Here is a 57501-nt window from a genome sequence, read left to right as displayed (position 1 = left end):
CACATTGAAAAATATATTTGGCTGTAGTTTCACCTAGATTCAAGGATATTTAAAAGGTTTCTCATAGCCTACTTCAGCTTATCCTTCTGTCAAGAGCCATTTCATAGATCTCAGATCTCAGAATTTTTATTTTCAGTGAAGCTCATGATTTTTAATCACTTAAGAGATGAAACACGATGTGGAGGGCTTTTTTGCACTTATTTAACCCAACTATTTCAAAAAGATGAGAAGAATCAATTGTGAAAAATACACAGAAGTTTCAAGATAGGTTCCTTATGCATGCTCAGAAAAATTACCAATTTTAAATTTGTATGAAATCATTAAAAAGGAACTTTGGAAAAAAATTAAACTGGGGGAATTTGTTATGGCAGTTAAAGGAAATATTATGACACGAAGGCCAAGAGTTCTGAAGCTTGCTCTTTATGAATTTATTTTTCACATTTCCTGCTTCAATATATAGCAGATTGTTCTTTTTCCAAAATAAAGCTATTTAGAGGCCCTGCAGGAAAATAGTGACTAACAGAATTAGCATTGCTCTTCTTCGAATGTTGTTGAAGATTTTTCTAATAGCAAATTATGAGGACTATCCTTCTAAGTTTGTCTGGAAATTTCAACTTTACATATACTGGTAGAATATATCCTTTGTTTATTACGTTTTGTCTTTAATCTAGATATCAAGTTTCAAAACATATATTACTTTTTGGGGTCGTTTTACCAAAAACCAAATTTCTGTAATAATGATGCCAATTTATAGCAAGAAAAGTTATTTTTATTGTATGTGTGTGTGTAGGGGGGGCTACGTCAGACTTTCTCTCATTTCTCCCCATTTTTACTGCTTAGGTCTCTGGCATAAAGAATAAAAACCAATTATCATTATTATTTTTAGAAAATATTCCAATGTCACCTCATTTAATTGCATGGAGCAGGGTCCAGTTCACTTGTGTGAACTGAGTTTTGTTTTTAACCGGATCCTTTCCTTTACATTTTACTGATTTTTCATGGGAGCTAACTTTTCAGGGCTATGAACTGCATTAATTTCCTATCACTGCTATAACAAATCATCACAAACTTAGTGGCTTGAAAGAACTTGAATGTATTACCCTAAGGTTTTGGTGGTCAGAAGTCTAAAATAGTTCTCAATGAGCTAAAATCAAGGTGTCAGCACAGCTATGTTCCTTTGTGGAGGCTCTAATGGAGAATCCATTTTCTTGCCTTTTCCAGCTTCTAGAAGCTGCCTACTTTCCTTCGCTTGTGGCCCCTTCCATTCTCAAAGCCAGCAGTAGAGGGTTGAGTCGTTTTCACATGGAGTCACTCAGACTCTGACTCTCCTGCCTGCCTCTTTTACTTATAAAGACGCTTGTGATTACATTAGACTTACCCAGATAATCCAGAATAATCTCCCTATCTCAAAATCCTTGACTTGATCACAACTATGAAGTCCTTTTTGTCATGTAAGGCAACCCATTCAGAGGTTTTGGGGATTAGGATGTGGAAATCCTTGGGGGGCCATTAGTCTGCTTACCACAGGTAACAACAGGGATAAATAATAAAAACGTAATGTTGCAAAAGGATGCTGACAATATGATTCAAGTTACGCTAATTTTTCAAGCACAGAAAATAATACTATAATTGTGTGGGGTACACACGGAGTTTGGATAAGTATGAAAATAAGCATAGGATGATATATCTGCCATCTGCTGGCTAGTGGAGACCACGAGGAAAGGAAGAAAGAAGGGAGAGGAAAGGGTTGGTGAGTTACCAGTTTATTTCTTTAAGCGAGAGATCTGAAGCAAAATGTTAACATCTTTTACATCTGGATGGCTGTTACATGAAAGGATGTCTGTTATCTTCTCTTATATGTTGCAATACTTCATAATTAACAACTAAAAAAAATTAAGATAGCATCCAGCAACTTCTCAAACAGTGTTGAATAACTTAAACAACTCCAATTTGATTTTATGGTCAGAAAGAAACTAGTTTTCTGTAACTTTTACAAAGCATATGGAAAGTGAATGAAGATTTGTTTTCATTTTTATGATATTTGTTATAGAGTCTGTTTCTCCACACAATATTTAGGTTGCTAGTTAGAACTAATATGTTTTAGTGTTTAGCATTCAAATTGATATGCTAATTCAAAGCGTTGATCTCTTCTGATTCAAGAAGATAACTATCTGGTTAGTTGGAGGATTTGAGTGTTAATTTGATGACGACAGGAATGGCAGCCAGAAAAGAAAAAGGACCTATCCATTGGTACTGAAGAAATTAACCCAGAACTATCAACTCTGAGACATTGCCCAATAAAGCCCTTAGATTTTTTAAAAAGATAAATCCTAAAGGCCCCCAGGCAAAAATATCTTTGAGCCATAATGCTAGGCCCAAAATAATAATTCAGCCTCCCTGGTGCAAATAAGAAACGTACCCAAGACAAAATTATTCCGGAAGACTAAAAATAAAGAATGGACAAAGGTATATCAGACTAACGGAAAAATGAAAGGAAATGAAATATAGAATGAAATGAAATATATTGTCAAGGCAGAGCTTTATTCTTACCCTTACTTATTCTTTTGTGTTGATAGAATTTTTAATTTTTCGAATTGACCAATGGACATAGAAAGTTGCTCTACATTTGTACGTGACGATACTTACTGTCTTTCCGTGTGCTGAAAGGCTGTAGCAATTACAGCTATTACTTGAAGAATGATTGTGACACCCCAGCTACAGCACTAAGAGGGTTTATTTACACATCTCATTTAGTCTTCAGAACAACTCTATGGCATTTCTGTATTATTATTCCCAGTTTACTTTTGAGAGAATGAAGGGTCTGAGAGGTTAGGTTGTCCAAGTGTCACTGACTAAGTGCCCCGAGTAACTCGAAGGAGGTTCTGAAAGCACTTAACTGTTCCTCAAAGTTGTTCTTCAGTTATGTTAAGAGATGCAATCACCAACCGCCCTGAACTGGTCCAAACCCCTCTGCAAAAGCAACGCCTGCACAGACAGGCTGAGAAGTGTCCAAAAGTGACCTTTGCTTCATTTTAATGTTAAGATCTCTGCCCCAGGAGAAGCTTAAGCCTTATTAGCACAACACACAAATGGACGTGAAAGCGTGTTTTCAGATTACACCTGTGAGAGCTTCTACCCGCTTCTACAGGAGACAACGAAACTTCCCTTTTGAATATTCGTTCCCCATATGAAATAAAAGGCCCCTGCTTTCCTTTGCTCAAGGAGCCACGGCTTTGAAAGGGACTCCCTGTGGTCTCTGTATTTGCTGCAAATAAATCGTATGCTGTGTGACAACTACTTCTGGTGAAGGTTTTGATTTCAACTCACCAAGAAGTGAACTCACTTTGGTTTGGTAACACAAGGTCACATGCTAGTGAGTGGTGTAGCCAGAGCTCAAGCTCAAGTCTGTTTGAGTCCACTGCCCTGGACACAGCCAGTACTCCACATGGCCTTATCTTTTACCAAGTCCTGATGAGGTGTTTGAAAAATATCGACAGGTTGCTAGAATGCACATTAAATTTTATACCAAATATAAAAATATACTAGTTGGAATAAATTACATTCATAGAAAAGACTTTCAAAATGTCTCTCCTCTTTACCTTTTCTATTTTTAATAAAGAAAACCTATGGGGAGAAATGGGCTGATTTACATTAACTGAGCATTGCAACAGAGGTCATTGTATAAAGCAAAAGATCATTTCAGGATCCTAAATTAATTATACCGCTATTATATATATATATATATATAGCTTATATATATAGTTAGTTTTATCAGTTTTTCTTTGGGCACAATCAAAATGAGCCATTAATTGTTATATTTCCCTAAAATATTTTGATGTTATTATAAACTTTCTCTCCTTCTGAATTGCACAATTTCTACGTCTTATGGATCCTAACACAGAATGTATTTGTATTCTAGAGCTGAGGAGTATGAATATGCTGATATACTAGAACACAGACAACAATAAGGACAACAACAACAAAAGCTTTCACAAGGTTGCATTCATATGAACTTAATTTAAATAGATAATATCTCCCTTCAAAAACGATTAATATTAACTTTATTTTTATCTGGATTTAAATTCCCTAAAAACTCTAGCAAGAGGCATAATGAGAATTCCTGGCCTCAGAAACTGTGATCTAATCAATGTTTGTTGTGTTAAGCTGCTAGGTTTTGGGGTAACTTGTTACACAGCAATAGGTTACTAGAACACCGAGATACAATCTAAACCAACTAAGCAGACTGTATGGAAATTATTGGTTGCTGTGGCAGGACTTTCTCAAAACTTACTGTGTAGTTCTAATTAAATCAACACATAATAAATTGTTGGAGACAGAATGTCTCATGGCTTATACTCCTAGAAATACAGCTTCATTAGAGATATCAAGCATTTACTCATCACTGTCTCCTAGGGAGGGAGCCACCAAATCTGGTTATAAGAGCAATTTGGCTGCATTCATTCTCTGGTGAGGAATAACGATGATCTCGTCTGCCTGTCTCTGAATTTAGGGGAATGACCCCTTCCAATCCATTCTATTGTTTTCATCTGTTATCATCTGCTTATCAGACAACCCTGGAATAATAATTCCGCTTCCTTGGTGGCTGGTGAGGAGTGTAGGGGGCCCTGTTTATCAAGTGGAAATATTTGGGTCTGTGGATACAGTCGGAGCCTGCTCAGTCAAAGGCCATCAGGACAAACCTCACGTTAGACAAAGTCAGGTTTATGGGCTCGTGGAAATGAAGGAGACTGAGTGCCACAGAGCTCCGGGGCATTTCACCAAAGAAAGAAAGAGAGAAGGTGATTACTTGATTTGTGGGAAGGGAGTTTAGGTAAAATTTAAATGAAGCCATGTTTGAACGGCCTCAAGGCAAACAGGGCTGTGTGTAAGGGGTCAGTTTTGGGTCTAAACTGCAAAGCCCACTCAGGGCCCTGGTTCTTGGAAATTATGAAGTTAAGATAGCTATGTAATGTCTTGTCTAGGAAGTTGCTAGTTTAGGGGTAATTTGGGGGTGAGACAGATCTGCCAGGCAAAAGGGGAATGTTTCATTCTTACCGATTTGATTTCAAACAGCAAAGTTTCTGACAGCTGGTGATTTTAGAACAGGGTTTGTCACTAAGAAAGCAGAAGTCACTCAGAAGGCGGTTTGTTAGGACGATTTACAGCTGTAGCATGAACTTTGCAGCTGGCTTTGTCTATTATCCAGCCAGTTTCATGGCAGGGCAGAGTTTTCCTTTCTAAAATTAGTGTCTGGAGAAAGAATTGTTTAAGTCTTTATAAAAAACAATCACCAGCTACTTTGCAGAATGTAATACACTGTACATGAATACAATAAAAATAATTGCTATGTTAAAAAACAAACAAACCCAAAACAGTCATACCGTTTTATTGTTCCCAATACTTTTAGGTGAACTACACAATCCTTTCAAAACTATCTGTAAAAAAGTGGCATTCATATAAGAAAGATCCAGAGCATGGTTTTAAAAGTAATTAAAATATTTTATGATGACTTGGGAAATGTGATACATAATTGTTACCGCCTACAAACATAGGTTCTTTACCGGCCACACAGGACGGGCCAAATAAAAACTGGACGCCAGGCTTATGGCAAGGAAAGCGTTTTTATTTTGGGTGATATCAGCCAGGAGACTAGAGTGAGCCCTCAAATTTATCTCGTTTCGTCTCGTCTCCCCGAAAGAGGGGAGGTGAGGGTTTTAAAGGTTTGTGAGGAATGTGGCTGCTTGTAGATGGGGGGGAAGTCAGTGGCCTTGCCGGTCGGTCGGAGCTTTCCCACCAGCCTGCGTTCAGCCTTGGGACGGTGTTTGCAGGGAAGAGGAGATGATAAGGGAATTTGCAGGTGGGCAACTTTGACTGTTTGTCTCCATAGCAGATAGTAGGTTCTGGAGCCAGGGAGTAAGCAGGGAAAAGACGCTTTGGTTTTAACCCCAGATATGCTGGGTTTAATGTGGGGGAACCGATGTCAGGTCTGGCATCATAGTCATGATAGAACAAATATTTTTATATTCCATGAGCTCAATGCCATGAACATTTCTTTTATGTTAGAAGGGACGTCAGTCAGTGTCCAAGTGGGAAAACAGAAACACTCCAGACATTTCAACGAAAGAGGGGTTTAGTGCAGGCACTTAGCTACAAAGGGGTTGGAAGGGCTGGAAAGGCCAAAGACCCAGGAGGAAGTAGGGGTTGGGGAGGTGGGGGTAGGGAAGATGGCAAAAGCTCCTACTGCCCAGCTGGAGGCCATGAGTCCACAACTGAATTATTGTTTTTGTAAGTATTATTGAATCAAAATCAAAATTCAAATCACCATTTGATACTGAAAATTCGTAAAGAAGCCTGGGCGGACTGTTGGGTGGTGATTCAGCGGGTGGAAGTGGCAGTCTGGGCTCGCATGGGTGCCACCCATTACCAGCAGTGATTCAGGGCAGGTTTTCCCACTTGGCAATTAGAGAGAATGAGGGGCTACCGCCCAGGGTTGCTGTGAGGACTAAGTAAGCTACAGCTTTGAAGGGCTAACACAGGGCTCTTAGTAAATTCCCTACTGATTTACAGTTCTTGCATCTGCTGGAAGCAGCTCCTGCCTGAGCCTGAGGCCACATCAGGAACTCAACTGGGCCGAGAAGGAAGGAACTCTATGTGGATCTGACTGGGTTCTTCTTGAAACCCCCAAAGCATCGAGAGGAGGGCGTGGGGGTTGGAGTCAGACAGTCCTGGGTCTGGTATCCGCTGGGTCCCCTACTTGGTCCTGGGTCCCTGGAGCTCAGTCTGAGAGCTTGCTAAGCTGTGGGTTTTCCATGTGGAAAACTGAAGCATTTTCTTCCTGCAGGGTGGATGTAAAAACTAAATGAGATTTTTAAAAAGTATGCAAAATACCTAGCTCATAGCAGGATTCAGTTATAGTGACTGCTGTAGTTAAATCATTATTTATAAATAATTAAAATATAAATAATTAGTAATTATTCAATAAAATATCACTATCAGAATGTAATAAAGAATTTGTGTGTTTGTCCTGTTGATGCAGGCTCAGCGAGCCGAGGAATCGAAAGAAAGATTTCTTGGACTCTCAAAGTCTGGTAGTAGCACTCTTATTTTATTCAGAAAATAGCATGGGGACAGGACTATGGGCAGTGAAGAGCTGAAGGGTTGAGGGTGGGGCTAAATTTATAAGCATAGGTATGTGAGTTATTTCTTTACAAGACAAATGAAAGATCATGTAAGAAAGTCATTAAAATGATATCAGTGCAGGTGGGGTCTGGTTATCTGGCAGTCATATAACTGGATATGAGTCAGGTCAAATCAGGTCAGGACATCCTATACTTCCTGGAGGATGATATAGATTGGCATGTAGGCCAGAATGCTTTGGGCTTCTCTCCCTGGGGCAGCCTGGAACCTCATCACTGTCATGTGCGGGAAAACATTTATCTGTGTATGTTTTCAAGCGGAGAGCTCGGTGTGCACGTGTGTCCACCATGGCTACTTCACTAAGCGCGGCTGCATGGCCCACGGCTTCTTTCTGGCCTGGATTCTGCATTCTGGACTCAGGGTTCTCTCTCACCTGGATTCCGGGTTCGGAGAAAGATGAAGTTCCCAGGGATAGCCACCGGGTGGCGCAGCGACCCTTTGCCGCGGCTGTAGTGAAACTCGCCAGGTTTGGAAGCTGCAAAGTTTTCTCAGCGGCTCTGGGAGGTCGGCAGTTTTATCTGGAAATGGTTGGGAGGATGAAGACCTCAGGGAGGAGCAGGGAGGTGAGGGAGTAGACCTACAGCAGGAGGAGGAGAGGAGGCAATGTGTGGGTGAAAGGGACACACGGAGCCCTGGGGAGGGGCTCTGGCCCCAAGCCCACAGAGAATCAGTCTGCTCTTGCCACAGCCATTGTCCAGCACTTAACATGAGCCACAAATGGGCCGGTGAAATCAGCCCCCTTAGGTAGCTCAGAGTCTTGCTGAGGACAGTGACACGTGGACAAATGACTAAATACAATGTGAAAATAGTAAGCCGTATAATGCCACTGTTTCCTTATGCTGTGCCAGGCATGGTGTTATAATTATCCTATTTTACACGTGAGGAAACAGATGCAAAGGATTCATTAGTTTCCCAAATTCACAAAACAGAAACAGTAGATTCAAGCTATGCCAGCCTATTTTAAAGGCTATGTTGGTGCTTTGCAAATCATTACTCCCCCAGTAAAAAGATAGAACAAGAGACTCCTGCTCCTTTCAAGCTCATGACTGCAGGTAAACCTCAGCCAGAGTTGACAACAGGATGGCAGGACACCCCCCAGTGGGCTCCAGGCCCCATGTCAGCCTCTGTCCCTCCTCCCTGCCAGCATCTCCTCACCTCTTCTCACCCTCCACTCACTGACCCAGCCTCTGGCTCCCCCCGACCACGGTCCTCTGGACACCTCAGCCGCCATTCCCACAGCCGCAGCCTGGCCTCTGCCATAGCCCTTGGCTCACACAGCTCACTCTGGTCACAGGGACCCGGCCTTCCAGCTGGTGGCTCTATCACCCCACTGCAGCTGTTCTGTGCTTTACGGGGTCCCCTGACGGTCCACTTCCTCTGTGCATCAGCCTCCCCCGCCTTCAATTCCTACCATCCTTCCTTCCCCAGCTTAGTTCCCACGATGCGGCATGTCCGCCACGCTTAAAAGACACCCTAAACTCATCCTTGTCTCATCCTCCTCCACCGCACCTGCTTCTACCTCCGGTAAGCCTAGCCTCGCTCCTGCCCGCATCTGGGCAGCAGTGCCAGAAAATCACCCGGCAGGAGAGTGTCAGGAGAGGAGGAGGAAAGGAGGAACAGAAGATTCTGAGAGGAGGTTAGGGAGTGCTCATCTGAAGGCCTCAGATTCTCCGGGAAGCACGTTTTTTTGGCTGGCAGCGAGGGGAAGAGGGTGTGGGCTCCCAGGGCTGAAGACGAGGAGAATACTGGAAACAGCTGCTTAAGAGAATGGGCGCGCTGGAGGAGAACTGGGCTGGCTTCCCTGGGCGGGATAGATGGCCCACTTGAGGATGTGGACCCCGGATTTAAGGTGGGACCGATCTTTGTGGTTGTAGCTTCTCTCTGCTAATATTTAGCTGTAGAGACAAACACTGAATTTATCCAGGGCTGGGGTTGCCATGTGGTCCCAACAGAAAACAGTGGGCATGTTGAGGATACTGGCTGAAGAGCTGGAGCAGAATCCATAGACTTGACCAGGTCGCCTGGCTTAAATATCTGTTTGTTTACAAAACTAAGCTTCCAGAAAGCAGGGATTTGTTCTCCACTGCAATCCCACCAGGTGGTCAGTCCCCTCTGTTGAAATAAACTTCTAGGCCCAAGATGGAGCCCTTCCTGCCTGGGTGCCGCATCAGCAAACCGAGACGTAATAACTTTTGTGTCCCTGTAAATGCTCTGCTTGACCAGAAAAGCAGCTATCCAGTCAGGGCTCTGGCAGCAGGAAAGAGGGCTGGAAGGAGAGCAGGTGGGGTTGAGGGAGACCTCTGCACGGTTTCTGCGGCCGGTCAGTTCTGGATAAGCTGCTCAGGACATGGGGGCTGAGGTGGAGTGGAGGTAGGGGGACCAGTTCATCTCAGTTCACCCAGGACTCTCCTGAGTTCAGCACTGAAAGTCCCATGTCCTGGGAACCCTGCGTCCAGTGACTATGGGCCGATTGGTCACCCTCCGTGGAGGATGAGAACACCTCTGAGAAGCCGGAGAGTTGATGTGTGGTCTTGGGAAGCTGCGGGACTGATCACTCTTGTGGGCACTGTGTCATTTTTTGCCACACTCCATGTGTGACCCCTTGGGCATGTTTTCTCATCAGTGAAAGGGAGCTTTTTGTAGCCCTGAACTCTAGGAATAACAACTATGCTAAAAATGGCAAATACTTCCAAGAGTGGGAACACTGAAGTGTGGCTCCATCAGCATTGTCATGTCAGCAAATTAAGTGCATTGTACTGAGAGCCTTAAAAAATCCTATCAACAAAAGTCACCTGGCTAATTCTTTTTTTTCTTTCTATTGGAAATTTAACTCCTGATTTATTGAAGCAGCGTCTATTTTCTTAGAAACCTAATAATGTCAAGTTGTCATATTATGCAAAAGGACTATATACAAATATCATAATTTTATTTAATCAAGCATGGAAATCATATCATGAATGAAATAGTCTTTGGTTAAATAAACATATCTAGTTTTGAAAATAGATTTGACACTCCACATGCATTACATAGCACAAACCAAGCTTCATTACAATTCAAATCTTATAATAACCGAGTTACTGTTATAGCAATCAAATAAGCATCAACAAATTATTCTAGGGAAGTTTTATTTTCTGAACAGTATTTGATGGTTAAATTATTAAAAATGAAATACAGACTTTCTGGAAAAATTGCAGAAATACTTTTCAACCAAAAGAACCAACTCTTTTGGTGAATCAATATATGCAAGACATAGTGAAACTAGTAACATCAGAATTACACTAAAAAAAAAAGAATTACACTTTCTATGTCAACGTCATGGACATGTACAATCGCTGTAAATAATAAAATGGGGGTCAGGATATAACTTATTCTCAGAAACAAAAGAAGAATTCTTTCCCAGACTACTTAGAGGAAGATTACTGGAAATATGGTTCTTTGCTATAAAGATCAGTGGAGCATCATTATGTGTAGACTCAGATACCTATACACACGCGTAGCTTACTCAACACGTCTGTGTCGGAAACTTGAAGATATCCTCCCCTTCTAAGTGTCCCACCCAAGATCTATACAGCAGATGTGTTGAATTCTTATTAATTTGTATTCAATATTAAATTGAATACATTTAGAAAACTTCTAAAGAAATCTTCTCTCTCTTCCGCAAATGCATATATTAATGGTTAACAAAAGAGAACTGTTGTTGTCTTTTCTGCTAGGTTTTGGCACATAGTTCAGTTCTTCATTTCATTAGGGACCAACAAGAGAGAGCGCGTAAATGCCTTATTTAAGCTAAGCCTTAAATTTTGTTTATATTAAACTTTTTATTCTGAGATAATTGTAGATGCTGAGATAATTGCAGATAATTGTAGATTCACATGCAATTGTAAGAAACAGTACAATGAGATCCTGGGTGACTTTTACCCAGTTTCCCCCAATGGTAACATCTTGCAAAACTATAGTACAGTATCACAACCTGGATCTTGACATCGATGTTGTCCAGATATGGAACATTTCCATCATCACAAGGGTCCCTCTCTCCTTCTCTATTTTCCTCCTTGGGATCCCTGACTCTGTTCTCCATTTCTAGGATTTTGCATTTCAAAATGTTATATAAATGGTATTATGCAATATGTATCCTTTTGGCATTGGCTTTTCCACTCAGCACAATTCTCTGGAGATTCATCCAAGTTGTGGCTTGTATCAGAAATTATTTTTATTGCTGAGTAGTATTCCATGGCATGGATGTATCACAGTTTGTTTCCCCAGCCACCCATTAAAGGACATCTGACTGTTTACAGTTTTTGAATATTATGAATAAAGCTGCTATGAACATTCATGTACAAGTGTTTGTGTGAACATAAGTTTTAATTTCTCTGGGATAAATGCCCAACAGTGTAATTGCTGAGTGGTATGGCAGTTGCATGTTTAGTTTTATAAGAAACTGCCAAATGGTTTTCCAGAGTGGCTGTTCCATTTTGCATTCCCACCAGCTATATATGACTGATCCAGTTGCTCTGCGTTCTTGCCAACGTTTGGTGTTGTTACTATATTTTAGCAATTTTGGTGGGTGCATAGTGGTATTTCATTGTGGTTTTAATTTGCAGTTCCCTAATGACTAATGATGTCGAGCACCTTTCCATGTGCTTATTTGCCATTTGTATATCCTCTCCAGTGAAACGTTTGTTCATGGTCTTCATTTTCTAATTGGGTTTTTAAAACAACTGTTGAGCTTTGAGAGTTCTCCATCCATTCTAGATACCAGTCCTTTGTCAGATGTGTGGTTTGCAAATATTTTTTCCCAGTATGTAGCCTGTCTTTTCATTCTCTTCACATGATCTTTTGTAGAGCAAAAGTTTAAAATTTTGATAAAGTCTAATTTATCAAACTTTCCTTTTATGGATTGTGCTTTTGGTGTCAAGTCTAAGAACTCTTTGCTTAGCCTTGGGTCCCAGAGATTTTCTATTTTTTTAAAAAAAGTTTTATAGTTTTACATTTTATGTTTAGGGTTATGATCTATTTGGAGTTAATTTTTGTATAAGGTATGAAGTTTAGGTTGAGGTGCTTTTTATTTGCCTATGGCTATCCAATTCCTGCAGCACATTTATTGAAAGGTCTATCTTCCTTCCCCTGAATTGCTTTTGTACCTTTATGAAAGATCAATTGAGCATGTTTGCATGGCTCTATTTCTAGCTTCTCTATGCTATTCCATTGATCTATGAGCCTATGCCTCCATCAATACCACACTGTCTTGATTACCGTAGCTGCATAATAAATCTTTCTATTGGATAGAGTGATTTCTCCTACTTGCTCTTCTTTTACAAGATTGCTTTAGCTGTTCCAAGGCCTCTGCCTCGGAACTTTTAGAATAAGCTTGAATATGTCTACAAAAACCTTGCTGGGATTTTGATAGAAATTGCATTAAACCTATAGATGAATCTGGGGAGAATTAACATCTTTACTATTTTGTGTCTTCCAATTCATGAACATGCTATGTCTCTTCGTTTGTGTAGGTCTTTGATTTCTTTCATTAGAATCTTTTAATTTTAAGCCTTTAGATCCTGTATGTTTTGTTAAATTTATACCTAAGTATTTCTTTGAAGTGATTGTAAATGGTATTGTGTTTTTAATTTTGGTTTCCACTTTGTTCATTATTAATATACAGAAATGTGATTAAATTTTGTGTGCTGATCCTGTATCCTGAGACCTTGCTGAACTCCCTTACTAGTTTTAGGAGCTTTTTTTTCAAAATATATTCTTTGGAATTTTCTATGCAGACAATCACGTCACCTGTAAATAGGGATACATTTCTTTCTTTCTTTCCAATCATATGTATTTTATTTCTTTTTCTTGCCTTATTGCCATGTCGATAACTTCCAGTATAGACTTTAAAATTTTAACCAATGTAAATTTCCAGAGATTTGCTGAAACTTACTGGCCTGAATGGGGCCCATCATTCTCAAAAAGATGCATTTTCAACACTCTTCTAATATCCAACCTGTTTAGTTTTCATTTCCTGTAATTTAGATAAATAACTGATGATGATAACATTCATCGGTGTTTACAAATGGCACCTACACTGCAAAGCCCCTTGAAGCAGCAGAGTGACCTTTAATGAGCTTAGTGGAACCTGATTATAAAAGCAAACCAAGCACAGGAACATTGTCCGGAAGGCAGCACCAGGAGGCAGTGATGCTCACAGAATTTAGGTTTCAGGTTGCCTTCCGGAGTATGCTGTTCTTCCAGTTTTCCCCTCTTACCTCTAAATTGGGGGTACCAATAATTTTAAACTCTGAAAATATGAAATATCCTCAAAGTTACCTTATTCTTATGTATTAGAAATTTCTATTGTTAGAAGCTCTTTTCAGAACTGACTTTTGATAAATAAGGAATTCTATGCATCTTACTATGCTTTTAGTAACAGACACTTAAAAAAATATATTGACAACTCAGACTCCCTTCATGTCTTAATTTTTTAAACAAAAATAACACCATTAATAACGCTTTTATTTATTTTAAAAATGTATGTTTCCTATATATAGTGTTGTGTTTTTATCTTATACAACACACCTAACCCACCAAAGAGAGTTTATAGCCTTTATAAAAAGACAAAAAACTGAGTACTAGATCCTCTACAGACTCAGTATAAGAGGCCTGGGCTATGTGTACACATGGGTCCTTGCAGGCCTTGGTGTGTACACAGGTACAATGTAGTTTCTTGCAAACGTGAGGAGCTCCTGCATAAAAACTGTAGAAAATTTTAAGTCTGTAGTAAGAATCCAATCGCAGAGACTTCTTTTGTTTTGGTAGGAAGCAGTGGCAAATCATCCACAGGCAGGTTAGTTATCACTTTCCTGAAGTTCCTGGTTAAACGACCACCTGTGCATTTCAGTAACTCTTTGTCTTGATCTTAAAGCTAGAAATCTTGCAGGCACCACTCTGCTCATTGTGTGCAGTGAGTTCTGGAGTCAGACGTTGACTTAGCCTCTCTGAGCCTCAGTTTTCCTGCCTGTGAGTAGCAATGATGATATGTGTCTTGGTGGTACGGCTTAAATGAGGTGATCCCGTGAAGGGCCCGGCCCAAGGCTGGGCAGCGAGCGCGACCTCAGTTACTGACTTCTGTCCTTCCTTCTCCTATCCGTTGCCTGTGCTTCCTTCCTGGGCTCACCCTCTCCCCTCTCCTCTCTACACACCACAGAAGTAGGTGCATCTTACTTTGGGCCACTCCTCATGGCTAGGAGAAGGGAGCCCTCTGTCAGAAGCGTTAGCAGTGGGATCTGGGAGCTTGATGCTGAAGCTGTTTCTCCTCTTCAAGGTACTGCCATGGCCTGCTACACAGAACAGGGCTGTGCACAATGCTGGGGGGCCTCATGCTGTTTGTCATGGTACAGTGGGAAAAAAGCTTCAGAAGTGACCAATACACTCCAGCAAATGTGACAATAATGCACGCGCATTCCAGTGGCATGATGAGTAATCCGCAGACAAACGATCCTCTGCCCGCCCCCTAAACACCACATGGGGGCTGTGGGATGCATATTTAGTTCCGTTGTGGTTGCAATGAGCTCAGAACCAAGACACTGCCTTTGGCACAGCAAGCAACAAAAATACTCTCACAATACAAAGCAATCACATTGTACATACAAGCATAATTTTTTTTTGTCTTAAAGAATGGAACAGTAACTGTCTCAACATCTCACTTTGACAATCAACAATGATTCCCAAATAGGTGAGTCTGGACCGAATACAACGTCAACAGAGACTATGTATGTGAAGTACCTGGATGAGCTGGGGATTTGCAAACGACCACTTGAATTTCTGGTCTAGTGCAGGGTTCCCTGGTCACCCTCTTTTGTGCTGCTATAAGGATGACAGGGCTGCCCTCAACCCTTCAACAAAGAGACAGCAGTCAATAGCTGGCTGGCAGCTTCACTTAAAAGGTTTTCATTTTACGCAAGCACCGAGGACTTTCTTCTTAGTCCATCAGGCCTTTCTTGGAACTGCTTTGAAATATTCCTCCCTTGAAATGTCAGATACTCCTCCATACCATTTCTGAAGCCAGATATGTTCTATCCTCATCTTCATAAAGAACCATTCATACTGCCGAGGCCACTTCCTCATAACCGGGTGTCTGCAGAAACAAAGGAGGGGTCACTATAGAGCTGTTCTTATCAGAGGGTGCGGCCTCCCCGGGCACAGGTCAGGCTCCACGTAGCCTTTGCCAGGTCGTACTACCCTCCAGACTCCAGGCCTCATTTGGACTGAGATGTGCTCAAACCAGCCAGAGGCCAAAGCCAGGGAGCCAGGGGTGGGGTCTGGGGCAGCCTTAGGAAGGCAGGAAACTGCGGTCCCCACAGTGCGGGGAACAGCTCCAGTCTTGAGTCAGGCTCCTCAGTTCCACTGCTGATGGTCTGTGATGCCTCCTGGGCCATTTGCCCTCTCAAGCCGGGTCTCCTTAATGTCATGGGGGATGACAGTGGTGGTGCTCAGATGCCAGGGCTGCATGGGGAGCACCCGCACAGAGCAAGTGCTCAGTGAGCGCCGGTTATCGTTACCGGGAAACATAAAGAAAGGCTTTATGCATCTCTGTATGAAATGTTGAAAGAAACGTGGGCCCGTGAGACAAATGTGTTCTTGGGAAGATTTCCATTCCTGCAGCAGGCTTCGAACTGTTGGGCCAAGTCGAGAGCCAGCCGGAGTGGACAGGGAAGGTCCCTCACCGTCCCCCTTCTGCTGTTTGCTGATTGGCCTTCTCCCCCAGGCATAGCCCTAAATATGTGCCTTACCCTTGATGCTGGCGGCTGTGGATCACCTTTTTAAAACTTCATAAAAATAAAAATTTTATTTATATCTAAAAATGCTATAAACAAAATTCAAAAAATCAAGTGCAAACTGGGAAAAATATTTGCAACAATGCAAATGCAATAATAGGTTAATGACCTTTTTTAAAAAAAGAATTTATTGGGGCTGGCCCAGTGGTGCGGTGGTTAAGTACGCACGTTCCGCTTCTCAGTGGCCCAGGGTTTGCAGGTTCGGATCCCGGGTGTGGACATGGCACTGCTTGGCAAGCCATGCTGTGGTAGGCGTCCCACATATAAAGTAGAGGAAGATGGACACAGATGTTAGCTCAGGGCCAGTCTTCCTCAGCAAAAAGAGGAGGACTGGCAATAGTTAGCTAAGGGTTAATCTTACTCAAAAAAAAAAAAAAGAATTTATTTAAAAATAATCATAAATACAGAGAAGCTGAAAGTACAGTATAAAGGACTATTTTTTCCTAAACCATTTGAAAGTGAGTTGCTGATCCAATGCCCCCACACTCCAAATGCTCCTGCAAGCCAAGATAATAAAGTAATTGTTGTTGTTTTAAGCAAACCAGTTTTGTACTAAAATGGGCACAGATTTTGGCACCTGTAAGGGGGGGTGCAGGTGTAACAAATCCTAATCCACAGGACACGGGCTTCAGGTCCAGGGGGGAGTGGAAGCTGGAAGGACCTTGAGGAGACTGACAGCGAGGGTTTGAAAGAAGGTAAAGATCAGGTTACTGGAAGGTTATTATCAGGGTGGTAAAGGGACCCTCGTTGCAGCGAGGTGGAAAGTTTGACAACACTGTTGCCATCAGTGATGTGGAAAATGGGAAACGAATTTAATGAACCCAGTGGTCTGCCTAAGAGTTGGGCCTCTTCTCACTGCCTATCCTATGAGAGGAGCAGCTGGAACTAAAGAATGATGGCTGAGTTTGCGCACACACGTGCGCACACACATACACACACACTCAATGTTTACTTATCTATGTATGGAAAACCGTGAGTCCATGCTGATCCACCCCATCCCGATCCAACCCCCAACGCATTCTAGCCTCTCCCTTTGTAACCCATGCAGTGGGAAACCAGCCTTCCCCTTTCCTTCCTGGTTCCGGTTTTGATAATTCCTCCCTCCCTTGTAAAATCTTCCCATCTCCGTGGGGTTGTGATGGCCCCACCAACTCACCACCTGCTTTTGTCTTACTCTTCCACTAACTTTTGTTGTTGGTGCTGTCAAGTGGATTCCGACTCCTAGCGCCCCTGTGGACAGCAGAGCAGGACCCTGCCTGGTCTTCTGGCGCCATCTGCTCCCCTTCTGGAGCTCTATCAGACACTCCACTGCCATTCACAGGGTTTTCATGGACAATTTTTTCAGAAGTGGATGGCCAGGTCCCTCTTCCTGGTCTGTCTCAGTCTGGAGGCTCTGCTGAAACCTGTCCACCATGGGTGACCCTGCTGGTGTTTGAAATACCAGTGGCAGGGCTTTCAGCATCATAGCAACACGCAGCTGCCACGGTATGACAACTGACAGATGGGTGGTGTGGTTCCCTGACTGGGACTGAACCCAGGCTGCCGTGGTGAGAGCGCCGAATCGTAAACACTAGACCCCCAGGGCTGGCTCCACTAATCTAGACAAGTGTCAACCTACTTGCTTTCCTGTGAGGATACCCACCACTCCTTGCCCCAGCTCTGACCTTCCCCTCCAGGCTGCCCCCTGAATGGACACCCTCCTCATCCACGGAGACAGACGCTAACACCCCTGAAAGACCACCCCTCCATGCACACCCCCCTCACCTGTGCCAGCTCCGACCCCCACAGTGCGCCATCCTCTCACTCCTTCTGACCTCTACAGCAGTGATTTTTAAACTTTAGCATGCATGCTAAGTTCCTGGGACATGCTGTTAAGATTTAAACCGTCTTATCTTCAGAGAATTCGATTCAGTAAGCAGGTCACGGGTGTGCCCAGACAGCCGTGTCTGCGCATGCATCCTAAGTGGTTCAGATGCAGGGGTGAGAGGACCCCACTGAGTCTGCCCTTTCACTCCTGGCTCTGTGCTCTGCTTAGAGTGGACACTGGAAAGTATTTGTTGTGTATTCCGTTTCAAGGCAGGGCACTGTCAAAGGTTGGAAGCATGCAAGGAGTAGTGCCTGGAGCCCCTCAACGTGGGGTGCTCTCCAAGACGGTGTCAGCCACTTGCCTAGCCTCTGCTGCCACCTCGAGCAGCCAAGACAGCTAGTAGGAGGTTGGCAGTGCTGCCACCCAGACCCTTACTGTCATCACCTCAGAGGCATCAAAATGACACAGCCCTGACCTCTGCCTTTCATTACTGTATATTTCTGGGCAAACCAACTCGAAAACACATACAAACCTTGAAAACATGGCTTGCTTGGCAAATTCTACTTCTTCTGGAGACACTGCAATCATCTGGCCAGTGAGCGTTAACCGGGCACATCGGGGATCTTCTGGGTCAACGATATTTTTTCTGCATTCAAAGAACATTTTTCATATATTAAATGACTACGGAACATCAGCCTGAAATAGGAAGGATTTTATTAAAAATTAAAAATAGCAGTCACATTGCTGGTTATATCATTCAGATTTTTACACTGTCTGTAATTACGTTAAAATCCTCTGACATGGGCAGTGTGAGAGGTGTGTCTGGGTAAGTTTGATGTCAGTCTGCATCCTCGGGGCAGTGGATAGCATCTGAAGCACCTCAGTCAAGACTGCAAATGCCGGGGCTAGCTAGCAAGATCCCAGTCAGGAGCCGCTGTCCACAATCATGTTGCTGCTCTGCACACCTCCAGGGGGCACCACTCGCTTCAAGACAATAGGAATGGTGCTCCTGGAGTAATGCAATGCATCTGCCTGGATCCAGTGGTGACCGAGATAAAGGCTTTCAGATATCACCATCAGAATATGGAGGTTCCTTACTTAACATAAAGAATGTTAGAAATAAGAACAGTAATGTGACTGTATCTGTGACTGCTTGCTGATAAGCGCTTCCATGGTCGCAGAATTCTTCTAAGACTTGCTTTCATTGTAAGAGTTGCCTGGCAGTGGGGGTGTGGGAAAGGGAGCTTTAAGGTCTCCCCTAACTCTAATCATGTGAGGCTACCTGTTTCTGGAAGAAGCATAAACAGGAGAATCTGATTCTTCAGATGTTCAGATGGTGGCTTCATCTAAAGTGCCAAGAGAAAACACTCCTTGGTCACAGCTGGTGCATTTTGCAAGCTCTCTCCGTAAGTGTTTGGGAAGGTGGTTCAAAGACGGGGGCAACACAATGATAATGCTAGTCACTTGCATTCATATAGTGCCATTCGCTGCTATAATCGGATTTGTTAACTTTTATCCAAAGCGCCTTTGGACAGTACCTCATTTTGTTTGATCTTCATGACAACCCTAGGAGGTAGGTGTTATTATTAACCTCATTTTAGAGATAAGGGAAACGAGACCCACATGGGTTAACTGACTTGCCCAGGGCCATGGAGATCGCAGGGAAGCAGCCAGGCCTGTCAGACCCAGGGCCTCTGGTCTCAAGCAGGAAGGCAAGCTGCCTTTCAACCTGTCACGTGTATCCGGGCACATCCCAGACTTACCCTCTCCTTCAGCTCCCAGATCCTATGGGTCCTCAAGGTTTATGGACTCTCTGTCTTATTATCTAATTGTGGACTTTTTAATATCATACCCAGAACATTTTCTCAAAACCTTGCCTTGGGGGTAAAAAAAAAAAAAATGCTAGCACATGGGCAAAAAAGACTACATGTAAAGATATTTGTTACAGCATTGTTTGTGATGGCAAAGATTGGAAGTAACCAAATGCTTAGCAGTGGGGGAACACAAACAAGTTAAGTTTTATCAATACTAAGAAATACAACCTTTAAAAAGAATGAGATATAGTTAAAGGTGTCCGTGATAAAGATATAAGTAAAAATAACCCAATTAAACAATGGAGCAAAGACTTTAACAGACACCTCACCAACGAAGATATACAGGTGGCAAACAAGCGTATGAAAAGATGCTCCACACCAAAGGTCATGATGGAAAGGCAAATGAAAACAATGAGACTCCACAATACACCTATTAGCATGGAAAAAATCCAGAACACTGACAACACCAAATGCTGGCAAGGATGTGGAGCAACAGGAACTCTCATTCATTGTTCATGGGAATGCAAAACGGTTCAGCCACGTTGAAAAGCAGTCTAGCTGTTTCTTACAAACTAAACACACTCTTACTATATGATCCAGCAATCGTGCTCCTTGGTACTTACCCAAAGGAGTTGAAAACTATGTCCACACAAAAACGTGCACACGGATGTTTATATCAGCTTTATTCATAATTGCCAAAACTGGAAGCAACCAAGGTGTCCTTCAGTAGGTGAATGGATAAATACACTGTCGTACATCTAGACAATGGAATATTGTTCAGTGCTAAAAAGGAATGAGCTATCAAGCTATGAAAAGACAGGGAGGAAACTTAAATGCATATTACTAAGTGAAAGAAGCCAATCTGAAAAGGCTACATAATGTAAGATTCCAAATATATGTCATTCTGGAAAAGGCAAGACTATGGAGACAATAAAAAGATCAGTGGTTGCCAGGAGTGTGCGTGCGTGTGTGGGTGCTGTTGGGAGAGAAGACTGGGCAGAGCAGAGAGATTTAGGGCAGTGAAAACACTGTGCGATACTATAATGATGGATACATGTCATCAAACATTTGTCCAAACCCATTAAATGTACGACACCATGAGGGAACCCTTAGGTAAACTGTGGACTTTGGGTGATTATGATGAGTCACTGTAGGTTTATCCTTGGTAAAAAAAGGTACCATGCTGGTGAGCAATGTTCATAATGGGGGAGGCTATGCATGTGGGGGCTTAGGTGGTATATGGGAAATCTCTGTACCTTCCTCTCCATTTTATTGTAAACCTTAAACTGCTGAAAAAAATAAAGTGTTAAAAAAAAGACATCAGTAAAAATAGTTAGCTGAAAAACAGTATGTGCAGTATGATCCCATTAAAAACAACCCTAAAGGCCAGCCCCACGGCCTAGCGGTTAAGTTTGGTGCACTCTGCTTTAGTGGCTTGGGTTCGGTTCCTGGATGCAGACCTACGTCACTTGTCAGCCACACTGTGGCAGCACCTCACATACAAAATAGAGGAAGACTGGCACAGATGTTAGCTCAGGGTGAAACTTCCTCAGTAAAAAACACACAAAAAACCCTAAAACTTCAGATATGTTTATACATGCTTAGAAAAAGTTCTGGAAGGATATATCCCAAGGCTATAACTCTGGTTCTATCAGGAGAAAGGGATTTATGGGGATTTAGGTGTGGGGTGAGGAGTCCCTTTTTATTTTATATGCTTCTATAGTCTTGGAATAATACAATGATTTTTGTACTAATTTCATTATTCAAAGAAAAAGAAAGCATAAACTAGCCCATGGTGCCCCCGAGAAGGTGCCTCCTTGGTGGCAGAGATGAGTGAAAGGGGACCTTTCTGAAATTTTGTTTTGGGGTCTCAGAATTTAATCTTATGGAAAAGACTGTTCACATGGTCTAAAGAGTTGTCAATCCTGACACAGATCAACAGGACTGTCATATGGAAAACCTCCTTTACCATCATGTGGGAATTTCCTTAGTCCTGTGCTGCATCACTTCTTTCCTGGGGCCTGTATCTTTCTCTTTCTTCCTCATTTTGGTAAGGTAGTTCTGCCAAAAACATACACGTTTCCTGAGGAGAGGTAGATGGCAAATAAAATTCCTTGAGGTTTTATGTCTGAGGATATGACCGGTTTACCCTCATTCTTGTGTGAGAGTTTGGCTGGGTATTGAATGCTATGTTTGAAATGATTTCCACAAACACTGTTGAAGGCATTGCTTGATGCCAGTGCTGCCCTTGAACAGTCGAAATGCGCTGCAATTCTCTTCTTTGCTCTTTTGTATGGGAACTTCCCTTTGCCCCTCTGAAAACTTTCATAAACTAATCTTTACCTACGATTTCCTGAAATTTCATGATAATGCGCTTTGATACAGGCTTTAAAAAAAATCCAGGGGCTGACCCCGTGGCCGAGTGGTTAAGTTCACGCGCTCCACTGCAGGCGGCCCAGTGTTTCGTTGGTTCGAATCCTGGGCGCGGACATGGCACTGCTCATCAAACCACGTGGAGGCAGCATCCCACATGCCACAACTAGAAGGATCCACAATGAAGAATACACAACTATGTACCGGGGGGCTTTGGGGAGAAAAAGGAAAAAAAATAAAATCTTTAAAAAAAAAAATCCATTGTTTTGGGTTTTGGGTTGTCTTCAACCTGGAGACTCATGTCTTTTGGTTCTGGGGAATTTTTCTTCAATTATATCTTTGATCATTTTTTCCTTTCATTTTCTCAATTCACTTTTTCTGGAATTATGTTACTTGACTGTTGGACCTTTTGGATCAGCCCTTTAATTTTCTTATTGTTTCTCTCACATGTTTCATCTGTGTTTTTTTAATCCTACTTTTTGGGAAATTACTTCAAATCTACCTTCTAATGCTTTGAGTTTTTTATTTCTGCCATCATATTTTTAATTTTTAAGAGCTCTTTTTCCGTCGTGAGTGTTTTTATTTTAAAGCCTATCCTTCTGCAATATACTGTCTTCTGTCCTGAAAAATTCCTTCCTTTTCTCTGTCTTGTTTTAGGTCTCCCTGAGTTACTTTTATCTGTTTGTTTTGCATGGGAGAGACTTTCTTGAAGGATTGGTTCTCCTTGGCTATCATAGTTAAAATGTGGCACCCCAAAGCTGACTGGGAATTCTGATGGCATAGGTATGGCTTTTGACCCGTGGACTTCACCGTAGGGTGGTCAGGTTTGGTGGTTTTGTTTAGGGACCCTTAACTATTGGTATCTGTATGTTTTTTCCTCCTGGGCTGTTCAGTATCTCTGGGGAAATTCAGACAAAGCCTGTTAAAGATGACCTCAGTCCAAAATTCACAGGAAGGAGCAAGAGCCAGTAGAAAGAGCAAATATCAGAAATAGATGCCCAAGACATATATCTAATTGATTATAAGATAAAAATATCTAAAATGAATAAGGTCTCTCAGTCTTTAACGAGAGTGTAGCTCTTCGGGGGTCTGTTTTATATGGGGATCTTACTTCTAACTCTTCACCTCACTCAGCCCAAGATACTGTTTCTTTTTCCTCCTTGTACGAAGATCCAAGCCTCTAATTGTCCCAGACTGAGAAATCCCACTAGAGAAGGCCTGGTTCTGGTTTTTCGCTTCATCTTCATTCCTGACCCCTGGGGATTTCCTTTTGTGTCCTATGAGCATGCATTGAAAAGAACGGTTATCTTCCTATTGTTTTTTAGATTGATGAAGTCCATTTTAAACTTTAAACAATGAGTTTTTTTCTGTTTTTAGATTATAAACATAGTCAATTTCCATGTAGAAGATTTGGAGACTATAAAAATACACATTAGCAAAGAAAAATGAGTGTTTTTTAATAAACTTGGAATTATAGCATATTTAGAACTTTTATCTTATTTTTTCCACTTAATAATACAATTGTGAATATTTTATATTGAGAAGTATACGTTTTGAAATCTATTTATGGACAAAATTCTCAGCTGCAGCTCCACTCAAACATTTTTCTACCCTTCCTGAGCACTCAGTATATGGAAGCGGCCTGAAAGCTGGGCTCTGATGTTGAGTCGTTTTACTTTGTATTTTTGAGAGCTGTGCTGAGTGGCTGAGCAACGGGAAGAGCAAGTGTCCAGTCCCAGTGCCACTGTTACCAAGTGACCTGAGACTCGAATGCCGGAGCCTCAGTTTCCTCACCTGTAAACTGAGGGTGTTAATCTCCTGCCTGCCTTCTTCAAAGTTCTCATGTATGGAAAAGCGCTCTGAACCTCATAAAGAAGTCATGAATGGTGTTATTTTATGTGTAAAGCTTCTGTTCTAACCTGCAGGCCTTCGTGAAATTACAGTACGTTAACGTGAGCAGGTTAGAGACAGAGAAGCGCTTTTCTTGAAGTAGACTGAATGTTTCTCTCCTCTTTCAGTCTCTTGCCTTGAAGGGTTTTTCTGGCAGGGCATTTCATTATCTGAGGCTAGGGGAGAAAGCTTTATGATGGATTGTTTGCCAGCAGCAGAGGAGAGAAGGCTCTTGCATTTCTCTTTTGCTAGAGGCCAGTTCTAGTCAGGAATAAGTTCTGATCGGCTCTGCATAATCCATATAGTTGAGCATTCTGATATATGGATACTGGTAGGTGCGGAAGGACGTGAAAGGCACGTAGTGTGGGAGTTAAGATTATGGGCTCTGAGTCAGCCTCCTGGATTTGAATCCTGGCTGTGACTCGACCTCTCTGAGCCTCAGTTTCCTCACCGTAAAAAACAGACACAAATAGGTCCTGCCTCATTGGTTGGTGCTGGTGGGGGGTGTGGGGCAGACTTCTTGCCCCTGCTGATGAGGGGGGCTCCACTAGCCTAACACTCTTGACTCTTTCCACTACGAAGGCTTAAATTAATCGCTGAATTAGGAAGAAGACACTGGACGCGTGTAGCTTAGTCCCATCTCCCAGCAGGGAGTACAGTCTATTCTAGTCTTCCCCCCAGGAATTAAAAAGAGGCCTGGCACAGCTCAGGGAGGCCTAGGGTGCACTGCTGCCCGGGACCAGTGTGCAGGCCTGTCTAATTCTGGAGTTTCCTTGTCTACACTCTCCATGTTGGCTTTATCAACGTTAAAGGTGATATTTGCCATTTCCTCTGCTTTACTCTTTTCTTTTATTTCTCAGATGGTATATCAGGCAGACTATGGCCTGATGGCCAAATGGGGCCTGCCACCTGCTTTTCTTTGGCCTGAGATGCCAGAATGGAGTTTACACTTTTAAATGGTTGAGAAAAATCAAAAGAATTATGACAAGTGAAAACTATATGAAGTTCAAATTTCAGTGTGCATAAATAAACTTTTATTGGAACACAGCCACATTCATTTATTAGCATATTGTCTATAGAGCTACAAAGGCAGAGTTGAGTAGTTGTGACAGAAACTGTATGGCCTACAGCACCTAAAAAATTGACAATCTGTCCTTTACAGAAAAAATTTGCCAGCCCCTGGTTTAGATCGTGGAACTGGAAGAAGGATGCTGTTCACTGGGCCCTCTTGAGCTCTACATGAGGATTACATGCACGAATTCACATAAAGTGATGAGAGCAGTGCCTGGCACATAGCAAGCGCTCATATAGTGATGCTGTTGCTGCTGCTGCTGAATTGTTATGGGGGCCTGGAAGGGTGGAGTGGCTGGAGAGTTCTGGGATTTTACAGTCTCAACTGGTGGTGGTATCCATCATGAAACATCAAAAAGATCGTTATGGACTGAATTGTGCACCCCTCAAATTCAAATGCTGAAGCGCTAACTGCCATTGTGACTGTATTGGGAGACAGAGTCCTTAGAGAAGTAATTAAGGTTAATTAACTAAGGTCAACGAGGTCATAAGGGTGGTGTCCTAACCCAGTAGGACTGGTGTCTGTATAAGAAGAGAGGGACAGCAGGGAAGTATGCACAGCAGAGAGGCCGTGTGAGACACAGCAAGGCGGAGGCCATCTGCAGACCAAGGAGAGAGGCCTCAAGAGAAACCAACCCTGCTGACCCTTAGTCCTGGACTTCTGGCCTCCAGAATGTTGAGAAAATAAATTTCTGTTGTTTCATCCCCCTGGTCTGCCGCCTTTTGTTACGGCAGCCGAGCTATCACAAAGACAGGCAGGACTGAATGGTGATTCTGAAAAGGTGAGCATCAAAAGCCTCCCCCGCCTCTCTGGCTAAGTTTGCTGCAGAGGTCGGTGCTATGGTGGTGGAAGGGATTAAGTTAGCAGGGTAGTGGGTATTACATAATGTAGTGGGGAGTTAATTTATAAAATCTTGAAAGTGTTTTTTTTCAGGCTTAAAATGGAGACTATGTTTATGGCAGATCCTCTTCCTGTATTGGGAGCTGTAGCATCTAAGGAGCCCAGAAATTGTGGGAAAGACGCACTCTATCTGGTTTCCAGACGCACTGCATATTTTTACCATTCTAATAATATGATGTCCACCAGCATTATGGTAAGAGCTGGCCCCATTGTAAGCAGACTTTGACAGTTTCTGGGTGGGCTGTGCAAGTCATTTCAAATCTGCCTAGCTAGCTATCTATTCATTTGTTTAGTTTCATAATTTGATTTTTGCTTGAGAAAATGTATAACTTTTTTCCTTTTTGAAATCAGCTATGATTATTTAACATTTATATATCTTCCCATATTTTAAGGCATCTGACTTATTTAATCCTTGTAGCATCCCTGTGATGTGCGTCACACACCATTATCCCCTGGTGCACAGTGAAGGCATAACTCAGCAGACCTGGGTTGCTCAAACCCTGCACATTCCAAAGAAACGCCTATTTTCAGGAGGGCTGGCCCTTGACTGGCTCCAGGAAGATAACCTCTGAACCCTTGAAATACCCTGCTTCCTAAGAGTGTTTTTGTATGCCTGAGGCCCTGGGCCACACTGAATCAACTTGACCTCTTGGGGCCCAGGGGCTGAGTGGCTAAGATCAGTCATGTGGACACTGGAGTGCCCATGTGACTGAATCACAGTAAAAACTCTGGAAACCAAGGCTCAGGTGAGCTTCTTTGGTTGGCAATACTTTGCATGTGTTGTCACACAATGTTGCAGGGAGAATTAAGTGTGTCCTCATTCAGTTGCACTGGGAGGGGACATCCGGAAGCTTCTGCCTGGTTTCTCTTGGACTTTGCCCCATGCACCTTTTCCCTTTGATAATCTTGATCTGTATCCTGTCACTGTAATAAGCCATGAGCTCCTGAGTCCTGTGAGTCCTTCCAGCGAATCACTGAGCCTGAGGGTGGTCTTGGGCTGGCCAAGCAAATTCTGGCAGATCCTCTTTTCACAGATGGTATATATCATAAAATGGCTGCTTGGAGGCATGATTCATTAAAACTCATTCTCATCCATTATTACATTAAAATCTTGAGAAAGGTACATTTGTTAAGCAAAACATGTTTTGCTTAGACCTAAGGAACTTGTTTTCACCTGCCCAGAAGTTTTTCCTTATTACACATCCTGTTGAGTCGTAACAAGAGAAATAGTGGACATGCCCACATATTCAGGTAAATCGTTTCATGTGAGAACATTGTGTACCATTTGAAAGTGTTATAATAGGTTGTTTTTTTTTTGACACTGCAAAAGTGTAGTTGCTGAATTGTGAATTTTTCTTATGGGTTCAGATGAAAGACTCATGGGGTGCAATCTACATAATAATTATAAAAACTAAGTCTATATTGAATTTTGTAAAATAATCTGAAGGGGATAGGAGAAAAGAAGTAAAGATAGTAAACAGGAACTAAATTTACATATACTGGAGGAGACTGTCATCAGTTGTACCCAATTTACTTGTTCACTATTAAAGCTAATTTCTTCACAAAACTGCTCTGACACGAAAGCAATGAATTCAGCACTCATACGTAAGTCGTTATAGAACAACACATTACATTTAAATCAGGAGCGTTTTGCTTCTCCACTGGTGGTTATTATGTAGACTAGAAAGGAGATTATACATTTAAATAGGTCAATAAAAAACTTTCCATTTACACAGTGGGCAACCCAGCTAAACTCAGTATAACTTCCTTCTCACCTGTGGTAGGTGGGATAATGGCCCCCGAAAGATGTCCCCGTGCTAATTGCTGGAACATGTGACTGTGTTACCTCACATGGCGAGGAGGAAATAAGACTGCTAATCAGCTAACTTTGCACATAGAGATTACCCTGGATTATCCAGTTGGGCCCAATGCAATCACGGGGTCTTACAAGTGGCAGAGGGAGGCAAAAGAGAGTATTGGAGTGACGTGATGCGAGAAAGAGTCAACTGGCCATAGCAGGCTTTGAATATGAAAGGGAGCATGAGCCAAGGAATGCAGGCAGCTTCTAGAAGCTGGAAAAGGCAGGAACCTGGTTTTTCCCCTGGAGCCTCTGGAAAGGAACCCAGTCCGCCTCCACCTTGGTTTTAGCCCAGTGACTCCTGTTTGGGATGTCTGACCTCCAGAACTATAACATAATACACTTGCATTGTTTTAGACCACTGAGTCGTGGTAATTCGTTACAGTAGCAAGGGGAAACTACTGTACCATCTGAAGGAAGGTGGCCTGCAATCCCGCCTTAGTCACGTGAGTGCGAGGCACTGTGGTTATTGGCAGCTGCTGCTCCCAGCATGGTCAGCAAATTCGCTGCTGACCAGGAAGGAGGATACCGTGTACCCTGGGGACCCTGACTGATGGCTTTCGATTTCTGAGAGCCCACTTTGCTGAGCAGGGCCTGTAAACGACATTCTCCCTCCTCTTGGCGATGTACTTCGCATATTGTTTAGGCATCCACTTCCCCCTCACTCAGCTTCAGGGAACCTTAGTCCATCCCCAGGTCTTGAGGGCTGGGACTGCTACACCAACCAGCACATTCTATCCCCTGGCCACAGTGAAGGATTCAGGGATTGGCACAAGAGCAAGTTTGGTCATGAAAGCCTAAGGAGCTACTTGCTGGGCACTTCTCAAATGGCAACCTTTGGAGTCTACTGGAGAGATGCTCCCTTTTGCTGGACATAAACAGGGAGCATGTGTACCTGGAAGTCGCCGGCACCACAAGGCTCACAAGCAGGGCTGTTCTTAAGATGAAGCAGACACGGAGAAGGCAGGGAGGAGAGACGGGAAAACCACATTTTGGCTGACATTGCAGAGCCCCTAAGAAAAGCCCACCACTGGAACTTCAAATATGTGAACAAGTTTCTTTAACTCTCTAAGCACATCTGAGCTTATTTTTCTTTTTCTTGCAACTGAGAGGCTCCACACTACCAGAAGAGCTTCCAGTTTCTGTCTCTGCTCAGAATGGATCGCGGCATGCCCACCTCATGTTGGATGGTATTAATAGTGATCCACAAAATATTCTAATGCAGGCAGTAAAGTCATGATGGAGCTATGTAAAGTGAGGACATGGTTCCCATATGCATGTGTTTCCATTAACCCAGTATCATGCAAAGCAAAGATGACCTGTATTTAAAAAATATTCACAAATGTATACATTTCCTTGAGGTAAGACTACCTCCACCATTTACCTGGAAGCAGTTTTCCATGGGTCTCTTGTGTTCCTGAACACCTTGTGAGTAGAGGACTAGCTCCCTTTGTTCTGGACCAACTTTTCCCAAACAGCCTTGGAAGATAGAGAGAGTGCCTCCCTCTGGGGCCAAGGGGAGGTTGTTTACTATCCAGTAGGGTGAAGACACTGTCTCCCTCTGGAGGCAGGCAGGCTTGCTTCCTGGCATCGCCATGGGGGAATCAGGGCTCGAGGGAACCCTGCCACAAGATGTGGATCCTCTGGCTCCTGCTATTGCCGTGAGTTAAAGTCCTTTGTCTCTGACCCAGGAGTCTTGTGTTTTCTGCAGCAGGCTGACCGGTTAGTTAGAACTAACAAGGCTAACGTTTGCAAACAAGGAAAATCTTACATTTTTCTCACAATTCTCAACACCATGTAAAAACATTAAATTTCTTTACTTTTGGCTAGAATTGGATCACTTTGGAATCAGCGAGGCGAAAATAATTATGCTGATCAGAAGCTCTGATTTGCATTTTTACATATCTTTGAGTAATAAAAATAGAGGAATAAATCATTTTCAAGGGTTATCTGTTTTTTAGACAAAAATGTTTCTTATGACATGAATTATAAAGCAAAATGATGAAAAGATACCTTGCCGGTGCAGTTTGGAATCCATTGGTGGCATTGCTCTCTCTGGATTAGTCCAGGGCCTTTCTGGTCCACCCCCAGCCTGGGAAGGTGGGCAGGACTGACACAAAAAGAATTCCCTGTTCGCCCACTTGCACCTCCCCTGGGTCCCTCCGCGTTCCTCTCCTTTCCATTTAGCACTCTGCACAGGCCCCCTGGTCTGACACATCATCTGCTATTTCCTGACCTTTGACTCTAGCTGAACTCCATTCCTTGGCTCTTGATGGAGCAAGAAAAAAAAATCAGTATTACAGGAACAATAACTGACTGCAGCTGTTTTTGAATTTGCGCATCTGTACGTGATTAGGGTAGAGGTGGTGGCGGTGGTGGCAGCAAATTCATCTCAGGAAAAGCTGGCCTTCTGTTTAGGAAAGCACTTTAAGGAGTCCTGATTATGAAGGCACAGCCCCCTCCACAGGGCACCAGGCCAGTGTTTGGGAGGAGAGGAAGGGAGTTAAGTGTGTGCAGTACTGCAAATGGTTCCTCCTCGATCTTACTGCGTTCTGGACACAGAATGGTTTTGTTTGTTTGGGGAGGTTGCTGAGACTCAGGGAAGAAAGGCACAGGGAGGAGACGTGGAGTGTAGGGGAGATGCCCAGCAGGCTGGCAGGAGGCTGGAAATAGGGAACGAGGTGCCCTCCATCCCTGAAATGAGGAGTGGCCAGTGGCTGGGGCCGGGATGTCACATGATGTGGTTTGTGTCCTATGCTGTTCCAGGAGTTGCCAGATTTAGTAGATAAAAATACAGGATGCTCAGTTAAATGTGACTTTTAGATAAACAACAACTCTTTTTTTCAGTATAATATGTCCCAGACAATATTTGGGACATACTTACACTAAAAGAGTATTTGCTTATCTGAAATTCAGATTTAACTGGACACCCCGTGTTTTATCTGACAGCTCTAGCTGTACGCCCTCCCTACGATTATCCCTGGCCCTAGTAAAAGTCTGTTACAGCCAGGGTCCCTGTGTGGCAGAGGAGAGGAGCCGCCAGATGTGGTGATAAGACATCCAGAGGTGACTGAGGAGAGTGGGAGGGAGAGGCAGGGGTGACAGTCACCACCTGAAGCAGAATCTCTTCCTGGGAATCCTTGGCAAGGTTTGGGCGGGCTTGCTGCCACCTGCAGTTGCTGAGAGCTTAGTTATTTTATTCGTGTTTTGCTGGACAGTGTGACCCTAGGGACTGAGAGCCTGGGCTGCACTGTTTCCAACTCTTTTTCAGGCCAGGGGACATTCTTTTGGGCATTTCTCCCTTTCCACCTGTCCTTGGGACCTGCCACCTGTGCCCTGCCAGTGACCCAAGAGGACTCCAGTCTTAAGGGCAGGACCAGAACAGATTTGCTCAGATGGCCACCTGGAGAGCCCAGAGGATGACTCACCTGCTTGAGGACCCTGGCAGAGAGTGGCGGGAGCTGTCCTGGAACCACCCTCCGCCCTCCTGGTCCCCGGCTGCATTCATTACATCTCACCACTGCTGTCTGTGTTGCTCTGCGGGGTGAATGCTGGCACACCCAGCCTGGAACTTCTTTTCAACCTTTCATCTTAATTTTTCCTATAACACAGTCTAATATGGTATGTGGCAGTTTAAGCCAGGGGAATCAGGGACCAAAATGTTAAAAGGGTCTGTTCTTGGGGAGTAGGCTTCATGCCCACAGGCATGGACCCATGAGGCAGTACTGTCCTGAGGCCTGGACCCCATTATATTGGGGTTCTAGAATGCTGCTAAATAAGGATAATGGTCAGCCATAGCATTTTGTGCGTAAAAAAGTGGACTCGATGACCTGGGCCAGTTATAACGGAAACACTAAGACAGTGATTGTGCCCTCAAATTATTTCCAATTAAATGAGAAGACTGCCTCCCAAATATTTAACCTCCCTTGAGATAAGCAATCCTCTTTGCTACAATTTCTTTTATAGCCACATTTTTATGAGCTACAATTTTCTAAGAGCTTCACAAGGGATGCATTTTTCTAATAAACATACATGCAACCTTCCCGAACACTTTACGTCTTGTTGGTTGGTATATTTAAAGGTCTGTCCTATTTTTATGCATTTGCATTCAGTGGTAAAGAAAAATGTTAGAGAAAAGAATATATTATGTTCTTTTAGGATTTAGGAAGTTAAGTCAATATACATAGATACCAAGCAAATGACAGTAAAGTTTGATTCTTTAAAATATAGAAAGAAATTTGTTTTATGCCATCCCTGAGTGACAGGGATACAATTTCCATACACTGGACCGCCCAGTCCTCTGATGGGTGAAATCCCCATCCGTGTACAGTGGTTCTCAACCAGGAGAGGTTTCTTCCCCATAAAAGGCAATTGGAAATCTATGGAGCATTTTTTAGTTGTCACAACGACTGGACTGGGGGCTCTACTTGCATTTACTGGGCAGGGGCCAGGACTTCTAAATGTCCTGCAATGCATGGGACTGTCTTGCACAATGAGCGGTCCCACCCAAAATGCCAACAGACCCCACTGAGCCATGCTACTAGCTTCATCTCTCTGATGCATCCACCAGGTAGTAAATGAAGGCCAGTCAGTGTAGATGAGAGTTTCTTAACCTCGGCACTATTGACACTTGAGGCTGGATAATCCTTTGTGATGGGAGCTTTCCTGTGCACTGTAGATATTTAGCAGCATCCCCGAGCTCTACCCGTGAGATTGCAGTGGCACCCCTGCCCCAAGTTGTAATAACCAAAAATGTCTCCAGGCATTGCCAAATGTCTCTGGGGCAGGCGTTCTCCCACCTTCCCTTTGAGACCCAGTGGTGCAGACATAGGTAAATTTACAGGCTTGGTGGAGGGAGAGGAGAGAGTTCCCTGTATGGTTTCATACTTGATTTAAGAAATGTGGGTGTCATCTGCAGCTGAGAGAGAGTGGAGAGGGATGAGTAGGTTTGGCCTGAAAGAAAAGGGAGTAGGCAGGACCCTGAGGGTGGGAAAGGGACCTTCCTGGGGAAATGAAGGATTTCTAGCATGGGAGGATTTTGCTCCAGAATTTAAAGTGTAAGTGTCAGCCTGGCCATGTGGTTTGTCCCTGCAGTGCTGAGCTGTCTGGGTGCAGGATCAGAAGAGGAGGAAACAGGGTTTAATGGGGTTGGGTGTAGCCAGGCAGGAGCTCCAGAGAGAGAGGAGAAGAGGTGCCGGGAGTCTTGGGGTGATTATAAAGATAGACCATGGAGTCTAACCTGGGCAAAGAGAAAGAGCCAGGAGGTGCTGACGGGTGGTGAGACAATGATGGGGGCAAAGGGTTGGTGGGCTCCTGTGATCCACGCATCTCGCAGAGGGGTTGCTCAGGCAAGAAGGGGATGAGGCAGGATGCCGAGAATGGAGATTCGGATGTGGCACATATGCTACTAAATCTGGGGTGTGACCGTGGAAGTGGGTGGTGAAAACGTGGCTGGAGCAGCTCGTGTGTAGGATGGGCCATCCACATGATGCTGACAGTTAGAAGGAGAGGGTAGCAGCGGAGAGGAAAACGGGGAGACCTCTGTAGCTTCCACTTGCCAGTTTTACCACTGTCCTCCAGGGAAAGCCCAGAGCAGGCTCCCCTTCTCTGGGCTAGCCTTTCAGACAGCTGCAGGAAGCACTTGAGGCTGTGGTTTTTTCCCCCAGTCTGGCTGCTTTTAGACGTCCTAGTTTGTCAATATCCCTGATATCTATGGTATCCAGAGAGGACCTCACTGTTCCGGCAGAAGGTACGCAAAGTGGAAGAAGTACGTCACGTTCATCATCCTGTACTCCATCTTTCTAGGGAAGCATGTATGTTATGCTATGTTACGTTTTTTTCATTTCATGTCATTTTAAATTTAATTTTAAATTTAATTTTACTTTATGGCATACCAGTGTAATGCCTCATACTATCCCAATTAATTTTTTCCCAGTTTTGTCCTTCCTTCTTGGCACCATTTTCCTGGTTATGGCTTTGGTTTCTCTTGACAATTTTTCTATGTCTCCCAAGCAGGATTCATTACATCAAGCTCCAAATCTGTTCACCCTCAGAACCCTTCCACTGGCTCCCAGGTTCCCAGCACTTTCCAGGAGATGGTGAATGGTCAAGGAACCAGAAACATCCTACTTAGCATTCAGATTAAACATCAGCCTACTAATCAACCCCTTTTGGGCATTCAACCAATTGTTCATCCATCCACAGTTTCACATTCTTTGTGAAATTAGGTGTAAGAGAAACAAACAGATATAAATCTACCCAGCATTACCATCCCTTGGGTCATATTATATATTATTCTACCTTGTCGATGAGGACATCACAGGCTTTCTCTCAAAAGCCTCAGGGAAATCCACCTACAGTGAGTAGACAAGTTTCCCGATTTATCACCTTAGTAAATCTACCAAAGAAAGGACGGACTTTTGGACATGCCATCCTCCCCACCCAACATTGCCTGTAGGTGCTCACTTCTTCCTATTTTAAGGGGCATACAACATTTTTTAAACAGTCTGTTCCAGAATAACTACAGAAGTTATCTGTGTTCCTCTACAGACCTTCCAAGCCTCCGTTTTTTGAGACTCTGAACAAATTTGTCCATTTTCACGCTGTTGGTGCCTTTTCCACTCCTCCTCAGATCTATGTTCTTATCTGTGGAGTCTCTGAGTTTCTTGGAATGAAACTTGTGTGGTTCAGAAGCCTTGGCCACATGTATTTAAAGGAAAGAATGCGCCATTACTTTTCTCTCACGCAGTGTCAAGTCTTGTGACCCCAGCCGACCACGCACAAAGGGACAGGGAAAGTCGGTCCACTTTCAGGCAGCAGAAGGGCAGGGATGCTAACAACAGTCCACACTCACAGCCACGCCATCATTTAGCAGGACAGGTCAATGTAGAACCCTTTTCTCTGCGGTTTTCACAGTTCTCTATCATTTTGATATACTGCCAATATATTAAAATTTATATTTATCAATTGAATCTCATGTATTTGAGCCATTTTAATACCTATATTTTAAAAACAACTATATTATAAATAAGTACAATCACGACTCCCCCAAAATACCAAAGAGAGCTTTAGCATATATTGGAATAAATTACAATGTTTCTATCTACACTTGCAAATGCATTTAAACTGGTACATCCATCTGTGGTTGGTTGAATAACGCCCAAAGATGTCCACGTCCTAATCCCCAGAGCGTGTGAATGCTACCTTCTACGGGAAAAGGGACTTTGCAGATGTGATTAAATTAAGGAGCTTGAGATGGGAAGATTAGCCTGGATTATCTGGTGGGTCCAATGTAATCCCAAGTGTCCTTGTGGAGGGAGGCAGGAGGTCAGAGCAGAAGGATATAGGACAATGGAAACGACAGGTTAGAGTGATGTAAGGAAGGGGTCATGTGCCAAGGAATGCAGGTGGCCTCTAGGAGCTGAAAAAGGCAAGGAAATAAATTCTCCTCTCAGAGCCTCCAGAAGGAACCAGCCCTGCCAACACCTTGTAGTCATTTCAGACTTCTGACCTCCAGAAGAGTAACAGAATTTGTGCTGTTCTAAGCCACAAAATTTGTGGCAATTTGTTACAGCAGCAATAGAAAACTAATATACCCTCCCTCACGGCCCAACTCAAAAACTCCAGGTATTCCACCAATAAATCTTTAGCCCCACACCACATTGAAGACTCTGCTAGTCACTGGGGCTGGTGGAGATCGGGAAGGGCACAGTCCTGGCCCCAGGGAGCTTGCACTCCAGCAGGGGAGGCAGATGTCAGACAGCTGGCTGTACAGTTAGTGCTGTATCCACCTGACATTCTGACATAGAAGCCTGCCTATGTTCTGAGAGTCAGGAAAGGCTGAAATGTGGAAACGAGTGGGAATTAGGTAAAGAGGGGGCAGGGAAGGTATTCTAGACAGAAGGGACAGCAAGAATGAAGGTCCCCAGGCAGAAAAAAGCCAAAAGACCACTGGGAGCAGGACAAAGGTATGTCGGGGGTTAATGTAAGAGAGACCAGAACTGCCAAGGAGTGGACCACGGAGACCTTGTATGGCCATGGGAAGATTCTCAGATTTCATCCTAAGAACAATGGGAAAGCACTGAAGAATGCTAAGCAGGGTAGTGGATGATGAGATGTGCATTTTGAAACGATCTCTCTGGCTGTAGGACAGAGAGTGGGTTGGAAAGGGGCAGGCAGGAATCCAGGGAGACTGGTCAGGAGTCTTTAAAGAGCACCGGTGTGCAACAGTGGGAGCCTGGGCCAGGCGGCGGGGAGGAGCAAGCTGGAGAGAAGTCACCAGCTGAGGGAGAGGTTTGGGAGGCAGACCAGTTGAACCTTGCTGCCTGGTTGTGAGGTGTGAGGGAGAAGGAGCTGAGGGTGGCACCCAAGGGTCTGCTCCAAAAGGCCCAGGAAGAGGAGCCCTCTGGAAGAGGAGGAAGAGGCGAGCTTGAGGAATCCTTGAGATGTTCAGTTAGAGATGTCAGCTGGATTTGGGGTCTGGAGCTCAGATGAGAGGTGTCAGCTGGGAAGACAAGTTTGGGAGTCCCTGGCACACAGCGGTATTCGGGAGTGGATGAGATAGAGAGGGAAGAGTACGTAAAAGGAGGAGATGCACAGGCTCATGCATGAGAGTTTCTCCCCCTCCACCAGCTGTCTCCAGGCCAATGTCTCCCAGAGGTTTAACACGCTCAGCTTGTAATACAAGTATTTCCGTGTGTGTCTTACGTCCTTTTCCTCTTCTCAAAGGGAAATACTGTCATCTTTCACCTTTACCCCTGCAGTGCTTGGCATGGTTCCTCACACAGCAGAGGCTCAGTCACTACCTGTTGAAGGGAATGCCTTGCTGCAATAGGCTGCCTACATGTATCTGTCCGAATGCATTTAAAACAAGCTTCCTGCTCTGCCTCTATTGCAGTGCAACTCATACGACGGAAATTGTATTCGAACCACTTGAAACAACTTAAAAATATTTCTGTGTTTTGCAGGTTTGGCAGCTTCTGCATCAGTTCTCTCTGGAAGGTGGTTGGGGATGTACAATAGTACCTCTCTCATGAGGCTCTTGGAAGGGCCACACGGGTTATATATGTCAATTGCTTAGAACACTGCTCAGCACAAAAGAAGAGGTAGATAAATGATTGCTGTTAGACTTGCGAGGCATACAGTGTAGACAGGGCGCTGCCACCTTTCCCCTCCTTTTCCTGTGTCTGCCTCCTCCAGTTCTGCACAAAGGAAACACCTGTTCATGACAATAGCTTCCACTTATTAGTACTGACCGTGTGCTGGGAACTTTACACACACTGAAACATTTCACTCCCACAGCATGCTGGTGAGTGCTGTTATTCCATCTTAGGGTAAGGGAACTGAAGCTCAGACAAGTTAAGCAAGTGGTGCAAGGCCAGGCAGATATTAATTGGTGGGCTGAGGATTCAAATCGATGACCTGCAAATCAGAACCTCTTTCCTCTAACATAATAGTTCTCAAATTTATGTGTGCTTTACGAATTCTGAGATTGTTCCTTGGCAATGCAGCTTCCAAGCCCCCCATCTTCAGAGACTGCTGGAGCCCAGGAGTCTGCATTTGACAAGCAAACCTGGTGGCTCTCCCGGTTTCAGGCCGCTCCCCAGGAATGACTTAGTCACACTGTGGCCCACCAGAGGGTTCTGGAATCAAACCTCGGTCATGTTCCCAGGCCCAGAGATGGCAGCCAGATTGGGGCTGTGAGGCCACAGGGTCACTCTGGAGTCCTCCTGGCTTATAACCCCCCGATCTGGTGATCTTCTGGGATGGGGGCTGGTGGGGTGCTCTGGCCGCTCCTCGCCTGCAGTGCTGGCCTCCGACTTGATGCCGCCCCCAAACTACTTCCAAGACTCCATTCAAGCCCCCTCTGCCCTCGGCTGGCACTACCAGGATGCTGTCCTCGCAGGTAGGGCTTGCTGCTCAGCTCTGGCCCCCGTGCTTCTAGATCCACCACGGCTCCCTCACCTCAACCTGAATGATATATGTCAAAAATAGGACAGCAGCTCCCTTTAGAGGCAGACATGGACCAAAGGAGCGCTCAGAGCATCCCTTGCTTTCTTCCTTATCCTGCATTACATGGATCTGGGAGTTGTCTCTCTAGTCTAATATGTAACACACACTTTATCTAGTGACACCATCCCTGCATTGCATATTCAGCTGTCCCTTCCAAAATCCCACTGTTTACCTTGCTTAGAGATGTGCAGCAAACAATGAATTAAAAAGGGAAGCTGCCTGGCCCTCCAGCGCTTCATTCATTGGGGGGGAAAGAACGTAGCTACAGGGAGCGCAGAGGCCAGAGGGGTCAGAGCTGTCTGCAGAGACCATGCTGTGGAGAGTGGATAGTTATGGAGACCAAATACGAGACCATCCATTTTTCTCTTCCTGTTCTCAGCCCCTCCTTTCCCTAATCTATAAAATGGAAGCCGGGAGTGGATGGCCAGGACCCTTCCAGCCTGTAGGTACTTCTAAGGACACTGGAGTCTTGTCACATTTTAAGGTAAAGCTTTGCTGCTTCGTGAATCACATTTGCCTGCGGTCCAGTTAGCCGCAGCTACGCCTGCTCGGTAGAGACCTCAAAGAGAAAAGGGCAGAAAGAAGTGGCGAGTGAACCAGGATCACCAAGTGGGGAGCATGCAAACACCCCACTGTCCTGACAGACCAGGGGGACCAGCGGGCTTCTCAGAGGGAGAGGCCTGGGACTGCGCAGTCCCAGGGGGCTGAGACCTGGGCAGACAGAAGATGAAATGCATCCTGGGGAACAAACTGGTAATTACTGGGACTAGAAAATCTGAACACAGCCTTAACATGGGAACAAAAGGGTGGAGAAAGGAAGGAAATTTCAGGTTAGTGTCTTATTTTTCAAGGACAGGTCAGGTCGAGTTGGATGAGATGGAAATGATGGCTTGGTGGATGGATAGACAGTTGAGAACTGAAGATGCTGAGAAGGTGGAAATCACAGCCACAATGGGGAATCCTACTCATCTCCCCTCTTGTGGAGAGGCAAGGTTTTAACAGTCAGGGGCCCTTAGACATATGCTCGTGTGTCAGGTCTTGCTGTCTCGGGCCACACGACTGGTGACAAATAAGCAGAGAAAAGCCTTTGCCTTTAAGTCTTAACTATGCAGGCCTGGCATATAGTGAGTACTCAATAAATATCATTTGAAGGAAAAAAATTCTTATTTTCATCACAATATTTAGTATGTCCCTTTGTACACAGTATGCTTACGTAAATTCATGTTTAATTGAATTTTTTATCACTATCTCCTCATTTGTCTTACATTATTAGAATAACAGCTTTCCTTCCCAAATTCCTTTGTAATCCAATTAATTAAAATATTTTTTTCTTGGTCAGACATTTTCTTACCATTTCTACACCCTAGATAATTTAGGTACACTTCTGTGTTATCTTAGGAAAGTTACTTCAGTTATGTGCTTTTCTGATGGGGGAGGCCCAACTTATAAAAGCAAAAGGACATCGACCAAGAATATATATGATTGAAATGTCAAAATTGCATCTTTAGTTTTTCTGTTTCTTCCAGTGACAAAAGAAGAGAAAATTAGATAAAAATGAATTAGGAAACCATTTGCAAATTACATATCTGATAAGGATCCTATCCAGAATATATAAAGAACTCTGGAGCTGGCCCTGACAGCCCAGTGGTTAAAGTTCAGCGTTATCTTAGGAACTGGCAACTCAACAATAAAAAGAGAAATAATGCAATTAAAAATGGGCAAAGGTATTGAATAGACAGTTCTCCAAAGAAGATATACAGATATCCAGCAAGCACAAGAAAAAATGCTCAACATCTTTAGTTCTTAGGCAAATGCATATCAAAACCACAATGTGATTCCACTTCACCCCCATTCAGATGGTTATAACAAAAAAGGCAGGCAATAGCAAGTGTTGGTGAGGACGGGGAGGAACTGGAATCCTCATATATTGCTGATGGGAATATAAATGGCATGGCCACTGAAGAAAACAGTTAGTTCCTCAAAAAGATAATACATAGTTACCATATGACCCAACAATTCCACTCCTAAGTGTATACCAAAGAGACCCGAAAACATATGTCCATACAAAAACTTGTACATGAATATTCACAGCAGCATTACTCATAATAGCCAAAACATGGAAGCAAATGTCCATCAACTGATGAATGGATAATAACAAAGGACAAATGAGGGGCATACTCATGCAACAGAATAGTATTTGGCCATAAAAAGGAATGACATAATGATACTTGCTACAACATGATGAAACTTGAAAGCATTGTGCTAAGTGAAAGAAACCAGTCACAAAGCCACACATTGTATAATCCCATTTACATGAATGTCCAGAATAGGCAAATCCATAGATGCAGAAGATAGATTAGTGATTGCTGGAGGCTAAGGGCCTTGTAATAAAACCCTTATATCTGTCTTAACAACCCTAAAAGCTTTCTGGAGGGTGCATATTTATGGGCGTTACATCCTCACCACTAATTCATGTCATTTCAGCCCAACATGGAATCATGACTAACAGATGAGTAAAACATTTGTGAACTGGATGGGGACAGGTAGTTGGAAGATGCAAGAAAGGGGTAATATAAGGACAGAGGAACTGGAATCATCAGTGGATTCATGAAATGGATCCCCTGGGAACCACAGGAACAAAACTTTATGGAGCTGAAACAAAATTAGGGAGAGAGAAGGGGCTGCAGGTTGCTATGAGAGCTGGACAGAGAAATGAGTGGAAGATGGAAGAGAATACTCGAACACCTGCTCATCAAGCTTCCTCTCTGCAGAGTCCTCTGACTCTTCCCAGACAGCTCTTTTAAAAGTTATTCAGGTTAATGTTAGCTTCAGGATTACAGGAATATGTGGGCAAAAGAGAAGAGGTAACACGAGTCTGAACAAAGAGCAATTTATTTAGAAGATTTATATGTTGCCTTCAAAATTCAGTGAAGAGAAACTGAATTCTGCTTCTTTATCTGATTAGGGCGGCACCCTGTACTTTGAAACGCACATCATGTTTCCGGTGGACAGACCACAAACGGAGATATGTCATGGCCATTAGCAAGCAAGCTGCTGCAAGCATGTGCTCGTTCTGTGTGTTCACTAGATCAAGCTCATCCAGAGAAGGATTGAACAGAGTGCCTTCTATGCACAGTTCTAGCGGAACAAATCTCGGAGCCTGTGTGTAGAATTAGGCTGGGCTGAGGTTTTCATCTAGCATTCAACAGTATCTTTGCCTCTTATAAGAACAGTTAAAAAGTTGGAGGTGGGGAGATGAGTGGCTAAGGGGCATTTATATTTCTGGAATCTTTTTTTATTTTCTGCACCGAAGAAATGATTAAACTTAGTACATCCTAATTTACTTGCTTGTGCTCACTAAGCATTTATCCTGTACTCATGGCATGAAGGTAAATCAACCCTCCCACCAACACCCTCCCCTTCATTATCTTGTTTCACCAAAGGAGTTTCTCTCCTGCCAATGTGCCTATAACATGCAGGGGCTGCTCACAGGGTAGGGCAGGAATCTATGTCCAAGCACATTTTCCTACACTCTCTATGTGACCAACACCTTTTTGATGTGTATTCTTCAGGGTTGAATTGCCTCTGCAATATGTACCCCTCCAAGCAAGTCATTCTGAGAGGTCATCATGAAAGGCTTCCATTCTATGTTTTATAGATCCACTAGGCTTTGATCCGTCTAGGGTCTGGCACTTCCCCTTCAGAAACTAGATTCTTTTGCCAACTAGAACCTTAGCATCTCTTCTGATGCCAAACCACACTGAAGCCTGATCAATTAAAGAGCTCAGACAAGAGCTGCTGTTCACCGTTTCAGCCAGGACGCTGTCAGCCAGGGTGAGTGAAAGGGGCTGTGACTAGTGGCAACGTTGATGACAATCTTTCATTAAAGGCCTTTTGAGGAAGAGGGAAAAAGTGCTTCTGGATCCTCTTTTCTTGATAATCATCTAGATCTACCTTGAAACTCAGCATTTGTCCAAATTATCAATTGAAATTCTTTCATTTCAGGAAAACCCTCTGATGAGGCTTTTTTGGTTCCATTTATTTCCAGATCTTCAAAATGAAAGTTGATCCAACACCATCAAGCAGAGCAAGCCCTGCCTGCTCCGGTGTGCTTGCTCTCACCTTGGCTCACTAAGACGACGTAAAACCTAAAACCTGTGGCGTTCAAGCCTGCATGCTCCATAAAGAAAGATGTTTCAGTGGGAGAGAAATTTCCTGGGTGAGCTTTCTTTCTCAATCCATATTTACTGAATTTCCATACAACTGGGTCTCCGGTCTGAGCATGAATTCACTGAGTTGCAGGAGCATCTGTACATGCTGATGTGTGTTGAGGGGAGAGGAAAAGGAAGAGAGGAGGGGGTTGCTGGTTGCTGGCAAATCTTGTAAACTGGAATCTTATTCTCAATTTGTCATCTTAACCTGAGCTAGAAATATGTCCCCATCCCTAATTCGTCTAATTAATTAAATGAAGAAATCCTAGCACCAAGGCATAAACAGAATAATTGAATGAAACAGACTTCAAATAAATGAACAATAATTAGGCAAGACACGTTTGTAGGTTCTAGTTTGGATGGATGCAAGTCCGATGAGGTGGAAAAGCCACTTCCCATTCTACGTTTCTCAGACTATAATCTGGACCTCATTTTACAGATGACACAAGCCATCCTGGGGCTAAATTACAGTTCTCAGCAGACCTTTCCTGGAACCCCAGGAAAGGCATAAAGACCCACCCAATGTCCTCAATGTCCTAAAGCGTGTCAGAATCAGTCTGGAGCTCCTTCAAACTATGAATGCTTGCGCCCTAAGAGGTTCTGGTCCTTGTGCTGGGAGAAGACAAGACTGTCCAGGTCATTACCATACATCCCTCTCATCCTGTTTCCGCTCAATCCAAAGTCAAGCCACTCTAAATTTGTGGGAGTCCACACTTTGTAACATTCTCGCGGCAATCTAGATGTGGTAGATGTGCTACTCTGCCTTTTATCATCCTTGGAGTATCCTGCCTCCAGTAAACTATGGAGCCGGAAGGATCTCAGACACCTTCCCCGTCCCTGCCCAGTCCACCAGCGGCAAAGGCGAGGTGCTGAGTGGATAAGACACTTCGTTCTACTCCTTGGCTGCTCTGTCCTGTGGAAACCACCAACCCAATCCTTTTTCAGTCCAGAAAGTCACCTCCTACTTATTACCTGGTCAGATTCATTTTCCAAACGATCTCCTCCAGGAAGAAGGGAAGAGTAACGGCACTCAATTCAATATTCCCGGGGGTAGGGGTCAGGACAACTGTGTCCAGTTAAACCCAGTAACTTTATTGTGACATTTTAGGGACAGTGCAGGGACTAGAGGATGAGGGTGATGAAAAGTTTGGGGAAAAATCCATAACTAGATGGGATGGAGTGTCCCAGGTTGAATTTTATAGATTCCATTAAAAACTATTTAAGGTCCCTATAAACTTATAAAATATGAAGAAATATTTGTTCCTTTCATTATTCTCAAGATACTGGACTCTCCCAGCTTCAGTTAAGCAAATGACATCCGCTGTGTATTTCTTCATGATTAACCTTCCTGAGATTTTTGGAGACTCAACATCCTCCACCCATGTTAGTTTAGCTCTAACTCTCTCTAACATACAGACCAGTTAACACATCCAAGTATCATTTTTGGGAGACATACATGTGGGGGTTACTGAGTGAAAAGCATTTCTTATATATACAATGGAATACTATTCAGCCACGAGAAAGAAGGAAATCTTGCCATTTGCAACAACGTGGATAGGCCTTGAGGGCATGGTGCCAAGGGAGATAAGTCAGATAGGGAAAGACAAATATTGTATATCTCATTTTTATGTGGAATCTGAAAAAGCCGAACTTGTAGAAACAGAGAGGAGAATGGTGGTTACCAGAGCCTGGGTGTGGGGAAGTGGGAAGATGTTGTTAAAGGTACAAACTTGCAATTAGAAGATGAATAAGTTCTGGAGATCTAATGCACAGCATAGTGATTATAGCCCACATTCCTGTGTTATATACTTCAAAGTTGCTAAGAGACTGGATCTTACACGTTCTCAAAACAAGAAAGACACGATGATGAAGTGACGTGATGGGGGTGTTGGCTAACGCTGTGATGGCGATGACATTGCAATATACAAACGCATCGAATCAACACGCTGTACCCCTTAAACTTACACAGTGTTATAGGTCAGTAACATTGCAATAAAAAAGCATCTCTGAGCTACATGCCAAGCACATGTATCAGCTTTGATTACAACAAGCTTTCAGGTTAAAGCCCTCAACGTAGCAAAACTAGGATATAAATCAGATGTTAAGTCAATGAGCAAAGGATCAGGCACCATCATCTGATTTTGAGAGGGAGGCAGGTGCCCTGCTGTGCAGGGCCTTTCCACCCATATTAAGGATTTGGTTGTTTTTCCTAATGAAAGGGTTTAAGCAGGGGGACCCCAGGACCCGATTCGGGTTCAAGACTACTTCAGCTGCTGGACTGAGGCTGGATTCAAGGTGGTAGAGTGGACAACAGGGACCAGTGGATGCAACTGTAGTATGTGTTCTCAGAATAGGCAACAGTTGAATGTATGAAGTATATACATGTACACACATGCACACATAAATCTACCTGTCCATCTGTCTGCAATCTAACTATCCGCTTCTTAATCACAGACACATTATACATGCCATTATCTTGTACACTAAATGAAGCTCCAAAAGTACAGAGGGCCGGTTCAGCCCCTGCTGTAGCATTAGACTGGCACTCCTTTCACCCTTAGGCCTGAATTGTGTTTGGCCTGTTTGTTGGATGGCTTCCTTCTCTTGCGCTGTGTCCTGTTGGAGGAGGGAGAGCTCCCCAGCCTGTCCCAGGGCAGACTTCGCAGGAGCCAGGGCTAAGCTGATGAATGCAGAGGCAGGCTTGCAGCTGAAATGCCCAGTGGGCAACGCAGGAAGCGGCTGAGAAGGCACCCCCTTTCCTTCTCAGAGCATCAGCAGCCACGTTGCTTCCTCCCTGTCTGACCTTGATTTATGGTTCTGTTTCTGGGGGCTCCTCAGCCCTGACATGGTCCTCCAGGCCCACAGGAGCCCTGGGATGCATCACGTGGAGAGGCCTGGTCTGGCTTTGTCTTCCCACTTAGAATGAAACGGAAAATCTACTCCCTCCTGAGTCGCGCAGACCAGCAGAGGAATGTGAGCACACGCAATGCATGAAATGTGATGGTGAAAATGCTGTTGCTCGTTTTCAATTCACAAAGACACCTGCTTCATAGAAAGGAGGCAATTTTCATTTTTCTGAGGAGGAGCTGCTCCCAAAGGTGAAAGGAGCAGGTGGCCTTGCTTTACCATCATCATCTTGAGAAATGGGCATTTTTCTGAATCCCCCTGCTCTGTGGGAAATGCTTTGAAGTGCTTGACCATGAACCCTGGTCTCTGGCCATCTCTCCAGGCCTGGGATCAGGCAGGAGCGGCCACCTGTTGTGGCCTTGTGAGGCCATCCCTTGAACTTCATGCAGGTGCTCGTCGGGGCCTTCTTAGCCACGGACATCCCTACGTGATGGCTCGTCATGCTCGGAGCCCCAGAGCTCCTGCTTGGCTTGTTTCTTCTGGACTCTGGTGTTAGACTGTCTTTGACTTATGAAGTCTCTGTGCTCAACATTGCCAAGATTCTGGAGGCAAAAGCTAAAATGTAAGGCTGAACCTGGAATGTGAGCCTCACACAGATGAATCACACGTGGGCTCGAGCAGCTCCCGGAAGCAGTGGACGCTAAGCCCCATTGTCTCGTAACCTTTGCTTTGAGGCGTAATGCTTACTAATGCTAATTTAATTTTGTGGGTATTTATTTAAGTTATATTTTAATACCTCAGAAGCCTACGCAGTGCGAGGAGGCAGCAGTTCTGAGAAGCAGTTTCACATGAGCTTCTAGACATGAGGGTACCAACGGGTGGCGCTCACCCCTCCTCCTCCAGGCCAGAGGTCCAAGTCTGCTGACATACCCTGGGATGGCCAAGCGGGGCCTGGGTGGTCACCTCTGGCCATGAGTGGCCTTGTCCGGTTACCCCAGCGTGCTGCACAGATGTCTGCACTTGCTGTGTGTGGCCTGCCATGAAGACAGTCCGCCTACATGGCTCCAGGCTGCGCAGAGAACTATGCTCAGTTCTCACAGATCTGGATCCCCCAGGGAGGACCTCTCTGAGCTGGACTTCTCATGGCTCCCAGCTTTCAGCTCCTGCTGGCATCTGCCTGGGCCCTTCCAGTAGACAATTCCTTCCACAGCCGAGTGCTGAGGCAGATTGGTTCACTGCTCTATGTTCTGTCTCCAAGAGCAGGTGTGCTCCGGGTTCTGGGGTCAACAGGCTCCAGCATGACTGCTTTTAGGATGCCTGAATTAGGAACGCCTCAGACGTTTCTAAAGGTATCCTGGGAATATAATTCTAATAACAGCAAGCTTGACTAGCCAGAACAGAGAGCATAGTCCATGGAAAAGGAAACATCCCTTTTCCTGGCTTCTTGCCATACCTGATAGGGAGCCGGATCAGCTGAACTGTCTCCAGCCCCACGGAGTGTCTCCCTGTCAGCGTCCCGAGGGCGCCAGGGTCTTATCCAGGCTGCATTTTACAAAGGATTGTTGCTCTGATTATTACCAGCCCCTCCCCCAAAGAGCCAATAAATGGAATATATTTTTCATGCTTTGTGTAAAGAATAATAGAATTTTGGAGCTGGAATGAATCTTATCTGAGTTCCTAAAGTGTCAGTACATTTTACAGGTCAAGCAACCGAGGCCCTGGGGGTAAGGGACTCGCCAGAGGCCACCTGCTGTGTCTGCCACCCCTCACGAGTGCCCCCCACAGGCAGCCCCCACACAAGCTCCATGCCACATCTCTCTGGAAGGATCTGATTTCAAGCTTACATTTTGAATGCAGACAAAGGTGATGTTTCAGCGTTCCCTTCGTGCTTAAGCGTCTTTTCTTTTAGAGAGCTTTGGAGAAAGCGTACTAAAGGATTCTGGGTCTTTATCACACACCTCTCTCCAAGGGGGATAGAAATTAATTTGTAAATAGTAAATAGACTATGCTGCACATGCCTTGGAGACAAACTAGTGGCTCTTCCTTCACCAACCTCCCCCTACTCCCACCATAACAAGAGCCACCATTTACCCACCCAGGACTGACTGCACAAGACACCCTGCAATTATTTGCAACCCTCTCAATAACCCTATCAGGTAGAAATTATTATTCCTATCTTGCAGATGAGGAAACTGAGGCTCCCAAAGGCTAAGTAACTTGCCCCAGTTCACACAGCTTGGTGAGTGCTGGAATCCTAGTTATCTGATTCCAAGGGTATACTCTTTCCACTTCAGGCTGGTGAAGACATCATTTTGCATCTCAGGGCGCTGTTAAAGTCATGCGACCCAGAGACGAGCCCCCCACCGCATCCCCCAGCCGCTCTGCTTTAAGCAGAGGACCTCTGTGGTGAGGCCAAACCCTCATCTACCTGCAGAACTCTCCTTCCGATTCCGGCAGCAGGAGGGAGGCCATGGGGTTCTTCATCAGGTCGGCCACCACGGGGTCCTTGGGCGTCACATAGAAGAAAGGAGTCCCAGTGCTGTTGTTCAAGGGGCCGTCGCTGATGGGCAGGCAGTTCCCAAATGGCAGTCCTGGGATCTGACAGACACCAAAAAAGGGTTTTTCAATGTACAGTTGTGGGCTGACCTGAGCTGGGAGCTTAGCTTGTGTCTCTGGCCAAGAAATACAGCCCCGGGGATGTGAGGGAGCACGGCACCACCAGGGTTTTCACAGGCAGGACACTGAGGCACCGAGGTTCCCAATGTGCCCAATTCACCCAGTGATGGCTCCAGAATTTCTAGAGAGGAGCTTAGCAGTGGCATTCTGTTCGGAAGGGATGGTTAGGAGATTATTCTTGAAGCTGCACTTACCTAGCAAACACACTCACCTTATTAAATGTGAAGTTGTTTGGGGGAGCGGCAATGAAATTCACGGAGGGGCGCTAAAACCGCTCCCACGAGCTGGCCCTGGGAGCCCACTGCTTCCACCGCCTCCCCGAAGGTTTTGGCAGATTTGGGGATAGACTTTAAGTCTTAACTTTAACATCTTACCTGACCTTTGGACTCCAGGAACATTCTATTACTGTTTCTTTTAGGGCCACACCACTTTTACTTATTAGTCACATTTTTTCTTGTAATCAACAATATTTCATTATAGAATGCAGGAACTTATGGGAAATTGGTTTTCTCACCCTTTTAGCTTAAAGGAAACCACAGAAAAATGCTACGGCAATTTTTGTTCACGATCATCTAGTCGATGGGTGAAATTCTCAGACACATCCACATATATTTCTTCGGTTTTCCCAAACCCTGCTGGGTCCAGCATCTCAATCTTCATGAGCTTTACCCTTTATAGAGTGTTCCTCGTCGTTACTTAGCTCACAACTCAGAGGCTGTCTTTGTCTTTGAAGTGTTGCATGACAACAGTGTGTAGAATTGTGATAAGGGATGGCTTTAATCTTTTAAGAAAACACGATGTTAAGCAGTCCTCGAAAATGGTAATACAAGCCCATTCACAAGATTCTGTTTTCCAGCTTGTCCTAAGCTGCCTAGACTCATGCTTTGCACCCAGGGCAGGCATGTGGCAAATGCTCTCTGAATTTATTGAGTTTAGATTAAATGTCAATATTGGAAAAGGGCACTACTAACGAAGCTAAGAAAAGGGATGTCGAAAGTCAAAATATCTTTAGTACATTGGCATTAGACTTTTAACTGCTTGCAACAATCCGTGTTTTAAACCAAGATGATCTTCATATTTAAGCTTCATATCTTCTTAAGGTGTGTCTTAGGAGCATAATATATAACTGAAAACTATGTGGATGCTGTGAAAGAGGTTAAGATCATTGCCATAACTGGAATAAAGTTGTGATTTTGATCTCTTTTTTAAGCAACCAAGGACCTTCAAAACTACCTATTCCTAGTCAGCCACTTAATTTCATAGATGAGGAAAGCAAAGTGGAGAACCCAGTGACTGGGCCACAGTCTCAGAGCACGTGAGACCCAGAGCTGGGGCAGGAACCTGCCCCCTGGCCAAGGACCTATACATTCCATAAAATATTAATTTTTTTATATGAAATAAGTAGGAGTTCACATTATTGCCCTGTAATAAAATCCTTACATTGATCTTAACAGCCCCAAAAGCTTTCTGGAGGGTGTACTTATGGATGTGACATCCTCATCATTTATCTATGTCACTCTGGCTTAAGGTGGAATCGCGTCTAACAGACGAGTAAAACATGTGTGAACTGAACCATAAAGATTGCCACTGATAACAGCTCATTCCAGATTTTTGCACAATAAGCCTCCTTCCCAGAAAAGTTCTTGAGTTCCATTTTTTAAAATGTAAACTTCCACCAAAGCCCGGGGTAGCGTCTTTCTCCCAGTCCCGCTTGGGTTCGGTGTCAGCAGGTGACGGGAAAGTTCAGGTTACTGGCGGGTGCTGTGGGCTGGGAGGGGCTGTGCGCGCCTACTCAGTGATTCCAAAGGCTGCTCTGGCTGCTTCTGTCCAGGTCTCTGGTCAAGAGCTGGTTATTTGTACGGCTCTGACTGAGCATCTCAAGACTACGCTTCAGTCCCCATCCACCTGGCAGGAAGCCTGGTTGTCAGCCACTCTCCTCCCCCGCCCCGCGCCCCCGCCCACCACCACCACCACCACCACTTTCCCAGGCTAACCCAAGCATGGTGTGGTTCCATTATTTACACAGTGTCCACGGTCCAAACCAGCCCACTGGCACGTCTGTTAGACCTGAATTCGAGTACGTGAGCGGTCGCTAGCATCTCCCTGGCCCCTGGGCGCGCCGCCTGAGCGCCAGACCACTGCGAGGCATGCACCTGCCCCGCGCTGCGGCCGGGCGGCTTACCTTCTCGTGGGCGGACACGGTGGCCAGACAGCCCCAGGCGCTGGCGTGGGCCAGGAAGCGGGCGGTGCCCGGGCGCAGCCTCGGGCCGCTCTCGCGCGGGTAGGAGAACATCCCGGGCGGCGCGGGCGGCGGTCTGGCGCGGGCGGCGCCCGCCGGGGGCGGCAGGTGCGCGTCCTCCTTGTGCGCCGAGGCCGGGAAGCTCTGCTGCCAGATGCTGCCCGAGTCCTCCAGCAGCGCGGGCAGTGCCTCCTCGGTGGAGGCGCTGTCCAGCTCCTCGTCCACCTCATTGGTGACGGCCCAGGACACCGAGCTCACGATCACGTAGCCCGCGGCCGGGGACAGCAGGGCGCTGCAGCACAGCAGCCAGGAGAGGCGGGTCCCGGGCCGCGCCGGCCGCTCTCCGCGGCGCACGGACATCTTGCAGGCGGCGCGTCCTGCCGCGGGGACCGCCAGCAGCGCGCCAGCAGCCTGCGAGGGCGGCAGCGCCCCCCTGCGGCGGATGCGGGCGCTGGCACGAGCTTCCGACCCCCGCAGGATGCCCGGTGGGGGGAGGTCCCCCGCCCAGCTGGGGATGCCCGCGCCGCCGCGTGCCACGCCGAGAAGTCGAGGCTCCCGGAAGACCAGATTCCACTCCAACGCGGCACAGACTGCAGTCGCCGTGTGCAGAGTCCTCATCGCGTGCCAGGTCCGGGCGTGGGCTCGTTTCCTGCTGGATTGGCACAGGCTCTGCCGTCAGATGGTGGGCGTTCAAATCCTGGCTCAATACACTCCTCCACTCACCGAGCTGTGTGACCCTGCTGAGTCACTTAACCTTTCTGTGCCCCAGTTCCCTCATTAGAGAACGAAGAAAATAGTGTCATAGGGGTGAGGGAGGGGAGGATTAAATGAATTAATATTTGGAAAGGCTTAGAACAGTGCGTGGCAGGGAGAAAGCATTACATTTTGTTAAAAAGACAAAGGTAGGGATTTTTATCATCATCTTATAGAAGAGGAACTGAGTGAACAGTGAAGGTAAGATTAGCATCAAGTCCCTCTCATGCCAAAGCTCTGTAAGGACAATGATGGTCATATGCTTTGTTATGACAGGAGGGCACTGCCTCCAGTTCTTCTAAAAGCAAAATCAAGGTGTCTACACATAACCTAAAATAAAGGTCAGCGCCCAGAGAGAACGGGGCTGGGATGGAGTGGGCAGAGAATTCTGTGTCCCACGATTTAAAACATTCTCTTATTGATGGAAATTCGGGTTGTTTTCAGTAATAAAGTTTTATAGATATCAAAATAATTTAGAATTTTTCGCACTTTTTAAACCTCTGCTTATGGTACCCATAACAGGCTCCCTAGGAGGCATTTTCTGCTATAGATTTTCTACCTAGCGTCTAACAACCCTCCTTCAAATTTGTTATGGATGAAAATAACTTGCACCAGCACTAGGATTTTTAAAGACATTTTGATAAATGTTACATTCTGCAGTAACTAGAGGATCCACTGTTTACCATTCAAGCCATTTTTCTTAAATTCTACTTAATCTCCTCAGTGCCCTCCAAGCTGGCTCCCGGTCCCACCCTGGTCACCTTCCCAGGGTGCCCTCTTTCTGGCTTTGTCTACTGGAGCTCCCTGCAGCCTCCTGTGCAGCTGACCCCTCTCTCCTCCTTGGGGTCTCTTCTTACCTCTCTGGCTGCTCTTTCTCAGTCTCCTTCACAGATCCCCTACTCTGTCCACCGCTGCACATTGACATTCTAAGAGGACTTCTGTCTCTAGCCTTTTCTTCTCTGTACTCTGAGTGATCTCATCTACTCTGGTGGCTTCCGCCATCCTTTTATGCTGCTGACTTGACAACGAAAATTTCCTGCTTAGTGCTCTTGCTCACTTTCTCTCTCCCCATCCCTGGAATGATATGTCTTGCAGCCATGGAGATGCACATAACAAGTCATTAAAACATGGGCTCTGGATTCAAGTGAATCCAAACCCTGCTCTATCACCTACTAGCTGGGTCTGCAAAATGAAGACAGTGCGGTCTACCTCACCAGGCGGTTGTGATTACCGCATGGGGTATCAGGTGTGAAGTACTTTCTGATGGGGGATGAATATCATCCACCCTTTATATTTGCACAGGAGAGATGGAATGTACAGTCTAATCCCTGGAAAGGGAAAATATGGAGGAATATTGCAGGCTTTTGACTATCCTCTTACTCCAGGCTCCTCATCTGGTGGATGAGTTTGGGAAGAGGAACTCAACATGCTGTCTCAGCCTCAGCAGGGTTATTCTTTTCTCTTTTGAATGGTCTGTCCACTCTTCTCTTCTGCCATGTCTGAGCTGGGCTGCCCCTGGAGCAGGTGTGTGGCTGCCCTGTTCTCTCTATGACTGAGGGAGTAAGTTTGCTGGCAGAACCTAATTGGAGTCCTAGTTGGTCAAAATTGTCCCGACTATCTTTTTCTCTATTAAGCTTTCTGATTCCTGTGTTTTATTTCCCAATTAGATCCAAAGTCAAAAGGGATTTAAGAGGGTGAACAAAAGTCATTCTCAAACTCCATCACGTAACACATGCCAGGACAGGGTAAATGCTCAGAAAATGGTAGTCACTGGGATCTGCCTTCTGGCCATTTGCCCCTGAATATCTAACAGGTGTTTCACACTCAGCTTTCGGGAGACAATTCTCTGTGGATTTCTTGTGTTCCAACAGGGTCCAGGCCTGCTTAATACTCTCGACAAGCTAGAGGTGGTGTATCCTTCTGGAGAGAGTTAGAGGCCTATTTCCCCAGAGACATCTCAGGTGGTAAAGATAAAGCCCTTCCTTCCTCTCCCCAGAGACACTTGCTTACTCTTCAGGGTGATAAACCTAAAGACTGCTTCCCCACCTTTCCAGGAGATTTGCTTCCATTGCGGGGTATCACCAACAGCCATGACAAAAGCTGAGTCTCATAATTTCAGAGTTCCTCTCCACCGACAGGTGCATATACACGTGGCATCTGGCCTTCATTGCATCAGCCTGTGAAGACCGGGATGTGGGGAACCGAGGTAAGATATTGCTCTGGCTGTCGTTTTTTTCTTTGAGTAATAAATGGTCCATTTCTCTGACCCAGGAATCTTGAATTCTTCTATAAGTACACACAGACAGACAGACAGACACACACACAGACGCACTCGTGGCAGGCTAATGTTTAGTTTGCACATAAGGGAAACTCTCAGCCCCTTCAGTTTTGGACTTGACAGCAACATGTTCTCCTTCCAAAGTCACTGCTCCCCCTGGGTTTACACCTCAGTGTACGACCTCAGTGTCTGTTGTGGACACCGTCACTCAAAGCAGAAACCTAGGTGTCACCTTGTGTTTGAAACAGACATAATCTCGCCTAATCTTTCACCATGACCTGAGTATTTTATCTCTTTAATATTTTAAATCTCTTAACATCTGTTCACTTCTTTCCTTGCTTTCTCTCGCTAACTTGGCTCAATCCCTCATAATGTCTCATTGGATTTCTCATCATTCCCTTGCTATAAATCCTTCAATGGCTTCTCATTGCCAACAGGATAAAGTCCAAGATCCTTAACCCAACATACTGGTCCTTTGTAACCTGGCCCCTGCTTTTCTCTCTCTTTCCGTCTCTCGCCACTGGCCCTCCCTCGCAGACTCTGCCGCAGTGATGCTGGCCTCTTCGTGGTCCACAGACGGTGAGCACCCACGACCGCCGGGCGGGCTCTGCAATGAACATTTTGCTGTATTTGCATTGTCACTCTCCATCTATGTATCTATCTCTCTATCTGTTCATCAATCTCCATGATAATCATTTTAACACATTTTAACTGAGAGAGTTGACATATGCAGAAAATGCATAAAACATGTATGTACAATTTAAAGAATCGCTAAACAGAAAACCCATGTTAACATGGTACAGCTCACTGGAAGTGCTCTGTATGCCTCTCATCACCGTCCCTGCCTCCTCCCCCAGAGATAATTACTATCCTGACATTTGTGAGAGACATTTCTTTGCTTTTCTTTATAGTTTTACCTCCTATGTATGCATCCCTAACTATTATAGATTAGTTTTATCTATTTGAACTTTATATCAGTGAAATGACACTTTACATATTTTTTGTGTCTTTCTACTTTCAGTCAAAATTACGTTTGTGAGAATCATCCTCGCTTTGTTGTTTGTGAATACTGTGTATCTACGGCTGTATGTATTCCATTGTGTGGCTGAGTGACTAATTTTTCCACTGTTCTATTGTCAGTGGGTGTTTTAATAGGTTTTATTATTCAGATATGGTGAGGCCAACAGATCAGGAGATGACTGCCATTGAAAAGGTAATTTATTCTCTTTGTACGTAGATCGCAAGAGAGGGAGCACATGTCATGTCACCGGAGGCCTCATGAGGGAGCACAGGGTCAGCTGGGATGCAGACGGAGAGGGGGCGCTACGGGCAAGTGCCGTTATCACGGTTTCTGCGGGAAGGAATAGGAGAGGAGGGCTGAGCAGGCTCAGGGTTGGCTAGTTTGAATAATATCAGGGCTTTGGGACACAGGGCTGTCCCTGGCTGTCTGGTACCTGGGCCTGGGGTGATTAGGGCAGGTGGATAGTGGCCTGGAGTGTGAGAGCCATAAAGGAGGCAGTGGGAGTGTGGGCTCTGGGTTGTTAGGTTTGTATTTCAAAAGTGCATCCCCAGGAGGACTCCTGGGAGCACTCCTCCTGAGGACGGGCAGTGACGAGGAGGCCACGGTGGGAAGACTCGAGCATGCTACCAGGTTGTCCAGAAGGAGGTGTGTGCGGCATGCGCACGCAGGGCAGATGTTACAGCATCAGGTTACAGAAACTAGAAACATTAACATACAATGGACGCCTGGGTTTCGAGGTTCTTGCCGGTACAAACAACCCTGCTATGAACATTGTTGTATTCTGGTGTGTTGCATCTTTTATGCCCTATCTCACTTCCTCTCAGCCCGTCTGTTTTCTCCAGTTGTTGCTGTGGTAACTGACTACACGTGGGTGTAGACTGATGGCAGGTCACCTCAGCTGTCCTGTGTAGCCCTCACTTTCTGCCACAAGACCTCTGGGCCAACTGCTGTGTGGACATCTTTTGGGCTCCACTCAGCCGTCTGAAAACCTAGGAGTGCAGAACATTCATACCCACTGGGACAGCTTTGACCAGTGGGGACAGGAGCCAGAGGATAAATGCTCCCCACCTCCAAGTCACAAGCAGACAATTCTGAAGGTGACTCTACACAGTTCCTCAGTGAGCGTCCAACAGGATTGAGCCTCGGGTGTTCACAGTGGTAACCGACTCATGATGCACCCTTAGAATGGCTTTCCTTCCTCCATGTTCCAATCATTCTAGGCCCCCACTCCTGTTCTTTAGGACTATATCCCAGAGTAAACCACCTGTGTGCAAGTCCTTGTCTCAGGCTCCACTCTCTGGAGGCACCTAAGCTAAGGCACTGGCACACACACCCAAGAGTTCCTCTAGAGTCCTGTATACCTTGTAGTGGAGTTGCTGGTTCTAGAATATGAGAATGCTTAATTTTATTACATAAGGTCAAACTGGTAACCAAAATGATTGTACCAATTTATATTGCTGCTATCAGCATATGAGAGTTCCGATTGCTCCACATTCTCGTCAACACACAGATTGTTGTTGGGTTTTCTGTCTTTTATTTCCCCCCCCCTAATGTGGTGGATGAGTAATGATATCTCATTTTTATTTTAATGACTAATGTGATTGATCGTCTTTTCATACATTTATTGGCCAGTTGGATATTCCCTTTTGTGAAATGCCTAATAATGTCTTTTGCCGATTTATATTGAGTTGTCTGTGTTTTTTTGTGTTGATTTGTAAGAATTAATTTTATTATCTATATTCCAGTCTTTTGGTGTTCTCATGTGTCACAAGTTGTCTTCGGCTTGTTGTGATGGTTAATTTTATGTGTCAGTTTGAATGGGCTAAGGGGTACCCTGATAGCTGGTAAAACATTATTTCTGGTTGTGCCTGTGAGGGTGTTTCTGGAAGATATTAGCATTTGAATCAGACTGAGTAAAGAAGATCACCCTCATCAATGCAGGTGGGCATCATCCAACCCTCGAGGGCCTGAATAGAGCAAAAAGGCAGAGGAGGGAGAATTTTCTCTCTGCCTGAGCTGGGATGTCCATCTTCTCCTGCCTCCTGACATCAGCACTCCTGGTCTCAGACCTTCGGGCTGGACTGAAGCTTACACCATTGCTACCCCTGGTTCTCAGGCCTTCAAGTTTGGTCTAAACTACACCACTGGCTTTCCTGGACCTGTAACTTGCGGATGGCAGATTGCGGGACTTCTCAGCCTCTGTAATCACGTGAGCTAATCCCTTGTAATAGATCTCTTTCTGTTTTTCTATGTGTATCCTATTGGTTCTGTTTCTCTGGAGAACCCCGACTGATTCACTTGTCTGTTTTACTCTCTTAATAGGGTCTTAAGTTTAATATAATCCAATTTATCAGACTTTTCATTTAAGTTAGTTTTTTGGGGGTCTTGTTAAGATTTTCTAAAAGATTATCTTATAGTTTTACCTTTCATATTTAGGTCTTCAACATACATTGAATTAATTTTGTTGTATGGTATGAGGTAGAGATCCAGTTTCACTTCTTCCCCATGAAGATACTCAATTGTGGCAGCACCGTTTATTGAAAAGTTCATCTTTTCCCCACGGCTCTGCAGTGTCACTTCTTTCATATGTCAAATGTCATATATGTTTGGTTCTGTTCTGTTCGTTTCTGCTCTCTCATGTTCCATTAGTTTACCTATCTCATCACTAACACTATATCATCTTAGTTACAAAGGCTTTATAGCAAGTCTTTATATCTGCTAGGCCATGCCCTGCCCGCGTGAATTCTACTTCTTGAGTCTTTGCATTTCAACACTTTAAAAAAGAACCTGTTGCATGGAATATAAATGTAAAATATAAATATGAAATGTTGTCTCATTTATTTAGATATTCTTCAGTGCTTCTCAATATGTATACTTTTCTCATAGAATTCTTTAATGTATTTTGTTAATTTCCAAGCACCTCAGATTTTTTGATATGATTACAAATGGCACCTTCTAAAATTCCATGTTATAAAAGATTGTTGCTGATATATAAAAATATAAATGACTTTTCAATAGGCAACTTTACCAAAGAATAATTTGCACACCATAAAATCCACCAGTTTTAAGTTCATTGTTTGCTATGCTTTGACAAAATGTGCAGTTGTGTAATCACCTCCGTAGTCAAACTATAGGATATTTTTATCATCCCAAAAAGTTCTCGCAGGTCCCTTTGCAGCCTATCCCATTCACCACCCCTTGGCCTCAATTGGCTTCATTTCACTATAGTTTTGCCTTTTTCAGATTAGTTCCTTGTGTCTGGCTTCTTTTACTTAGCATACTATTGAGATCGATCCATGTTGTTCCGTGTATCAGTAGTGTTTCCCCTTTTTATTGGTGAATAATATTCCCTTGTGTGGATATACCACATTTGTCTATTTACTCATCAGTTGATGGATATTTGGATTGTCTCCCCTTTTTTGTGGCTATTATGAATAAAGCAGCTAATAATATTCACATACAAGTCTTTGTGGGGACACGTTTTCATTTATCTTGGGTAAATACTAAAGAGTAGGATTGCTGGGTTGTAGGATAACTATATGTTTCTCATTGTAATGAATCGTCAAGCTTTTTTTCCAAAGTGGATATACCATTTTATATTCCCACTGACACTATACGACGGTTCCTGTTGTTCCAAATCCTTGTCAACACTTGGTATTTTGTGGCTTTTAAATTTTAGCCATTCTAGTGGGTGTGTAGTGATATTTCACTGTAGTTTTAATTTACATTTCC

The 57501-nt window shown here is 44.5% G+C and overlaps 1 protein-coding gene across 4 annotated transcripts; it reads right to left on the bottom strand.

The window, feature by feature from the left end:
- Positions 1-5369: 5369 nt before the first annotated feature.
- On the bottom strand, positions 5370-57226 carry CREG2 (cellular repressor of E1A stimulated genes 2). 4 transcript variants are annotated; one of them, XM_070236072.1, is made up of 5 exons: positions 49661-57226; positions 47231-47400; positions 18359-18472; positions 7571-7774; positions 5370-6835 (listed from the first exon to the last, which is right to left on the bottom strand). In XM_070236072.1, the coding sequence occupies exons 1-5, from the start codon at positions 50333-50335 to the stop codon at positions 6751-6753; spliced, it is 1248 nt and encodes a 415-aa protein (XP_070092173.1). In that variant the 5' UTR covers positions 50336-57226; the 3' UTR covers positions 5370-6750. The 4 variants fall into 4 exon arrangements, 3 of the variants coding, with proteins under 3 accessions (XP_070092173.1, XP_070092174.1, XP_023474306.1); XR_011426277.1 differs by having other exon boundaries at positions 5603-6835; positions 7571-7715; XM_070236073.1 differs by lacking the exon at positions 5370-6835 and having other exon boundaries at positions 7085-7715.
- Between the last annotated feature and the right edge of the window lie 275 nt (positions 57227-57501).

This window comes from Equus caballus, chromosome 15 (assembly GCF_041296265.1).
Source record: "Equus caballus isolate H_3958 breed thoroughbred chromosome 15, TB-T2T, whole genome shotgun sequence".
Classification (NCBI taxonomy): Eukaryota; Metazoa; Chordata; class Mammalia; order Perissodactyla; family Equidae; genus Equus; species Equus caballus.
The sequence above is the reverse complement of the archived record's forward strand: the minus strand, read 5'-3'. Positions and strand labels throughout refer to the sequence as shown.

Coding starts and splice junctions, on each gene's coding strand:
- CREG2 (XM_070236072.1), bottom strand. CDS start 50,335: ATGAGGACTCTGCACACGGCGACTGCAGTCTGTGCCGCGTTGGAGTGG. Junction 47,401..49,660: donor CCGTGTCCGCCCACGAGAAG/GTAAGCCGCCCG, acceptor GGTGTCTGTCAG/ATCCCAGGACTGCCATTTGG. Junction 6,836..7,570: donor TCTCCGAACCCGGAATCCAG/GTGAGAGAGAAC, acceptor TCCACCCTGCAG/GAAGAAAATGCTTCAGTTTT.